Here is a 68,286-nt window from a genome sequence, read left to right on the forward strand (position 1 = left end):
TCTTCGTCGTCTTTGTTACCCTCGCTCAATTCCTCGTAATGGTTTACCTTGCATTCCAGATCAAAGATTTTATCTGGAGGTACTCGATGAACTCCTGAACTGAATCAATTGGTGCAGTATTGACCCATCTGGTAAAACCACAGTTTTCTGGAGCATCTGAAGACTGCAAAATAAATTTCATGTAAGGTATCTCAACGAAGATAAAGAAATAAAACAACCGAGTATTACCCATGCGTTGTAACATCCCAGTTTTCATCACGCTTAAGGTGAGAGTGTTGAAATTTATAATGCAAAATTCTAGAAGGTTCTATAAAAATAAGGATAAACAATGGCATAATTTTGGTCACCATGACAAGGTTCTAGAATATTCCACAAGAATCATAAGAAGACAAGAAGCTTGGATATTTTCTTGTCATGGTAAAATTTAGAATTTTCTAGAATTAGATATTTGTAGGAAACTTAGATATTTGTATGGAGCTTCCTAGATTGTGACAAGTGTCACTCATCCAAGAGGGTATGGGTGCCTATATAAGGAGGGTGCCACCCCATGCCATGCCATACTACTCCACTCCATCCCACACACATCCAAGGGCATGGTAGAAGTGAGCATAGGTAGAGTATGCTAGGTGTGTGTTCCTTTGTTGCTTCATTAAGGTAAGCGTCTTTATAAGTGTTAGTCTCCCGGTTAAATTTAAGTACTTAGTGTATAAGTTGTGATCCATCGAAGGTTGGTCTGCCACCCGGGATCACAAAAGAGTCTGGGCTTCATCGAAGGTTGGCTCTGCCACCCGGAAGCCAGCTTCATCTGTTGGTAGGCTCTGCCTCCCGGAAGCAAAAGGCGGCTCTGCCGTCAAAAGGACCCGGTACACTAAGTAACTAGAAGCTGACCGACTCTGAATTGAGTTGGTGTAGGTCCTCAACTTAGTAGGGCTGCCTCAATCACTAAAATAAAACTTATGTTGCAATTAAACTAGTAACGTAAAATAATACTAATGTTATACGAGGTATTACATAACTACTAGGTAAACTATTTTATACTCTTGCCTTGCGTTAGTACATTCGTTCCCTCCAGTAACCAGCATCGCATGCTTGTACCCACGACAAAAATCATCTCGTCTCTTTCCATAAAAGCCTCTCAAGTCACCGTACCATGCCATAATTCCCAGACAATCATGACAGCGCCTACCTCCTTTGCCATAACTTCATCATTCCCTGGAAGACATAGAGTACCCACACCATTGACCTTGAAAAGACCCGTTATGGCAGCACCCACCTCGCTAAAAAAAATCGGGGTCGCCACGAACAGTGCCGGCCGAGATCTTTTTTCCGCCGAACCGCCTCACCCGCTCGCCCTCGCTCGCGCACGCGCGACACGCCGGCCCCACGACGGGACCGCGCACTGCCGCCGGCATCACGCCGTGCCGCCCACCCCCACGTCCCCACCTCGCCCACGCCGCTGCAGCGCCCTCGCCGGCTTTGCCGCCTCGGCGCTCGCGCCTTCAGTGCTGCCACTGTTTGCGTTGACGACGAGCTACCACAGCCCACGCCATCGCCATCCTTGCGCAACATCGCTGCTGCTCTCCTCGCCTATAAAAGGAGCAAGGCCGTGCCGAGCCCCGTCACCAGCCAGGCACACCGAGCCGCTTCGCTCCGTCAGCTGAACCACTCCTCCCGAGCCCAGCTCACTCACGAAACGAAGGTCCAACAATTGATCCTCTTCCTCGAGCTGTTCCGCGCTAAGGTGAGATGGCAGGCAGCTCCCCCGACCATTAACTCCACTATTAAAGGCCCAAAACACCCCCAGGCCGTGAGCACTTAATCCAAATCATTCTACCAATCAATACTGTAAACTCAATATCTCCACCATACCAACTCCTTTTCACGTAACTCTTTTCCCTCCTATTTTCATCTCCATTTGAGCTTATTTTATTGCTTGCTTGTGTTTGTTTGCCGGTTGTGCCGTTCTCGCCCGTAGATCACGGAGTGACCGAGGAGGAGCTCGCCAAGGAGCTAGAAGACCCGTACCACGAGCAGGAAGCCGCCGCCGCCGACGCGTACGCAAGTGAAGGCAAGTTTCATCGACCCCTACGTGAGCGGTTGCATCCATGTGAGGACGTTTAGCTGTAGCCTGGGTCTAGGATCGATTACATATACCAGTACTTGAGTGATTGAGTGTGCTCATGCATGCATCTGAGTAGTCATGCATATCCAGAGCTGAGAATAGGATACGAAGGGATCTAGCTGAGACCAGGGCAGCTGGGTATGCTGGAGCCGGCGCTACCGTGGTGGTAGACTGGCAGGTGAGTGCTACCGTGGTGGTAGGCTCGAGTTGACATGTTGAGGGATGGTTGCTGCCCTGGTGAACCATAAGGACCGAGTTGTTTTGACATCTCACCTAGCTTACTTTAGTACGACCACAGGTTCCGGTATGGGCCGGACTTAGCCTAATCCCACTGGTTAGCCTGACGGTCGCAGGGATGGTTTACAGGTATAGACCATTGGGGTCAGGGCCCGAGGGTTTGTGCGGCCGGGCTGGGGCGTGACCACGGCTGGGTGTCGGCTATGTCGGTTGTCCGTTCGGGCAGCCGAGCGTGTGGGTACAGTGTACGACCTCTGCAGAGTGTATAATCCATTCGAATGGTCCGTGTCCACGGTATGGACAGGCTACGGTGTGGTCCTGACAACTAGTGAGCTACCTATTGTGGGTTGTGTCGGGAATGGTTGCATACCATTAGTTGCATTGTTAGTAGAATGTGCTTATTATGTGTCGTGCATGTCATTTCCCCTCCCGTAGGGTGAGGTGGAGCTTGCTGAGTACTTTTGTACTCACCCCTATTGATTTTTCTCCAGAGGATCCTGACTTTGTGCCAGAAGACTACGAGTAGATCGTGTCCGCACTCAAGCTGATCGAGTGGAGCCGTGATGGATGAAGAGCTAGTCCTACATGTCGCTATGCTAGTTGTTATCCTATGGTTGTTCTGTGTAGCTTTGTGTTGTCACTTTACTCCTCATGTACGTGTTAAATAAAGCTCTGTATGACTCTGGACTCCACTTGATGTAACATGTATTATGCCGGAGACCTTGTTCGGTAATTAATACATGGTTTAGCCTTGATCTTCGGGTCGGGGCGCTTCATGCGTGTGGGCATTTGAAGAAACGCCGACCGCCATACATCCCGTCGGTGCACATCTGCACTAAGCAGTCCTCACCATGTCTGCATTTTGGCCACGGTTCTCTACGGTTATCGTATTGTCGTAGAGGAGTTTCATTGGTAAAATCACTCTTGTGCTGTGGCGGAAACTCAAACACTAGTTTCGGAAAGGAATCAGGTCCAAGAGGCCTCTCCCATATTATGGGGTCTCCCTTTCTTCTCCCTTTTCCTTTCACAAAACCGTAGTAATTCTTCCCGCTAGACCCACCTCCAGACATTGGGTATACAATGAACTTTGTTGTTTGAGTGCTGCTGGGAGTTCACAAACTTCGGAGTATTTATAGGCGCACAAAGGTCTGATACCCGGAGTGTGGAGTGTAAATGGACCTGAAAAGCCTACATGACAACACAGTGAAGAGGCTAGCTGATGGAACACTGAAAAGGCTAGATTCAATTATTGAACTGACTACTCGATGCATCTCTGTGCATGCAGAGCATCTAAGTGCATGCAGACTCACAGCACTGCATCGCTGCCGCTCGGTCGATCGTGCCTAGATGCCGTCTTCCCCACTACACGCCACAGACCTTCGCTGTAGAATGACAGTTCCGTCGTCCTCGCCCGAGAGACTGCTTTGAATGTGAGCTAGTTGTGGTTGCAGTGTTGTCACATCTTTTTGAAATGGTGAAATGGCACTACTATTGGGTTGTCGTCTTTTGTCACGTTTGTCTGGGCAAACAATGCGACATATGCGAAACCCGTGATCATCGTGCTGAGCAGTGGCAACCTGTGATCTCGTACTCGCAGATAGATACACTATGGTCCCTATTTTGAGCTATACGAGCGTGTCACGAAGTTTACTCTGTATGCGGTAGTAGTCATCATCGTCGGCGGGATCTCGGCCGCTAACTCCTCCCCCAACTAACTTGTCCTTCATTAAACCACGGAAAAAATTCGCAAGAGATTCCCTTATTTCACGAGCATTATGGAACCGACAAACATAACAAGTTCACATCAATAATATCTATAGAAACAAATGACAAGTAAACTACCACAATCATAAACAATCATAATCCGAACAGTCGAAACAGTCCATAATGCCGCCGGAGAAACAAGTGCAAACAACTAACGACCCCTACCATTCCGACCTCTCTTACGTTGTGCGTGTACGTGATCTGTAGGGTAGCTATGACGTTCCGGTGGCCCCACGTTTCTGGCAGGACGGCGTAACTGAGCCAGAGGTGTATGCAAGTTGAGATCATCGTCCTAGGCAGGCGTAGCAAACAACCGTGTAAACTCGTCCAAGGAGGCCGCGGCGTTGTCATAAGACCACCCTACAGATCACAAAAAAAATTTAAGTATCATTCAAAAGGTGAATGCAATTCCGTACAAATTATTGTACGTACCCTGTGTTGGAGGAGGTGGTGGTGGTGGATAGGAAGAAGCTCCTTCATATCCTCCTGGTGACGGCATAGGGTGATACGAAGACGGCCCCGCTCCGATGAACTGTTGTGATCCTGAGTATAAATAATAACGTATGAGCCTTCGACCATAAAACATAAGCAAATAAAATTATGCACCACATATTTACCTAAAGTCCCTCCAGCATGTGGCATAGAGGTAAACGGGGTTCCATGAAATGGAGCCCCTTGCGAGGCACCTGGCCCTCCATAGGGCTGAGAACCGGGGTACCCGTACCCTATGTGGAGTCGTATTTAAATAATACATATAAACATACGGATTGGTAAATATCACACCATACCTTCTGCCTGTTGGTGGTATAAGGGAGGCTGCTGCCATGCGGGGCCACAAAGAACCGACGTCGACGCTTGCGACGATCCGTAGGAATCCTCGTACTCCGTCCGCGTACCAAAGGCCTGAAGCATACCTCGGGCTCTATCACGTTGAGTGGTCCAGGCCTCGAGTTATGCCGGCATGCTCATCGTACCTGCCATGAATCCTCATTACATTCAGTGAGCAATCTAATTCAAGCAGCCTGCATGCCTCGAACTGCAACCAAAAAAACTTAGTATACAAATATTAAAAGATCGAAAATGCCGTCAACATTTACTCACCACCCCAGCTAATGCCTCATCCCTGTGTCGTGCATAGTGATCCTGCGAAGTCACAACATGCGGCTGTGGATGCATGTCAACATACGTCAAACGGCAACGAGTCTTCGGTTCGTACTAGGTCAGGTACCCCCGAAACGAAGGCTCAGTGTGTGGACCGGTATCCTCAGCCAACTACTCGTCTGCATCATCCCACGCAGCCACCCATGGTTGTAATCGAGTGACCCACATTGTCGAGAAAGGATGCCCAGCCCTTGATAAACTGCACGTTAAATGGAAATTAGTTTCACGTTATTTGTACATGGGTGCTCATACATTTTTGTTAGCTATGATCGTGGCGCTGAACACGATCCAACACTGAAGACACAGGGAAAGACTGGCGTCGACCGAACTGCCTCATGACTCTATCCGGGCAGTGAGCCTCAACTGCAACGTCGTACACCAAAGCTGCAGTAGTCATCCATAGAACCTGGTTCTGTGTGCACACCGAAGATATCCCAAGTGGTGCACGTGCGGCTATAGCCGAAGGACTGTATGGCTCCCACACAATGTCTTCTGGGGTCAATCGATCAAATTCGGCAACAAACTTAGGATAAGACCGCTGGGTCTGTACATGTGCCCATGTTTTCTGCAAAAATAAAAATTATGTGTCCATAAGAAAGGTATTGATGGAACAATGTATGACCATAGTACGCATAGAATATAAATTTTTATCGGGTCCATACCTGTTGAGAGTACCAGAGAGTCCCCATGGTGGGTCTGTCGTCCTCCATGTCACCGTACATATCCGGCGTGTACGGTGACTGGTCAATCATGGGACGACCGATCGCAATCCTCTCGTAAGACCAAAGCTGTAGCAGAATTGGGCACCCCGTTAGGACAGCATTCCTATCATTCTGCCGTGATGCCTTGCAGAGTCCACGATATGTGCATGCAAGAGCCGCTGAACCCCAACTATATAAGGGTATGGCATCCTCATCTGCATCGGCGATCTCCTGTGCGTATGGCAGAAGCACCCTATCCACACAGTGCCCGTGTGAGTTGTTGAACAGGATGTACCCAAACAACCACAGCAGGTATGCCTCGAGTGATCTAGTCACGCTGTAGTCATCAGTATGGGCTGCCAACAGATCCGGCTGCAATGAAGTACGAACATTGAGAATAAGAAACACATGAGTTATTTCAAAGCCACAAAATACATCAACACATCGTTTTGTACGAAATTGTACCTGAAACTGTAGGAGCCATGACTTGGAAGGGCCTTTCGACTATGGGTGCTCATTGAAATCTTCAGGATCAATCGTGGTGGCAACACCTGCAAAACTGTTCCTCAAGATCCTCCAGCCACGTAGAAGGTACCACGCGGGGCCCGACAGCGTCTCCGGTGATAGGAAGACCAAGCAGCATCGCAACGTCCTGCAGGGTCGGTGCCATCTCCCCACAAGGGAGGTGAAATGTGTGTGTCTCAGGTCTCCATCTGTCAACGAGAGCTGAAAGTAGAGACCTGTCTAGCTTCACCAAAGCACTCTCAGCAAGACGAGCCACTGTGAGAAGACCTGCCTCGCTCAGCCTGCATCATACAGTGCTCAAATGTTAATACATTATATAACGAAATGTATAACGGATAAAAATAGAAAATATACGACATATCACCTGGGCACCCATCGTGGGTCTACAGCAACCAACTCTGCAGGTGGACGTGGACGCAGCACGTTTAGTTCTTGGTGCTGAACCTTCACAAGGAAGGACCGGTGACCCGAGTCTATTGTTGGGTCCAGCAACGCAGGAGTAACCCCGGCTATAACTACCACGTAAGATCAAAACAATACAATACAATCACACACATCTAAATATTTCTAATACTTCCTTATATTTCCTAAATAATTTATAAGATTTTCTAACCATTAATAATAATTTCTAATATTTTGTAACATTTTAGAAATTTTCTAATATTATCTTGCAATTTTTAAGATTAATTAATTAGATTGCTAATGTACTATATCAACGCTAATCACTACAATTAACTACACCTAAATGTACCACTAATCAGTCCTAATAATAATTAAAATGATTGCTAATCTACTGTTTAAACAAAATAGTTTCTATAATTTTTTATAATTTTCTAACATTCTCTACAATTTTCTAACATTCTCTACAATTTTCTATAATTTTCTACAATTTTCTAACATTTTCTACAATTTTCTAACATTTTCTACAATTTTCTAATATTATCTTGCATTTTCTAATACTTCTCTAACAATTTTCTAGTATTTTCTAATACTAAATCTAACACTTAATGTACTATATCAACGCTAATCACGATAAGTAAATGCACCTAAATGTACCACTAATCACTCCTAACAATAATTGAACTGATTGGTAATCTATTGTTTCAAAAAAATAATGACAACATAATCTATTTATAAAATGTGGAAAATTTTAGTTACCTAAAGTCGCCGGCTTGAAAATCCGACAGGGCTTCGCCGCTTTGCTTCTCCCTCACCCCTCCTCTCTCTCCCTCCCTCTCTTTTCTTTTTTTCTGGATTTTTAGCAAGGCAAATGAGGGGGGAGGGGCAGCCAACACCCTTATATAGCGGAGGGGGGGCCGGCCGCCCGGCTGCCAGGCCGCCGGTTCCCAGGGACCTGTCCGCAATTTTTTTCCTCTTTTTTTGCAGATAAGCCCCTGCCGCCCGGCGGCCAGGTTCTGGCCGCCCGGCAGCGGGGCGGCCGGGGTATATTTCTGTAAATTTCCAAATCAAAAATATTTTTTGTAAAAAATAGAAATAAAAAATATAAAAATACAAAAACCGCTCATAGCACTAGCAAGTTAAAAGCCCGTTTAGTTCCCAAAAATTTTCACGCACTACAGTAAGTTGTAACGTTTGACCACTAATTTAGAGTATTAAATGTGAATAACTGACAAAACTCATTCCATTACCCCAGGGTGAAATCACGAGACAAATCTAATGAACCTAATTATGCAATGATTAGACAATATTGTGTTACAGTAACCAACCTCTAATGACAGATTAATTAGGCTTAATAGATTCGCTCGCGATTTCCCGTCCATCTGTGTAATTAATTTTATAATTAATTTATATTTAATACTCCTAATTAATGGTCAAACGGTCCCAAAATTTTTTTGTTGGGAACTAAACGGCCCATTAGTGGGCTCTTTTCTAAAAAAAAGCAAGTTAGTGGGCTCTTCATTACCATCTCTCCAAGTGTCATTTCGTTCATTTCGGTGCAAGTTGGACTACACTAGAGGGCGTCATTTCGTTCGTGTTTTTATTACCGGGTGAATACCATCTCCGTTCTTATCCAACAAAGAAAAACACAATGTCCGTTCATTTCGGCGGTAAAAAAGTACCATAAGGAAAAGATGCCATGAGATGAAAAAGTACCATAAGTACCTCAACCCGAACAGCGTTCAATAGAAAATTCTGCGTTTCTGTAGGGACCGGTCTCTTTCTCAAGGGAGCAGATCAAGCAGAGGAGGTGAAAAACACACGCCCCCGGGCGTTGGAGCCAGCAACAGCCAACAGGCCGCATCGCCGTGACCAAACACGCACGTGAGCCCCGCGCGTCCTTCCATTTACAGCAACTCCAGTAATGCTTCTAAATTTGGATGAGCAAATTTCTATTTAGAAATCTACTTCTAAATTTTACTCACTTAAATATGGGCCTCCACTCCAACAGACCGAGTAAATTGGATTTCTATAGAGGATCCATAGTTGGCAGACCAAATAGAGTGCCACCAAATTATGTGTGGGGGCGGGGGGAAGAAATTTGAAAAGCCTACCAAAATGACAGTCCATTTAGAAGGTCTACTAGAGATCAATTTTTACACCTACCGAATAAATATAGAGATAAAAACTCATTTAATAGTCCTACTGGAGTTAGCTCATACCCGGGTCAAGAAACGGAGCACAATGCACGGCACAGAAACGTGACGACCCGGCGAGGCATCGCCCCGTTGCCCGTACACCGACCGCCCGGCGCAGCGGCAGCGCGGCGGTGGGCGCGAATCATCGGTCAGACAGGGGCTGCTTTCCACGGGCCCGACCAGCGCACCCGCCCTCTCCCGACGCCCGCGCGAATCGCACGGCCCGCGCTGCTCGGGCGGTCGCCGCCCCCCTCCGCCTCGGGCGCCACGGCACCTGTCGGCACTCGGCACCGCGCACGCGACCTCACTGCTCCGACCCTCTCCCTCTCCCTCCTCCCCTCCCACATGCGCCGTGCCGGCAAGAGAAAAACAAGGCGTTTCCGTCAGCCGAGGAAAGGAAAGGGGGCGGAAGCCGCGAGCACGGTACGAAACGTACGAACGCACGCCTGCTATCCGTTGGGGTGCTGTGGTGGTAAACCGGGCCCCGGCCGGCCCCGCGGCCTGCGGGTATAAAGTGGCCGCGGTCCCGGGGCGAGGCGGCACCAACCCAACGGCTCGTTTGCATCATCGACACGCCCCGGCTTTGCTCAAGTACTGCTATATATAGAGGGGGGTGTCCAGATCATGGAGGAGTAGCTGGCATGAAACTATAGCCACATCTCTCGTCATCTTTGACAAGAACTTAACTTTTTTTTCTTCCTTTCGGCTACAGCGTATACACAAGCTTGCTGTTTATCTTGATCTGTTTTTCTCGATCAAGACCAGCCGTCAGCGAGCGAGCTGCCTTCCTTCCCTTTGGCACATCCACACCCCACCTATTTTTGCTGCCTGGAGTTTCCTTTATCTGACAGTTCCACCTATTTCTGCTGCTTCATTTGATCTGAAATTTTGTTGATCCAGCTGTGTTAACGATCAGATCAGATCACAGAGAAAAAACAATATCAGATCAGGTCTTCGTTTTTTCTGATTCCGTAGGGCTTTTGAATCCTTGATCTCGATGGCTTGCAAGCCGTGCTACAACACCAACGGCGGCTGCGCCAGCCGCCAGGCCACGAAGGTGGCGTCGTTTCCACGGCCGCCGGCGCCACCCCAGCCTCCGCTCCTGCCGCTGCCGGCGCAGGCACCGTCTCAGTACCCCTTCCAGCTACAGCCGGTGGCCTGTCCGGTGTCGCGCGCCAAGAAGCCCCGTTGCGGCCACGACGCCGCGCTGGCACGCACGATGCCCGCCGCGGCCGGGGCCTCGGCACCGATCACCGTCGCGGCGCCGTCCAAGAGGAGGGTGGCGCCAGCGACCGGACTGGAGGTGGAGTGGACGGAGACGGGCTCGCTGTACTCGGTGTCGCCGCCGCCGAGCAGCGTGCCGATGCCGACGTCCCTGCTGCTCACGGTCACGGCGGCGAGGAAGCCGCCGACGGCCTGCGCCGTGGAGGTGGCCGGCGGTGGCGTGGATGTCACTGCCACGGACGAGCTCAGGCGGCTGCTCCGCCTTTAACTCCGATCCGTGACCCTTTATCTTTTACTCCTGACGCATGCCTTTTCATGGGTAGTTTTAACATGCCCGCGCCCGGATGGCCGGATGTAACGAAGCATGATGATTATGTGTTGTGTTGTATGTTTACTAGGGAGGTGTGTCGAGTTCATTTTCCTTATCCATCTCACGTTATGCTTCATTGAAAATTGATCGCCATTACCCTAAAAAAAATGCTCGCCATTCAGCTGAACCAAAGCATCTTCTTAGTTCTGTGAACATCGATAACCGATTGCTACCAGGGTTTAAGTTACCGACCGGTCCGGCCAAACCGGCGGGGTCCGGTACCGGTATACCGGACTGGTTTGGTCGGAAACCGGTCCAAACCGGTCGAAGTCAAATTTGAATTTAAAATTCTCTGTGCAAACGGTTCGTACCGGTCGTTTTGACTGGTTTACCGGCCGGTTTGACTGGTAACTGTCCAAATTCAATTTTTTTTCTTTTTTGGTTTAAATTCAAATACCCGCAAAGTATACTAAATGAATGTTTGTATAACATGTTTTAGCCTAAATGAACTATCCAATCCTTTTTTTACTACTTTTACATTGTATTTGTATACTTTTGTATGCACGCTTTTTTTTGTTTAACTTCAAATCCCCGCAAACTATACTAAATGAACGAATTTTTGAGAAAATTTGACACCATTAGATTCGTCGCACCTTGAAATATTTTTAGGAATTTTTTGAGAATTTTTCATTTTTTTAAATTTAAATTTGAATTTTGAATTTGGATTGGTTTGATACGGTCCAAACCGAAACCGGGCCGGACTGGTTTGACCGGTAACCAGTCAAACCGGACCGGTTCCCACCGGTTTGGTGAACCCTGATTGCTACATCTCCTGGTACAATGTGAGCAGTACTCGAGTGAATGCAACCTTGCAACAAGCAACACGTATTTGCCTGACACGATTACAATTTACAACTGCAAGACTGCAGCAAGCAAGGTGATGACGTGATTAAACATTAAAGGCAGTAGAAAGAGACAGTTACGATGAAATTTAATAGAAAGAAATGAGAGCTTGGGATAATAGAGTGATCCAACATCTACATCTCTGAGGGCCGCCTCTTTGTTTTAGATTGTGACTGAAAACTGTGCTTTCAGAATTGTAACCATAAACAGAAAATTACACAATCGGAGTGTAACAATCTAGCCCCAGATTATAACAATCCAACGATTTAGTTTAGTCTCCCTCAGCTTGTACAGAACTTGAAAATCAGAGGACCAAAGGTAGAGACACCAGGTTCTAGAACCGCAGTGATGGTCTGATGCTTCAAACAGCGTGTACAGCGGTAATTTTCATGAATCTGCAATAGTTTTCCTGGCACAAACTAAAACTGATTGGGCAATATGACCTTGACAGCAATGTACAGGATGCAGTAAAACTTCTTTATTACTAGAAGATGACTGATCACAGTTTATTACTACAAACTCAAACCAATCCCTAACAATCCCATTATTTCCAACAACAAAAAAAACTCAATGGGTATAAATACACAATGCACTCTCCTCCCTGATGATCAATATAGCCTTACAAGAGGCGAAATCCAAAATCAAGAAGGATCAGTTGTTGCAGAATGCATGAAGGGAGCCTATTAGTATACAAGAGGCGAAATCCAAAATCAAGAAGTATCAGTTGTTGCAGAATGCATGAAGGGTTTCATCAAGTGCTTTCCTGTCATATTCCCCAGTAAAAACACAGCTCCCCAGAGGCCCTTTCAGAAGGATGAGCCTCAACAAACCATCAGCAACCTTCTTGTCAACCTGATGTGTCATCCAGGAATCCAGTGAGAATCTTTATTAATGGAAAGGTGCAATCTTGAGATGTTCAAGTGTGCAAAAAATACATTGAAATAGCATAAATCAACAACTCGAAAGTCCTGAAAGAACATGGTAATATGTGCAATGGCAGAGAATGACTCAGTGCTAATTCAAAAGTGTTGTTAGCTATCTCAGGGTACTTACAGCCATAATACTTTCGAACTTCTCCACTGTCATAGTCTCTGGAGGTGTAATGGGAAGCTTGGCTTGCTCTAGTATATCCACTACACGTTTTTTGATTGACTCGTCTATCCACCCCAGGCGGTGAGACATATCAGCTGCCATAACCTGAGGTAGTGGCACACCGAAAACATAAGCAAAAAAAGAGAAAAGAAAATGAGACTAGGAAAACCTAGTAGGCGGTATAGATATATTCAAGTGATTTACTGTTCCAGCTGCAACCGCCTCCCCATGGAGCCATGCCCCATATCCAGCCCCAGTTTCGATAGCCTGTCGATTGAATATGATGATCAGTGAATGAGTGGTGCAATGCAATAACATAAAGTTGCTAAAATTCTGATAGATGCTGTTGTGATAAGGTGTTTTGAGGTTTTGACACCCGACTTATCAATACCAGTGTCAATTAATTGCACGTACAAATCTAAACAAAAATTGATGGCAATACATACATGGGCAAATGTGTGACCCAGGTTTAGTGTTGCTCGAAGACCACTTTCCTTCTCATCCTGTGCAACCACTTCAGCTTTGTTTTCACATGATCTCTTAATAGCATATGCCAAAGCACTTGGTTCTCTACAGATATACATTTCAAACTAAAGGTTAGCAGCAAAACGAAAAACACAATACTTAATTTTCTGCCAAAAAAAATATTCTGCATTTTTCAACAAGACAAAAGTTCAGCAATTATGCTGTATGTAATATTGTAAGAGCTAAAGTGGAGAGTAACTCTTTCAGCTGATAGGAGTAACATATTTATGTTTGCCGATTGCAAGCCTGACCTAAATAAGTCATAGTACAGCCAATCAGCCATGGTCAATCTAAGTAGACTCGGTAAATAAAAAATACATCTGTCACTTTATTCAGCTACAATAAATGAAATTACAGGCTTTTCGGACAATGACTCTTCAAAGTTTGGTGCACTTCCTAAAATCTGGATAACACTTTCATCTAGTCACGCCACCCATCGATTAGACATTTCAGAAAATAAAAATACCAAAAAGAGAGCTTACTGGCTCTGGATATGTCAAATTGGGAAGTAACAACAAGTCATTTATATATCCTAGGACTCCAAACAAGGTTAGGTAAAGCTGACAGTTGGATCTTGTGGTGACTAAGCATTCCTTCCACTATAAGACTAATGAGTCTACAAGAACAAGTAGTCAAATGCAGTTTTAAACTGCTGTCAAGTATCTACAACTCACTGAATAGAAAGAAGATAATAGCTTTTGAAGGAACAAGCTGAATACCTTGCCAACAATGCTGACATGTTCTTCTCTTGCCACTCAAAGAATGGTGCATCCCTTATGAGCCCATACTTAACTACCTCAGCAATGCCTGAGGCTAGCTCCCTGTCAGGCAATGTATTCAGTGTATCCGTGTCTATCAGTACACACTGAGGCTGGTAGAATGCCCCAATTAAGTTCTTCCCGTTTGGGTGGTTAATCCCAGTCTTTCCACCAACAGATGAATCCACCTAGAGCAGTTATCCAGGGCACCATCAGCACCAGACCGAGATGCAGGCCAGCTTTAGTAAAAATGTGAATCAAGCTTATCACCTGAGCCATCAGAGTAGTTGGTATCTGTATGAAGTTGACACCACGAAGGAACGCAGAAGCTGCAAACCCGCACATGTCCCCAATGACACCACCACCCAGTGCTACAAATGTGCAACGCCGGTCAAGCCGGGACTCGACTGCCTTGTCAAACACCTTCATCATCGTGCCCTGCCGATCCGAATCAAGTCAGTTAAGGCCAAATGAACTGAAAAAAAAAACAAGTACACTCTCCCACAAAGCTGAATCAAACACATGAACTCACCATATCTTTGTATTTCTCGCCGTCCGGCAGGATCACGCTCTCCACTGACACGTTCGGGTTGTTGTGCGTGAGTGCCCAGGTCACCTTGTCCAGGTAAAGCGGCGCGACGGTCGTGTTGGTCACCACCAGAACCCTCTTCCCGTGAACATGCCTGGGCAAACAGAGATCAGGATCACAGAGTGACCACGCCAATATAACCGGCGAGAAAATAAGTTCTACAACTCAACTACCTCTGCAGCAGGTCCGGCTCGTCGAGGAGGCCTGCGCCGATGTAGATCGGGTAGCTACGGTCGCCGAGGTCGACGTCGACCACCGTAGAGACCCTGGACTCCGCCGGAGGCTGCATCGCGGGAGCGACGCTGGCGCTGGCTACGAAGCGGCTCCTATGGAGCCTCGCGGGGGAAGCGCGGAGGGAAGCGCAGGAGTGGCGCGACGGCGAAGGAACGGAGGCGGCGGCCTGAGCTCCGCGGGGGAGCCGGGGAGAGATGGCCGCGCAGGACGAGGATGCTGCGGCGGCGAGGAGGGAAGAGGCCGACGCTGCCATGAGATGGCTTGGGAAGCAGGGGGCGCGGCGGCGGCGGTGCTGTAATTGGTGGTCGAGTCCGATGGGTCGGGGATCTTTTTTTTTCTTTGAAAGATTGATGGGTCGGGGATTTGAGGTGGGTGTGGCGGCGACTGGCGCGGTAGGTGGGGAAGGAGCACGGGGTGGTGGTGAGACGGATCGATCTGGGCGGTCGATTTGAGAAATGGACAGTTGGGATGGTGATGCTACGGTTGGTGGGTGGGATGGCGCGGCCACGGGGAAGGTGAGTCACGTGGCAGGATGGTTGGCGAAGGTGGGTTTCACTGAAAAGTGGGACCAATCAACGTTGCAAAGAGCGAAGTTCATTTTCAATCGTTTATTTTTAGATTTAGATTTAGATTGGAGGAAATCCCTTATGCACTGCAGTGGACGTAGAAACTTTTTTTTACACCATTGAATATCGTTGTAAGTGACACAGTCAAACCATAGAAACCCTGAAAATTTGGAGCAAACACACATGAAGGATAACATACAATTTTTCTTGGTACAAGTTTTTAGGCCAGTTAGAAGGAAGACTTCATTGTGTTTCAAAAGTGCCACACCAACAAAAAATACTAGCAATTAAATCATGGTTCAAACTTCTCCTCCAATACATTTCTCCATTTTGTTATTTCATTTTATGCTACAAATCAGTAAGAGCTGGAAAAAAGTGTATAAAGGTAATTGGAAGTGCATTTATAGGTTGCAGTGCATTTATAGGAGAATGAAACTCTCATTGGAAGTTTTACATATGAATCCCTGACAGTATTTGCATGTTGAATGTTCCTAAATTGAGCCAAACTTTTGGTCTCCACCAATTCCAAATACTTGCATTTACTTCAAATTCGAGCCAAATTTGAAACGGACAATACTTTCTTCCCTAATTGTCTGTCGGCCTTGCCCTAAAAAAAAGGTCTGTCGGCCAGAGAGCCTAAATCTGAATACGGCCCAATCCAATCCCACCCAGGTCAAACACTGTTTGCTTGCCCACATTCCCTCCGTCCCTCGCCGTTGCGCGAACCAGTCATCTCTTGCAACAAGCTTCTGCCGCGATCCCTCGACCCAGCAGCGCCCCGCGGCCGCGCGGCCGTCCACCTCCACTCGTAGCCCCTCCATTTCCGCGCGTCCGCTCCACCGCAACGCCCCGCGAGCCCGCCCCCTTCAAAGCGGCCACCCCCTCCCCCGACCCCTCGCTAGCGTCGCCTCCCCCACCCTGCTCCTCCACCTCCCGTTCCCCCCTCCCGCTGCCCGGCCTCGTTCCCGCAATCCCGGCTCACATGACCGCCGTCCGGGCCGCGGCCGTGCTGGTGGCCGCCGCCGCGCTCGCGATCCTCCTCCCGGGATGGGCGGCGGCGGCGTGGACCCTCACGAAGAAGGGCACCATCGTCACCTACGACGCGCGCTCCCTCATGATCGACGGCAGGCGGGACCTCTTCTTCTCCGGCGCCATCCACTACCCCAGGAGCCCGCCGGAGGTACGCTCCCCCCGTCCCCCCGCGCGCGATTCTTCCCGCCGATGAGCCGAACCGCACGTGATCGATGTAGCGGCGTGCTGCTTCTGCTGCTACCAGCACCAGACCTTGTGCCGGCCGGCTGGTTGGTTAATCCTGCGAATGTGTTTCTCTAATGCAGTTATGGCCGAAGCTGATCGAGCGGGCCAAGAAAGGCGGGCTCAACACGATCGAGACGTACGTATTTTGGAACGCACACGAGCCTGAGAAGGGCAAGGTAACGGACAAATGTTCATATGGACTCGGTGGTAATCTGCCGCAGCAGAATTAAGCAGCATGCTGTCTTGTGTACATATAATATTCTTAGACAGACGGATAAATCTTAGCATAGCTCATCTGATGCATGCGTTGCAGTACAATTTCGAAGGCAGGCTCGACTTGATCAAGTACCTCAAGATGATCCAGGACCACGACATGTATGCAGTTGTGCGCATTGGGCCCTTCATCCAGGCAGAATGGAACCATGGGTCAGTGCGTCCAACTAATTTTCACTCGGCTGTCTAGTATGCTCATATCATCTGACTGTTTCGTGTGTCTTCTGTTTTCTCTACTCTGTCCAGTGGTTTGCCTTATTGGCTTAGAGAGATAGACCACATAATATTCCGGGCAAACAATGATGCATACAAGGTAACCAAAGAATTTACTGTTTGCTATAAGACATATGGACTGAGCAGTTTTGGACTGACGCATTTGGACTTCTCATGCAGAAAGAAATGGAGACATTCGTGAGATTCATAGTGCAAAAGTTGAAGGATGCTGAGCTATTTGCGTCTCAGGGAGGACCCATCATTCTAACACAGGTCCACTAATTTCCAACTTAGTCGCGTTTTTTTGTTAAGTAAATCTGTTTCTTGGTACCCTATTTACATGAGTATTTTATGGTCCATCCGAAGGTACCAATAGGCACCACCGATTATAACATGGGAGGTACTGAGTTTTGGTATTGAGGTACCATTTTTCACTACGGGTACCAAAATCCAAGTTATAATTTTGTTGATGAGCACCTCTTGGTACCTTCAGATGGACCGTAAAAAGGCTCTATTTGTATATTTGTTCAACACACACTGTGATTCACTCTTTGCACGTATACATCAGATCGAGAATGAGTATGGGAACATAAAAAAAGATCATAAAACAGAAGGTGACAAATACCTCGAATGGGCAGCTCAAATGGCCCTTAGTACACAAACTGGAGTTCCATGGATAATGTGCAAGCAGTCTTCAGCTCCTGGTGAAGTGGTAACTTTCTGATCAGTGGTGAATACCTTTACATAATTTATTTAATATCTCACAAGTTTTTAACTGCAATTCTATCTTGAAAGTATCAATAGTATTAAATTACTTTACTTCAATCTTTTAATTTCTTTCTCGCTCTCACTAGATTCCTACTTGCAACGGAAGGCATTGTGGAGACACATGGACACTACGTGACAAAGATAAGCCAATGCTTTGGACTGAGAACTGGACTGCACAGTAAGTTCAAGTAATTCACACTCAACATTCTTCCTTTTCACCAATTGCACAAATAATATTTGAACCAATACTACTACTAATGGAAGTACAGAATAGGAAGAATGGAGTGGGATGGAATATGTAGCATTGCTAATAACAAAATCTAGCACTCTAATGGAATGATTTATGAACATCCAATTATGCTGCACATTTAATCTGTGTGGTTACTTCTTGCAGCATCCTAACCTTGAGTCACGTTACCTATTTCGTTTATGAACGGACACTTTGTATTTTATTTCCAAATCAGAAGTTGCACCCCCTATTTTGTTGAGGAAACCAGCGTACTTAATGTTCGATATAAAAAGCTAGAATTGAATTGTGAAGCACCAATGCACCGCCAATTAGCAGATGGACTGCATAGAAATAACATAGCAAACTATCCCCCACACCAACTAAACCAAAACCAGTTAACTCAAAAGCTAAGGATCCAATGTGCTATAGAATATAGTTACCGGAATATCTGCATAAAAGATTCTCTTAGCTAACAATCTGGATTCAAAATTAGGAACAGATAAGTTCTTTTAAAGTAATATCTCCATCATGTAAACAATTGGATCCCATCCCTGCACACATGAAAGCTACATACATGAAGTAATATCTTCTTCTTTGTTTCCTTGACATACACAGATTCAGAGCATATGGTGATCAAGTAGCTATGCGTTCAGCTGAGGACATTGCATATGCTGTGTTGCGATTTTTTGCAAAGGGTGGGTCAATGGTTAACTACTACATGGTACGTACAATCATTTACCTTTTGTTCCTGCAATGAATACGTTTATAAATATTTATAGGGGAACTATGGAAATTCATTACGAAATTCACTTTAACTTGTCAACAGTATCACGGCGGAACAAATTTTGGAAGGACTGGTGCTTCTTATGTGCTGACCGGATACTATGATGAAGCTCCCATGGATGAATATGGTTAGATCGTCTCAATCGACCATTATATTATTGTATTAGTTTTTATCTTCTTCATGTATGCTCCTCTTAAGGAATGTTTAATCTGGTCCATGTACTTTCAAAGGTATGTGCAAGGAGCCCAAATTCGGGCATCTCAGGGATTTACACAATGTGATAAGGTCGTACCAGAAAGCATTCCTCATGGGGGAACATTCATCTGAGATGTTGGGTCATGGGTATGAGGTTGGGAATAACTTCTTTCATCTTCCTCCGAACCTGAAACTTAGATCATTGTTTGACAGTGTTATGTGATCTATAGCCAATATTCTTCCACATTTTTATTGCAGGCACACACCTTTGAGTTACCTGAAGATAAGTTATGCCTCTCTTTCCTCTCCAACAACAACACGGGGGAAGATGGAACGGTGATCTTCCGAGGGGAGAAGCACTATGTGCCTAGCCGTTCTGTCTCCATTCTTGTAGGGTGCAAGAACGTGGTTTACAATACCAAGAGAGTATGTTTGCTTACACTTAACCGCAACTGAATTAGGACCGAGCTTTAAGGCGATAAGAACATAGGGCCCTGATTGTGTTATGTTTTTTTGGCAGGTGTTTGTACAACATAGTGAAAGGTCATTCCATACCTCAGAGGTGACGAGCAAGAATAACTTGTGGGAAATGTTCTCAGAAGCGGTCCCAAAGTACCACACGACTAAAATCAGGGCAAAGGAACCCCTGGAGCAATATAACCAAACCAAGGATGCTACTGACTACTTGTGGTACACCACAAGGTATCACTTCGTCTGTCACACCTTACAGTTTTAGCTCAATGTGACTTTAATCTTTCCAAGAAGAAAATTCTCTTGACTGTATTTTTGTTTGTTACTCTGTGCAGCTTTCGCCTGGAGTCCGACGATTTGCCCTTTAGAGGTGACATCCGGCCTGTGCTTCAGGTCAGAAGTAGTGCACACTCAATGGTTGGATTTGCCAATGATGCCTTCGTAGGTAACTTGGACCAACCTGTAACAATCTTGTTCCTCCAAAGCCACTAGCCTGTTACGAGTACAAATTATTGTACCAATCAAAATCACCGTCTTCGCAGGAACTGGGCGCGGAAGCAAGCAGGTAAAGGGTTTCATGTTCGAAAGACCCGTCGATCTGAAAGTAGGTGTGAACCATATCACATTGCTGTCGACAGCAATGGGAATGAAGGTAAAAATCTGTCAAATTTCTGAAATTTGTTTGGCAAGCAAGGTGAAAAAACTACTGTTGTAATGGTCTAATGGAGCTAGATATGGATATCTTTTTTGAAAGACAGGCATATATAGTCCATATCATCACTGGTAGGGTGATGGGTATGTTTGGTTGATGCAATAATCCTGAGCCATCAGCTCTAAACTTGCAATTTCCCCTACCTTCTGCAGGACAGTGGTGGGGAACTTGCTGAAGTAAAGGGTGGCATTCAGGAGTGCCTAATCCAAGGTCTCAACACTGGGACGTTGGATTTACAAGTTAATGGCTGGGGCCATAAGGTAAGGCTATTTCTATACCTTGCTGAAAAGATACCTGTTTCCTTTCGAAGGACAATACGGTCGTGTGGTAAGGCCTGAACCCCTCTATCCTTGGTTTCAAATAGGCTGCACTGGATGGTGAGGAGAAGGAGATCTATTCGGAAAAAGGTATGGGCAAAGTTCAGTGGACACCAGCCCAGAATGACAAGCCAACCACTTGGTACAAGGTAGGTTGAACCACGAATAGGAACACCTGAGATTCTGAAACATCAAACATCCATTTTGGTTTTTGTTGCAATCCTCAATGTCACAATCTTCACTACCATGCTAGAGATACTTTGACGAGCCAGATGGAGATGACATCGTTGTTCTTGACATGAGCTCAATGGGCAAGGGCATGATTTTTGTGAATGGCGAAGGCATGGGTCGGTACTGGGTCTCATACAGAACTCTTGCTGGAACTCCTTCTCAAGCACTGTAAGTCTGTAAGCAAGTTCACCTTGTTGAAGCAGGTCTGCTATTCTTGATCTGCAAACTTGCACAGTAAAAGCTCATTCCATTTTCCTTTCCCACCTCATTCAGGTACCATATTCCTCGTCCTTTCTTGAAACCCAAAGACAACCTCTTGGTTGTGTTCGAGGAGGAATTGGGCAAGCCAGGTGGCATCCTCATCCAGACGGTGACGAGAGATGACATTTGCGTGCTGCTCTCGGAGCACAACCCAGCGCAGATCAAGACGTGGGACACAGATGGTGACAAAATCAAGCTCATTGCAGAGGATCACAGCACGCGGGGCACCTTGACGTGCCCCCCGAAGAAGACAATCCAGGAGGTTGTCTTTGCCAGCTTCGGCAATCCGGAGGGTATGTGCGGCAACTTCACTGTAGGCACTTGCCACACTCCCAACGCAAAGCAGGTCGTTGAGAAGGTAAACATTTCTTCATGCTGATTCATGCTACCATCTGTAATGACTCTTAAACCCACTGAATCACACCCACACCCACAAATAACGTTTTCGACTCTTGAGTCTTGACTGATACTGACCTGGAGAATGGAATGGACAGGAATGCCTCGGGAAGCCGTCTTGCGTGCTGCCGGTGGCGCACGATGTGTATGGCGCCGACATTAACTGCCAATCAACGACTGCGACTCTTGGGGTGCAGGTGAGATGCGGTTTGGAGAAGAAGGGTGCTTGAGAATTACAAGACGGACGCTGCTAATTGACGCCTCAGCGTTTTTGTTTGTTCATCCCTTCGGTTCGGCACTCACGCTTATGCCCCATTGGTCTGCCGTTGTGATTGAAATGTGATTGGAACAGGATTGATCTGGGAACTAACATGAAATGAGTGAAGGTTAGATGCTGATCAGACCGAATATGTGTGTTTCCCCCTTCTTTCCTTCTGCGTCGTGTTGTTTCATGTAATGTAACCAGCACAATATATAGATGTTGAATAATCGTGATTGATAGTATAGATCTTAGAATGTGCCAACTTTTGAGCAAAAGAATCTTGGAGATTGGACTGACAATTTGCTTCCTGCAACGTGGGTATAGGTGTTCCATTAATTCCAAAAAAAAGGAGGAGAGTAATAGCCTAGGGGGATATTGCAAATGACTCTAATGCTACAACTTTAATACTGCAAATGATGTCCTTCTTGTGTATATTATATTTTGTACTCCAAAGTATACATAATAGATCAACTCCAAAGTTAGTTGTATAAGACCATTCCCAACCCATGGTGTCTATAAGTGGTGTATAAAGAAAAAAAAAAGTAAGAAACTACCCATAGACATTATCTCTCCAATGCATAGTTTCTATAATAAATTAAGAAAATAAAACTCATCCAATCCTCTCTCTTCTCTCTCCTTGCCTTACCCTATCACTCCTCACCTTTTCTTGGTTATTGTGTAGACATGGTGTCTTGCATGAGAAACCATGTCTATATTTTTTTCTCATTAACTCTCTTGCCATGTCACCAAATTGCTTATGTGGCAGCTTTATCAATGCTATGAACACCATCCTAGTAGGAGGGTTGGGGATGAACTAAACCTTAAAAAACATTTCTCTTGCTTCAATGGCTAAATAACTTTGTGGTTACTGTCTTTTGCTGATACGCTGTTTAATTTATACTACAACGTACAAACCAGGTGCCGCTTCGCCGCGCTCTCCATGGAGTACGCCAACTCAGCTATATGCAAATTGATTGATTCAAATATAATTCGCTCTCCATGGAGTAGGCCAACTCAGCTATATGCAAATTGATTGATTCAAATATAATTCTGAGGATATTACAGTTAGAGAAAACTGAAATGAAATCTTAGTGTGATTTACGACAAACATCCATCAATCATGTGCAGACATGAACAATGGCGCATCGCCATTTCTGGAAATTAATGGCCATAGCCTGATCAATACACTTTTCTTCTTAGGTCGTTCCATACTTCTGCCATTGCACCAAGATTATCATATTGTTTGAGCAACTTCTCTGTAGATGTTCCAATTAGTTAAGCATATAGGTCTCTAAGTCGAGTTTTGGTAAGTAACTAGAAAGATGGTGCGGCATTGCTGCGCCTGTGGGCCCCCTTCCTAGATTTTTTATATATGTAGTGAACTGCGGTGATCTGATTGTGGCCGAAGATGAGCCAATTATGCAGCGGAACTATAACTTACATTTTACAAATTGAGCTAACAGTGGTGTATGCAAAAGAGAATTCATCTTTGTACCTGAGACTTTTTGTTATGATAGAAACTAAATCTCCGCAGCACCTCTCATCGCACAGAAGGATTGCTCCCTTTGCTATGGAATTTGCAAGGAATCTTTGCTCCAAGGTTGATATGCTAAGTGAATCCGCTGCAGTCCTGCAAGCAGGGTCTAATGTAGGCTTGTACCAGCGCCTACAGTTGGAAGTGCTGATAATGATTAAAAAATCGTAAAGCAATGAATTTTTTTTGAGAAATATGAATATTTTTTTAATTGGTATCTAGATTATATGAATGTTCTAATTCTCAGAATGGTAGTATCAGTATGAAAGATAATTGAAATGAGCAGAATAAACAGAGTTGTATTCATTGTAATCTTCTTAAGTAAAATAGCAGCTTTGAAATTTTTTTTTACAATACAGACTACAGAAGTACAGAGTTAGCATTGTCACAATGAGAATCGGAAAGTGTTTACTTATAGTCTAATGTGGCGAAAGGTTGGGCGGCCGAGTTGGCTAGCCCAATCCGGTAGCGTCGCTCCCATGAGGTCGTGAGTTCGAATCCCAGCTGGGATGAATTTCCGCTCGTGGGTAAAAAAATTCCCTCGCTGTGCTCGCCGCAAGTCTTAGCCCTCTCGGGCATGGACTAGGGTTCGGGGGGTTTTCCGCGGCCGGAAGAAGCTGTAGTCGCTTCCTCTTAATGGAAAATGGTGGGGTGCGTTCACCCCGGCCGCGTTTTTTTTTAGTCTAACGTGACCATGCAATCACTGATACCAATCAGCAATGAGATGGTAGAAATACTGAATCACGAACGGCTATATGGGTTCTCCTTTATGACTTGAATTTTATAAAGCAGTCAGCATATATAGAGGCATAGTCTCATATAAATTAAAGGGACTTTTCTGCAGCAACACCTTGACCTATTTGGACAACGTTTATGAGATTCTTATCTATGTCTTATACTCTTATCATAATCATATCGGATTTCAGCCTTTCAGGGGCAACATTCATGGTCACGTCACATTTGATGTAAAATTGACATTAAAAATTCGAAGTATGCTACCTCTGTACTACTCCCCTTGTTGTTGCACTGCCATCTCTCCCATTTTCCCGTTCAATTTTGGGTTCTAATGTGCCCTATTTCGACATGCTAGCTAGATTCCGCTATCCATAGTCCAGGCCTCCTCCGTGTCTTTACTGTGATTAGTAGTCAATGGAGGCGGAGGTGCGATTCAGTATTTGCGTCGAGAAGAGGGGAGGGGATGGGTGAAGCCCCTTCGATCATCTGAGGAGCAGAGCGTGCGTGGCTTCCATGGAAATGGAGAGAGAGGGGCGGCGCCGGTCTGCTTGGAGGTGGAGGTCGACGGCCGCCTCGGCCCTCGGCCGCGCGTGCCTGCAGCGGACGCTGCCGTCGATGGTCACCCGCGCGCCCTCGCAGCAGTCGCCAGTCGCCAGGCCCGCAGCCGCAGGCCGTGTCGCCCGAGGCGACCGCCAACAACTATGGGCAGAAAGGTACAGTAGAAAATGGATCTGAGGGACCGAAAGGACGACCAGAGGGGGTGAATGGGAGCCAATTGAAAAATCTTGCAATCGGAAAGATCGGCTTAGTCCCGAAGTACACGCCCAACCCTAGAGTCCTAGGCACAGTGTGGAGTAGTTATGGAGGAGCTACACCAACACAAGAAAGTCATAGGAACAAACAAGATCCAACGCGGAACCAATCACCGAAAAGCAGCGCGAGAAATAGAACGGTATAACTCACCGGTTGATCTGACGCACAGATTTGTACAGCGTCGGTTCAACCGATGAGCAGAGCCGGCAGCAGAGAGAAAAGTGAGCACCGGTTGATCCGACGGAAGGGTTTGAACAGCGTCGGTTCAACCGGTGTTACACACCGGATGATCCGGCAAAATCAAACACCAACGCCGGTGCGTTGAATTTCATTTTTGTGATCCCTCTGGACAACTGCACCGGCGTTGGTGTTTGATTTTGCCGGATCATCCGGTGTGTAACACCGGTTGAACCGACACTGTTCAAACCCTTCCGTCGGATCAACCACTGCTCACTTTTCTCTCTGCTGCCGGCTCTGCTCATCGGTTGAACCGACGCTGTACAAATCTGTGCGTCGGATCAACCGGTGAGTTATACCGTTCTATTTCTCGCGCTGCTTTTCGGTGATTGGTTCCGCGTTGATCTTGTTTGTTCCTAGGGCTTTCTTGTGTTGGTGTAGCTCCTCCATAGCTACTCCACACTGTGCCTAGGACTCTAGGGTTGGGCGTGTACTTCGGGACTAAGCCGATCTTTCCGATTGCAAGATTTTTCAATTGGCTCCCATTCACCCCCCCTCTGGTCGCCCTTTCGGTCCCTCAGGATATTTGGAGATAAATACATGTACAGAGGTCTTTATCATATCTGCTGATTTGATTCCTTTTCTTCTTCATCGCCGGTGCGTTGCTTACTTGCTTTGGAGGGCTCGATTATGGCGATTTTGATTCTATTTGGACCTTGGCTCTTTGACTTAAGACGTCACCGTTGAGGCGCTGATTTACTCGAGCGGACGCTACATGCCTCTGGAAGAGTTCTGAAGCTCTAGTACGCGTGGCCCAGGATACAGCCGCCGCAGGATACATCAAGCCACGATCCGACGGTTTGTAAGAAGCTCGTGATGTGGCGTGATCTAGTGCTAGAGAATGGCCAGATGAAGGACGCGCTTTCGTGTTTTGAGATGACAACGTTTGTAGACTACCAATTTCTTGAGAAGAAATGAGTATATGTTAGTCCAAGAGAAATGTGAGCATACATTGATGCCATGAAGAAACTTGGAAATGATGTCGAGGGATATACTCAAGGCAAAGGTACATGATATGATTTTTCTACTTTTGCCGACATAAGATGATTAGTGATGAGATTTGACCGGATTAATAGAATATATATAGATGTATTATCAAGAGAGGTCAATGTGCGTTTGCTTGACAATTCTATTGTACCATTTTGCTCAAACACGTGCATTGCATGTATGAGGACTGGCTGGGTTTGAAAAATGTCAAACTCTTGCTTCAAAAAATGTGTGCTAACTTGAAGTAGGGGACTGTCCGATCTAGAGAGGCGGACTGCCTGCAAATCTCTTAAAATCTTGGACAGAAATTTTGTGTTTCTAAGTGGAGCGAAAAAGTAAAGAGCGGCAGTTTGCCCCTAGGGTGCGGACGGCCTGCCAGCTGACTTCAGGTTTAGTCAGAACCCGAAAGTTTAAACAACAGACGGTCCGCCGGTCACTTCAAGTTTAGTCGGAGACGTTTTTCGTCCTCATGTGCTCAGAGTTTTGTAACGCAGATCGTCCACCCTATGGGCTCGGACTGTTCACCAGAGCTAAAACAGCCGACTCTGACACGGTGGTTTGAATAGCGGATAGTCCGATTTTTGTAAGGCAGGCAACCCGCGATAACTCTATTTCCATGAGTTTTGAGGGTAATGGTTGGATATCGAGGGGTTGTCTATATTTACCCCATGCCTTTCCGTAGGTGAGGTCTCTTGGCACTTAGGAAAGCTTTTTTGATATACTTGAGCCAGCCATCTCCTCTCTCTCTGTGTGTGTGTTTAGAGGTTGCATTATTGAGAGTGCAAGAGTATCCTAGAGAGCATCCTAGTGAACTATATCAAAAGTTTGAACTTTGTGGTACTAGGGAGTCGTTCAAACAAGCTTCATCGACTTGTTACTCTTAGGAGTTGCCGCTCTCTAGATGGATCGGAGAAGGTGAGGTCTTTGTGCTCACCTCGAGTGGTGAAAAACAACTCTAGTGGAATCGGAGTGTGGAGAGATTCATTGATTCAAGCCGGCTCAAAATCAAGAGAAGTCGTGATAAAGGAGCGGTTGAAGCTTTGAATCCACCTCAACGTGAATTATGGGTGACTGGCAAGTCATCGACACCATGGAAAAATTCTTATCTCGTGCCCAGTTAATTTTTTGGTCAATTTATTTTTACAATTTATTTTGAGCGAAACAAGGGTTCCCTTGCGTTACTAAATAAATTTGCTTAATGTTTGTGATTTTAGTTAAAACCACCTATTCACCCCCTCTAGTTAGTATCCTTGATCCTGCAGCAATGCTCTTTCTTAGGATAATTGTTGATAGAAATCAGTGTCAGTAAATATTGTATTTGGATAAAAAATAACTTCATTGGAAAAGAACAGGAAAGAATCAAGAAAGAGGTAAAGACGAACCGAAGGAACTGCTAGTTTTTTCTTATGAAACTAACATAATGGTCAGTAGCAAGAAGACCGGAACTAAGTCATGAACAATAACACAAAAAAAGGAAGACCGGAACTAAGTCATGAACAATAACACAAAAAAAGGAACACCCTTATTTGAAGAAAATAAGATTTTATTTTTAAAACTTTTATAAGAGACTAAAAATTCTGCCTTTCCCTCCAAAAATCCCCTTCCTCCCCCTCCGAATTCTCCTTTCCCTCCTCGCTTCCTCCATCTACATCTCCCCCCTCTTCACCTCGCACGCGCAGATTGCCCACCCCAGTGCCCCGCTGCCCCCACCCACCCCACCGCGACCATGGCTAGCGCCGCCGACGACCTGGACCTCCTGCTCTCCCTGGGGGAGGCCGTCCCGGAGACCCCTCCCACCTCCCCGCGCGCGGCCGATGGCCCCGAGTCCGGCGGCGCATTCACACCTCCAAGGACGGCGCGGCCCGGCGGCAACGACATGTCCGTCTTCCGCGACGCCGTCAAGGATTACCTCGAGGCGGCCCCCGAATCCACCTCCCCGCTCCCCGAGCGCCCCAAGCGGCCCAAGGCCACCGAAACCCTCGTTGACAAGTACTCCGGCCTCCGCATCAAGCACCTGATGCTCTCGCCCCTCGAGATCAGCAACCGCTTCGCTGACATCCGATTCGTGCGCATCACAGCGATAAAGTGATGCTCCGTTTCCCTATTCGCCCCTTTGCTGAATTTTTCAGGTTTTTAGCCCAATGATTTAGTGCCTTTTCCCCCTGGGTGTGTGCAGGAACTCTGTGGGGAGCGAAAGGTTCTCGGGCTGTTGGGCGACGGCGGGAGTGTTGCTAGACAAGGGCGTGCCGCGGGTGAGCGCGAAGGGGACCAGCTACGGCATCTGGAAGATGGGCGCCCTGGACGAGACCGAGGTATCGCTGTTCCTCTTCGGGGATGCGCACGTCCACTACTCCGGCGCTGCAGTGGGTTCGGTGTTCGCGATATTCAACGGAAATGTCCGCATGGACAATGTGGTACCTCTCGGCTGGCATTTTGATGTTCTTGATGATCGCTTGAGTGATTTGTGCTCAGTGGTTCTGTTGCTGATTTCAATGTGTTGGTGATGTTGTTGTGCAGGGCAAAGGGTTCTCTGTGAGTGTTGCTTCAGTGGGGCAGATGCTGAAGATGGGAGTTGCAGCAGATTTTGGTCTCTGCAAAGGGAAGAGGAAAGACGGGGTGGCTTGCACCATGGCGATAAATAAGTACGTATCTCCAACCCTATGGGAATATGTCTTGCCATTTAAGTAATAGCGTCACTGTCATTAAACTTAGGAAACTTTCGAAACAACATTGCACACAAAAGTGACGAGAAGCTTTTGTGATCAGTGATCAGCACGTCTCTTCATAGATATCAGCACAAAGTGTAATGCAGGGCATATTTCCATGTGTGGCTATGGACTTGACTTCCTACTGTCAGATTCAGACTCTTAGCAAAATGAGCTTTTACTGTTTTTGACTGCATAAAACATCTCCTATGTATTATGCCTCAACCACAAGAATGCTTCAAAGATGCCATTATGTTACTGAATTCTCCTTAACTCTTTTTTAGGAGCACAGGAGCATATTGCAAATTTCATTCATCGGTAAGGATATAACTGTCAGCATTCAGAATTTGAGACGAATAATTGGATATGCATGCAACATGTTCCATTATGCTTCTTTCATTTTGCAGAAAACATCACAGAAGTACACTACTGGCAGAGTGGAGCTTAAGGGTGGGTAAGTAAAACTTTAAAATGGAGTAGACAATGCCTTTCCTTAATGGCTCCACATCTTATGTTCTTTTGTTTGTCCTGATATAATTCCACAGCATATGTTTTTTTATTCTATACAATGTTCTTTTTCATACCAGAAACTTCCAATTTGCTTCAAAACTCCGATCTGAAGGGATTTACATGGTCAATCCATCCTCAGAACGACCCAACCCAAGAAAGCCATGCCAACCGGTGAAAGTAATGTCAATTGATGGGCTAAAAAGGGCTTTAAGGTCTGTAAAGCACTATCTGATCTGCTCCATTTGGCTAGTCTACTGGTTGTTCTCCTGCAACTGATATTCGACTAGTCTGTATTTACTGTTATTTCCAATTCTGTTTGGTGTATTACTACAAAAAAAATTTGCTGGTGTGCTTTCTGAAAGAACCATTTGCTGCCATACCATCTTCCATCATGGTCATTTCACTGGTTATTTGCACTTTCTGGTCATTTGCTGTTATAATTTAGAGCTTGTCAATCAAGAGGAAGCATAATCCCAATTTTGTAGTTACACATTTTGGAAATTTTCTAGTTGCATCTATTGAACTCCTCCAGAAATGTGTTGCCTAAAATTGTGATATCTTACAGGATTCTTTAATGAATGTAAACTGGCTTCTGATTTAAGTATGCAGGATTACACTAGCCTTTGGAATAGTATGAAATAATTGGAGTTGTCATGTTTAAATTCTGATTTTCTGTGCAGCAATGCAGATAGAGTGACTACTAAGAACCAGTCTCAGGGTATAAGATTTCTTTCTCATGTTACAGGTAACCTACTTTCCCCCTTCCGCGAGTATTTATAATTGAATGCAGCACCAAATTCATGAAATAAAACGTATTGAGATTTGCTTATTATTGACTGATAAACTCCTGTCTGCATAAAATAAATCAGCTAATATGGACAATAAGAAAGCAACTGTCAAAGGCAGTGGATCCACGAACCAACAGAAATCAAAGTACAGCTTGAACAAAAGGTCAGTCACAATGTGCCATTGTTTGCTTAATTGGTCTTAATTTTTTTATCAATCAGTGACATCAAAATGAGCAAGCTTGTGATTTGTAGTTCGGCATCATCTGGCGCCAAAGAACCACCCAAGCAGGGATTAGGGAAGCCAGAACAAGATATCAAGAGACGGAAGGTGAATAATCCGCCAGGGAATATCGTGGAGCTCGATGCAGTCAGCTCAGACGATGATGAGATCAATATAGTACTGCAACGCTGATTATATTGTATAAGAATTGTGAATGTACTACAAATGGATAAACAGGAGTATTTCAGGAACATTTCACATTGCTTTTAGGAAAGTTGTGGCCAAATCTGTCACAAGCTGTACCTGTAGACAAATTATCTGATCAACCATCATGTTTTGTATAGTAAGCTCGCTATGCTCACCGCAAGGCATGGCTCTTGTGGCCATGGGCTAGGGTTCGGGAGTTTTTCTGCGGAGAAGCCATTGTTACTTCCTCTTAATGAAATACAGTGGGGCTGTTTCACCCCCTGGCCACATTTTTTTTTGTATAGTAAGCTCGCGGGCTCAACCGAAACATAGATAAACAAGAGTATTTCAGGAACATTTCACATTGCTTTTATGAAAGTTGTGGCCAAATCTGTCACAAGCTGTGCCTGTAGACAAATTATCTGATCAACCATCATTTTCTGTCTAGTAAAGCTTGTGGGAACCGAAACAACACCTGACTACCAGGGGACAACGAAATGATGGTTTCAAACGCAAAGCCATGCGAACTCCAAAGTCAAAACAGTTGGCACCACCTTCTGAGATCCAGCAAGCCATAACAGAACGAAACGGCGGAACCACATATTGGATAAACAAGAGTATTTCAGCAACATTTCACATTGTTTTAAGGAAAGTTTTGTGGTCAAACATGTCACAAGCTGTACCTGTAGACAAATTATCTGGTAACCATCATTTTCTGTATAGTGTCGTTCAAAGATTCTTCATCAATACATAAACTTTCCATGAGAAAAGTACGAGATCCCGCTGCTTGCTTTAGCATCTGTAGTGGACTTTGCAAAATAGATGTTAACAACTTTCACATGCTCGCGGGCTCAACCAAACAACACCTGACTGGGGGCAACGAAATGACGGCCTCAAACGCACAGCCGTGCGGAAGTCAAAAACAGTTCACAACCTAACACAACGAAACGAAAAACAAAAGAAAAACAAGAGTATCCACCAGCAAATCCGAGACAGGGAATTCAGAATAACCAGCAATGCTTAACCAACCAGCCTCTTAACGATCCAAGAGAGCATCCACCAGTGGTACCAAAATAACAGGAGTCAGCAAATAATCTCACAGCCAACCGAACCTACATACACCTTCTACGCGATTTGTTAAACCCAAGACAGTCTATAGCTGCTCCAAGCTCGTAACATCCCAAATCATCTTCCTGACATAACACCTTCCCCGCTGGCCTGGTTATAGGAGATTGCTGTTGTTAGAGCCTCAGCCTCATTCGAAGGCCCACTGGTTCTCCCTCCTCACTTCCTCCTCTTCCTCAGGTGTGAAGTCGTTCTTGATGTTGAAGGTCTTGCGGATATCCTCCGGAGTCTTCCCCTTGATCATGTCCGCGACGGTCTGGCAGGTCAGGTCCAGCAGCCCCTTGATGTCCAGGTAGTTTGCAGCCTGTAGAGAACAATGTCAGGTATTCTTGTCAAACATTCATGAATGCAGCTACCTGGACAAGCCAGGCAAGAAATGATAAAATGAAACAATGAAGTGGCTAAACATATGGTCACAATAAACTACTACAATGTACACCAAATTTGACCAGACAAATATACCAAACTAGGGCAAAACTGCTATTATATCTTAACATTACACATAAAGTTAATAAATGCCTTCTACTGTACGAGTGCAGCAAGCATGGTAGAATGATAGAACAATTAAAGTAAACATAATTTTGATCATGTGATGCAGATAGAATACAGTTACTACACAATGGAAAACAGCAAGACCATATCTTAAAAAACATGGATCCATACATCTCAAGCAAAACAATTAACAGTTTATAATAAACATTCACTACTCAGTTACAACCTCGATATTGCACATGGTGATGGCAAAAAGGGCATATTGCACTATGCAGCAACGTGACAAGTGTAACAATATCCTGAACACAGGGACAGTTGTTCAAGACCCTCTTCCGCTACATGGAGCAATTAGGACAATCTCAATGGAAGTATCATAGGAGTGTCATGGACATTAAATTTTCTAACACATACCAATAGCATGAGGAGAGAGAAGAAAGGAGTGTCATGAGATGTGAGAGGAGTGTCATCACCATGACCCTCCACTGGCATAGTTCTTAAGATTTCAGTCTAGGTAACTGTGTCGATGACACTCCCACTGAGACTGGTACCACAAAATTTGGCCAATATAATACAAAACTAAGTTGAAAAAAATAAGACAACCGAGCAGGGGCATATTAACGCACTTCAGATGTAATGTAACATATTTTTGACCTAACCATACGAGAAGCATGTGACAGACACACCATTAGTAAGTGGGTTGCCGAGCCCACTTGCATCCCTAAATTCATCACCACTATAGTAATTTGCGACCATGAACCCCAGGAGGCAACAAAACTCTCCGTGAAACAGAATCAAAGGACGGACGCTTGAAGGCAAACTGTGGCAACACAAGCATACAATAGCAAAGTATTGGCCTATTCCGGCACAAAATAACCCTAATCTCAACAACAAAGTAGCAACAGGACATCAACCTCAGAGGGTACAAACAGATCTAATCAAATAATCGCAGGTCCGATTGGGAATGGAGGAGAGAACAGGAGGGAGAGCCTCACCAGGATGAGCTCGAAGAGGGTGGACTGGTCCACGTTGACGAAGTCAGCATCGAAGGCCTTGAGGTCGTCGTCGGCCTTGTTGGTCGCGGCAGTCGGCTCGGCGGCGTCCGCGTCGGCGCCGCGGCGCGCCGCGACGTGCTTCTTGCAGTACTCGATGACCTTGGCGAGGATCTTGGCGTTGACGTTCGGGACCGGGATGCCGTTGTCGGTGCAGCCGTCCTCGATCATGTGCAGGATGGTCCGCGACTCCTTCGCCACCGACTCATCCACCACGAAGTTCTCCTTGTCGCAGCTGATCAGCGTCAGCGTCTTGTCCTTCCCCGCCGCTGCGTCCGACGCCATCGATCCGACCTCCGGGGTTGAACAGGGGTTGAGGCGGTGGGTCGGGTGGTGTGGCGAGGAAGCTGCAAGGCAAAACCCTAGCGGCGGAAGCGATGGAATCGAGATTGAAGGGGAGGGGGTGTTCTAGAAGACGCGCTTACGGTATCTGCTCATGGGCCGGGATGTTCGGTTTGGGGCTGAGAGAGGGTTCGAGTTGTGGGCTTTTGGGGTTCGATGCCAAACGCAGCTGCGAAAACGAAGCAAATAGTAGACTAAGAAATTTATGGTGAGTCTAACCTTGGAATGGTAATGATCTGGATGAACCAAACAAATCTGACATTTTATTTGCTAACGAAATATGTGGGTAGACAGCAACTCAGGGCTCGTTTGTTGTAGCTCAGTAGGGCTTCGGTTTCTTCACTGTAGCATTATTGTAGTTTTACTATAGCATGAAGTCTCTTTTCTCCGGCTATTCTAACAGCACAACGCCGCTGTAAGAGTATCTTCAAGAGTTTTCTATATTTTGTTCTCTAAATTTGTTGTTTGCCGACTCCTTAAATAGATATGAGAAGACAAAAAAAAAGTCCATCTCCAATTATTCTCTATTTTTATTAAAAAAAAGAAATTGTGCCGCGAGATGTGTTCCCGCGAACCCTTATGTTGTTTTCTGCGCGCCGCGCCTGCCCCTGGCGACACCTCCTGCCGCCGTCCCCCTCTGATCGGCACCCCTCCCTAATTCCTAACAAATGAAAGTTCTCTTGTATTGATAAAATAAAATTATGATCAGTGATACAATCTTTTTTTTTCTTTGCAGTGTATCTAGGATCAAAAATTCCAGAAACTAATCAAAGCATTCACTGCAGGGCAGCAGAGGCAGGGAGGCACGGGGTCAAGGGAGGGGGTCAGGGGAGCAGGCCCTCTGCATGGCGGTGCAGGCACAGCAAAGAAAAGGGGCGGTGCAGGGCGCGGAAAATCAAAGCAGGCGCCCGTGGCCGATGCGCCGGATATATGGACGGTAGAGATGTTGTGCCTGACATCGGGATACGTGAACCGACAGCTTTTTCTTTCTTTTCGTAATGCCATATACAGTTTTATAAAATAAAAAATACTATCACATACGGTTTACACTCATCACCTGCTCCTCCACCAAAAGAGAGTTCTCGCTGGGGGCCGAACTCCAAGGCGACACGATGGGCGACCCCTGCGCCGCCATCCACCTCCGCCCCCAGGCCGCGCCTCCGGTGGCTGCCGCCGTGGCGAAGATCCGGGCAGCGGCAGCGGCCTGCTCTACTCAGCTCGCCCCTCCCTCGCCCACCTACCTATCTCTTCCCCTCCGCCTCCCACCTCCTCTCGGCCACAAACCTCGTCGCGCCCTTCACCGCCGCCGGCCACCAGGGCTGGATCCGGCCTTCTCCTCGCCGGATCTGAGGTACCCAGCCCGGATCGAATCAGGTGGGTTCGCGTCGCCGCCGCCGCCGCTTGCCCCGGGGTGACATGCCTCGCTCGTCCCTCGGCCGGAGATTTCAGGTGCGGCGACCTCCCCCACCTCAGCGTCCTCGTCGCGCTGCTCGGCCCGGCGCCCCCCGCGCGCCGGCGGGCCTTCTGCGCTCCCCGAGCAGCCGAACAAAGCAGTCTCCAGAGCACTCCCCATGGCGACGGGAGCTGCGGCGGCCCCTGTGGCCCTGTCGTTCTGGTGAGCACCACGACCGTGCCTTTCTCCTCTCCCCCAAGAACCACGACGGTTCAACTGAAATGCTCTGAGTTGCCGATTTGTTTGCTAGCTGAATGCTAACCTCTTGATTCGTGCTTCATCCTTTGCAGACTGTAGTGCCGAGGGTGGTCATCCCCTGCCATGGCTGCAAGAATAAGGTCCGGAAGGTGCTCAGGAGTGTCGAAGGTGCGGTGCCTAGCTAGCTAGCTCGATGATGTCCTGGTTTGCTTGCATTCCGGGGCGTTTTGGCTGAATCGTGGTGGTTTTGGTTTGTGTTGGTTTCAGGTGTGCAGAGCGTGATGGTGGAAGCCGCGCAGCTCAAGGTGACGGTGACGGGCACCATGGACGTCGCCACGCTCGTCCAGAGGCTGCACAAGTCCGGCAAGAACGGGGTGCATCTATTAATTGATCAGTGACAGTGATGCAAAAACATAGGTGCATCTATTACTCGATTATTAGTGGATGCTGTGCCATTTTTGCTCAGATTGAATCGATGGGAGCATTGAGGCATCAAATTATGGAGCACCGTGCTTCTACAACCAGTCAACCTGAGTTCAGCTCTGGGAATCGACGGATCGCTGATGCTGCTGCACAAGAACAGGTAGGTCAAGATCCCCTTTCTATGGGTTCCAAGTTCTAGGTATTTAATCTAGGATTTACTATGATTTTTTTTCTCTGTCCATGGAATTCCCATGCTTCTGAGGACTACGACGGCTCTCCCTAGGCATCGATTTGAACAAGGATGCATCGCTCGTGCTTATTGGGGATAGGATGCGATGCAGGCTTCTCTGTGATTTCTTTTTCGTGGTGGATGCATCTTTCATTCGATTGGAAAGTTGTGATTAGATCCTCTTTTCCACTGTGCGTGACTATGCTTTTGTGAATCGAATTGATTTCATTTTGCATGATTCACATATTCTTGTTCTGATGATTTAAATCTGATATTAGGTAGATCATCTGCTAGATCTCTCTTCAAGCACACAATACAAGTTGCATAATCGATCTGTGATCACAGAGGCCAGGCCTGGCAACGGCGGCAAGGTGCAGCAAGGGCCGTGTTCTGCACGGCAGGGGAGCAGGCCCTCCGCCTGGCGCGGCAGTGCAGGGCGCATCCCTGGCGGCGCAGCACAGCAGCATGCATGACTCCACCAACCAGATGAATGGGATCCATGGTTACCTGTGCCAGCGGCGGCCTGTTTTCCTCGTCAGCGATGGCGTGACGGCGCGAAGGAGTTTCCGAGCGGCGCGAAGAAGGGCAGGAGAAGAGGTGGCGATGAAAAATCACCTGCGAGAAGCCGGGAGTCACGGAGTAGTGCGTATTTTTTTTACGCATAAAGATGGATAATATGCCAATTATTAAAAATTGGGGAGGTAGGATAGGAAATTGTTGGAGTGTTTTTTTTTCTAAAAAAATAAAGATGGGGATGAGAGATGGGGAACTCTTGGAGATGCCCTAAGAAAGAGCCGGAGCCCTCGGAAGCCCGGCCAAACACGGCCTCAATCTTCTTCCTCTTAATTCGGCCACCAGCTATGAAGACTGGAGTAGTTAGGTTGGGGATTGAGCCGCCTTAGAGTATTAGAGATGGAGGCGCGAAGCAAAGATCGATCCATTGTTGGGTGATGCCATACCGACGGATCGATGGAGGCGCCGCCAACAACATGTATTAGAGATGGGCGGTGGCCTTGGTTGGGATGGAGGCATGAGACGGCAAGATTAGGGTAGGGTAGGGCAGGGGTGAGGTGGGGGATCGAGGCACCGCGGCTAGGCATCGTGATTGCGGATGACTACCACCACGAGTAGAAAGAGGCGGCGGCGGCATGGTAGACAGCCACACCGCTAGTGAGGCAACGATGGTTGCGGGGATGGCGGCTGCGACATGAGGGGAGCGGTGAGTGGGAAGGGTTCTGGTGGGAAAGAGGACGATATCAGTTGGGTTGTGGTGGACCGACTGAGTGCGACTGCAGCGCAATCATCTTTATAGAGACCGCGCCCCACCTAACAAGATGTCATAAGTTCCTCTCACTCTCATAAGGAAAAAGAAAAGAAAAGAAAAGAAAAACAAACCAAGCCAAACCACACGAACTCAAGGAAATACGCATAAATGGAACTGTGAGAAAACAGCAAGGCACGATAGCCAAGCACATGCTCCTGCTGGCCTGGCTATTGGAGGTTGCCGTTGTTAGAGCCTCAGTACAAGACCCAACGGTGCAACCTTCTAATTCATTCCTCCTCTGTCCTCTTCCTCAAGGCTGGGGTCGGGAATGTTGAAGCATATTGCGAACCTCCTGCGGCGCATGTCAGCAACGGCCTGGCAGCTCTGGTCCATCAACCCCGTGGTTTTCAGGCTGCATGCCGCCTGCCAATTCGGCCAGTACATTTCTGGTAACACCTAGCTTAGTCATGCATATGCTTGGACGACCACGCACCTAAAAGTTTTTGATTTGTTCATAGTTAATTAAAAAATTGTTGATCAGATACAGATATCATGTCACATCAAGAAACTCAAATCACATCGCGGACGCCGGTGTATCTAGGCTACGATGGCTTGGGAAAGAAATGCATTTTCCATTTTGAAAAGGGGATGCATTTTTCCATTGTGGAAAGGGTTTAATTCTCAGAAGGGAAAGAATGATGCTTTCGTCTACGAGTGAAGCTGACGTGATGACATGCATGGTCATCCTGCTCACCATATTGGGATTATTTTAATTGCCAAAATTGTTTTCGCAGAAGTTGGTAGTGTTTTTACGATGGTTGGATCTTTCGATGTAATTATCTTGATTTCAATAAAATTTTCCTTTTAAAAAATTAGACTGTGCATGTCTTTTCATAGATAAGTTGTGTGCATAACAAAGGCACGCAAAAGAGTATTGAATGGTAATTTACTCTTCAAACAGTCTTAGGAATTTCTGCATAAGAGTCTTCAGAAAAAATGGAGGGGCTATTAATTTTTATAGTACTATCTAAATTTTTTAAGCCAATTATATTGGTAAAAGAATGAGATATCTAAATATTAGAATGAATCTTAAAAAGAAATGGAGGGACTACTAAAGACAAACCAATTTCGGGTGTCCAGGCCGGCCCATCACATTTCGGCCTTGGAGGAGTGTGCCATACGGCCTGCAAAGTTTCATGGGCCATTAGTCCATATCAGATCGCGCCAGCCGCCTCGTCCCCCGCATCCCCCAGGGCGACTCGGGTGAATCGCATCCACGCTGCGCTTGCCGCCCGCCGCCGCCGCCTCCTCTAGCCCCCGTCTCCTCTCGTCTCCGGCCTCCCAGCCGGTGGCAAGGGGGCGGGGGTCCATTCGCTTGAAGATCTATTTAATCGTTAGTTTTTTCTCTCAATAATTTCCTTTCCTCCAGAATAATTTGGTTAAACCTTGGATCGTCTTTTCGATGTTTTCGATCTGGCTTTCTATAGCGTATTGGATCTTCTCCGGTGGATGTGTCGTTTTCTTCGGATACGTCGCATTCTTCAATGAGGGATCGAGGTACGTTGGCCTAATCCTCTTTGAGGAGGGATTGGATCTGTTTTCCCCTCTGGTGGAATCATCTTTCCGGTCGCTGGTGCTACTACTGGCGGCGGCGGATCTGCTCTTCCGGCCGCCATTGGTAATGGCTAATGGCGGCGTCGGATCTTATGTTCGGTTCAACCTTTAGAAGATATGGTCGATGTGCTTTCGGCGCCTTTTACTCCCTACAGTGGTTGAGCATACATCGCCTCTTTTGCGGTCTCCACATCTGTGGAGTCTTCTGTTGGTGGGGACTGCGGTTCTGTTCGGATCTGGTGTTGTTCCACGGCGATGGAGTTTTCTGAAACAGTGGATGGCGCCGGTTGCAAGGAAGACGAAGGATAAAGATCCAGTGGCGTGCTTCAATGTAATTTTATTTTATGTTGAGGTCTCAGTTGTAAAAGGGGTTATTTTTTAATGAAATCCAATCCCTTTCTCAAGAGTTTCATGGGCCATTGTACCAAGCCGTCGCATTTGCGTCTTTTCTTCACTTTTTATGACCAAAATCCTTTCTCAAAAAAGAAAAAAAATTATGACCGACATCCTTGTGGTTTGATATGAACTTGAATTGAACTCTGCATAAAGATGGAAGATTTCTTGTGCATTTTTGCCAGTCCGCTGAGGAAATCCAGTGAGCTAATTCCGAATAAACTGACGTCTAGAAGGTAACTGCAGCTCAAATGAAAAAAAAACAAATCCTGACAAAACGTTCTTTAAAACCGTGATAGAAACATATGTTTGCAAGTTCGCGACAGAAAATGCTCGCAATGCATTGTGGTCAAAAGCATGGTGCGGAACGCCGAGATGAACTCCTCCGCCCGCCTGTTCACCTCCTATGTGTTGCCGGCCGCCGCCTCCTCATCGGCCTCCACCTCCTCTACCACCACCGTCGCCCCCGTCTCCATCGGCCTGTCCGTGGCCACCAGCGCCGCGCAGCGGCCATCCGCAACGTCGGCCTCGGCCGCCGTCCGCTTCTTGCTCCTCCTCCTCTTCACCCTCTTCACGCCGTCCCCCGGCTGAGGCGCCGACGCCTCCTCCCGGGCGTGGATGCCACCCGCCGGCGCCGGCGCTCTGCCTCGCCGCGGCTGCATGGACGCCACGATGATGGACGCGATGACGACAGTAAGGAGCAGGAACAGCGTGGGCGGCGGCAGCGAGAGCGGCGCGGGCCACCACCACGGCGCCGGCGCGGCGAGTGCGGCCGCCGGCACCACGAGCCTTTTCACGCCCGACACGAGCAGCGCTGCCGCCAGCGCGGCCTCCACGGGCTCCTCCTCCCTCGGCCTCGCCTTCTTCCCTTCCTCCATCCGACGCCGCTCTGCTCCCTCTCCCTTTCTAGCTGTCGGTGTCCTGACCCGGCGGGCCGGACCCAACTAGTGATGATGCTGCATGTTCCTCGTCCCAGATGTTGATGCAAGAGGTAATACAGTAACGCACGGGTTTATCCTGGTTTCGGCTGTGGGGCCGTACGTCCAACAAAGGGGTGTGTGAGAGCGCTGTACTATCTTGCACCAAGGGTGCCTGTAGTACGGGGTACAAGCGAGGCGAGAGAGGGGGGAAGCTCCCAAGTCTCTGCTAGAGGGGGAGTTGATTGAGGCGAGTGCCAATATCAGGGCTCAGAAGAGCGTATGTGCTCTGTGAGTAGTGCTGAGCGTTGTGTTCTGCCGAATGGGCCGACCCCCCTTAAGGGAAAGCCCGCCTCCTCCTTTTATAGACACAAGGAGGGACAGTGTACATACACAGGGGATTGTGGAAGTCGTCGTCTTCTCCCCGAATCGCGGGGTGCAGTGGTCGAGCACTGTGGGAAGTACACTGTGGGGTATGGCGCCGGGCGTGGCAGTCGTCCTGGGCATCGTCCTTGGTCTTGCGGAGATCACGCCGGCGTCCTGGCGGCTACAGCGGGCGGTGTGATCGTTGTTGTGGGGGGTACCGTCTTCCAGGCGTGGCGTGGCGGCGTTCCGAGGGTCCTACAGGCCAGGGTCTTGTCCTAGTCGAGGCCGGAGCCGCTTCCGAGGGTCGTGCCCATGCCGTTCGAGGGCTCCGCGGAAGGGAAAGTACGAAGAAGGTATGGGGAGTTGACAGTATAGTAGCTGGAGCAGTGCCGAGCACGTCTTGCACTGTGTCGCAGATTCCCACAGTGTCGTCACAGCGTCCAGAATGGCGGAGCAGTGACCGGAGTTGGCGGACGAGACTCCGATCATAGCCACTGTGGGGAATGGCGGCCTGACGCCGTCTGACGCGGGCGCTGTGGAGGAGTGGTTGGCATTAATGCCTCCGTACGGTGGGCGGGTGAACGGAAGGGCTGTTTGTCCTTTCCGTCGAGGGGTGGCATCAAGCGAGGCGGAGACGTTCGGCTGTCTCGAGGGCAGGCTCGCTACCCTCGAGCGAGGAGGAGACGATCCGCCTCCCCGAGGGTGGTCTCGCTACCCTCGAGCGAGGCGGAGACGATCCGCCTCCCCGAGGGTGGGCTCGCTACCCTCGAGTGAGGCGGAGGCGCGGGGCGCGGTCGAGGGCTTCGGCGGGGAGCCCTCGAGCGAGGCGGAGATCACCCCGCGGGTCCGAGGGGGGTGCGGATGGGCCACACTGCGTACGTGGGCCACGTGTTGGGCTTCTTTGAGTCCTTTCCTTTCTTCCAGATTGGAAGGAGGCTGTAGGTCTTCGTGGGCCCGGTTGCCCAGCATGTGTTTGCGTTTTTAGGGCGATTTTAGTCCCATTAATAGGGTGCCCCTAATCATGGTACCCGACAGTAGCCCCTGAGCCTTTGGTCGAGTCAGGGGATTCGGCCAAAGGGTATTTCGGCAATTTTCCCCTTGATGTGACCGATCGGTGTCGCATTCCTGACGGGCGCGTCCGGGTGCTTGCCTGGTGGACGTGACAACTCGTTGGTCGGGGCAGTGCGCCTGCGGAAAAAGTACTCCAAGGCGCGCGCCCCTTCTTGTTTTGTTCCGGGGACGAGACGCGTCAGCGTGCTGAGCAGGCCAGGGCCATGATGGCGCCTGCTGCTCTGCAACTGGTGCTATTACCGCGCTGTCCCGCGCTCAGGGTTTCAGCGCCGTTCGAGGGCAGTTGGCCAGCGCCGATGCTGGGCTGCTCAGCATCCAGGGGCTCGGCTTTGCCCTGTCCAGTCACATCTCGGCCCAGTAATCGAGGGCATCTTTCGCTCGTGGGGTGCCGCACCATCTCGGGCGGTCCAAGCCTTCCCCTTGCAACAGGCTTAAAGCTTGGCGCCCGACGCAGCTATAAATAGGGGTCGTGGGACTCCTTTTCCTCTCCAACTTCTCTGCTCTTACTTCTAGCATCGCCTAAGTCTAGTAATATTTCCCTTTGCCTTTCACGGTCGTCCCCCGGACGGGGTGACCTGGCTTCTTTAGGCTTGGATGCTAGAAGAATGCTTGCGAGCGGCGGGGGAAAGCTGGAGAGGGCGTGCTCACCATCCCTCGGCTTCAGTGGGATTAGCAGAAGAACATTGGACCTGTGGGGCCCTGCCTCTGCGATGTCCCTCAGCCTGAAAGGGCGTTGAGACGCCTGACCATGGCGTCGGCGCCAAGTTTCGTGGCCGTTCTTTGCATCGTCCCTTTTGGCGATAATGTCGCTCTCGGGGAGATGGTGCAGAGGGTGCTGTCCGCCAGCTTGACCCCCCGCAAGGTCTTTGGTGGAGGAGACGCTAGAAGAAAGCTTAAGAGGAGGGCATCCCGCTGGACCCGTGCGGTCTGGGGGCTGCTCCTCGCAATCCCGAGCAGCCTGGTCGTGATGTCGGCCAAGGACTCGGTGCTCTTCATCGGCGCTCGCTCCTCCCCAAGATAGGGAAAATTGCCACGCAGGTGGCAATGCGTTTGTACTTTTCGACGGCTTCGAGCCGGTGACCCTTTGTAATCTTTGTTTGCAAAGAGCAATGAAGTCTCCTTCTTCCTCGAGGAGAGGATGACCGAGGGTGTAAAGGTGTGCATCAGCCCCGCATAAGCTTAACCCTTCGAGGGTGTGGCTCGAGTACTGACCGCGACGGCCATAGTTTGCCCGGCGAGGGCACAATGGCGCTCCGAGGAGCATTGTTGGAGGAGTTTGATCCAGAGTCGGGGTTTGTTGCTGGAGAAGCAGTGAGGTGGCCACTCCGAGTTGCCCATGCAGATCATAGTCGCCTCGAGTACCATGGTGCCGCCGCTGGGCATGTCGACATCGTGCCGCTGAGCGCGTTCGAGAAAGCCTGCAGAGGATTTTGGTCCTCGAATGTGTGAAGTTTCCTCCGTGGGGGCGCGCCAGCGCACCCGCGGGTGTAGCCCCCGAGGCCTTGGAGGAGTGTTTGCACTCGTCCAACGGCTATAAATGTCACCCAGCTTGGTTGCTTTACTGGGGTGGCAGTCCAGCGTCTTTTTCAGCCGGCATTGGCATTCCTTTCAGCCGGCCTCGGCGTTTTTCGTGCTGGCACAGCGACCCGGGTTCCTGCTGAACCATTTGGCAGGCGCGCGTTAAGAGTGGGGGTTTTGGTTAAACACGTGGAACTTCATAATCGACGGTTGTCGATCCATTCGAGGGTGCGGCCTGAGCCGCGGTGTGCGAGGAGCCCCCAAGCCCTGGCCCGCGTGAAGGCATTCAGGGGACCCTCGACTTTTTATTACGACCCTTGTCGCTCTTCCGCAGGGAGGAGGGGTGAAGCGCACCATGCTACCCATGCCTGGGCCGCGAGCTATGGCTGTTTCAGTGAGTTGTTATCGGGTGGTTCAAGTGGACGTTCGTGCCGCGTTCGATAAGGGTCGGCTCGTGGTCCGTGGACATGTCACATAAAGCGCTCGCAGAGGTTCGCTCGACGGGCCTCGGACCCGTTCGATAGGGTCCGAGGGCTCGATGCTCTCCCTCGATGGGATCCCCCTACTAGGCACCCTCGACTGGCCTTGAACACTGCGTAGGATGTCTCGAACTCCGCGTTCGAGGGTAGCTTGTACGGCTGTAGCGAAAATATCCTCTCATGCCATATTTCAATATAATGTTTTGGTGATTGATGACACACACACAACACTTGGACTAATATGATTGTTAAGATGACCATTCTCAGGCTTTTAGGTTCAAGTGATGACAAAGAGAAGATAGGTGTAGCTAGGCCCGAAGGTCGAGGGGGAGCTGCCCCTCGTGGGTCTCAGGGCAGCGCCCTGAAACCTCTTCGGTCCAAGGGACAAGAATTGAAGAGACCGTGAAGAAATCAAGTCAAAATGAACAAGACAGAGACAATTTTGCTATCACCGGTTAAATCGACGTTAGGCAAATTGTACTCGTCGGTGCAATGACTTGAAGTGAAGACTGACCCAGAGGCACCGGTTAAACCGACGATAAAGAAAAAATGAGCGTCGGTGCAGTTGTCCAGAGACTCCATTTTTTGAGGGTTTCTGAGCTTGCACTCACCGGTTAAACCGATGTTAGTTTTGAGAGCGTCGGTCGATTGATCAAGTAGCCGTTGGAGTAGTAACGGCTAAGTTGCTGGAAAAATAAACTCACCGGTTAAACCGGTGATGACAAGAACTAAGCGTCAGTTTAACCGGCGTTAAGGGATTTCGTCAGCCTTTTCCCAACGGCTAGTTTTGGATGTGTGGCTATATATATGCCACCCCACGGCTCATTTGAGGGTGCTGGAGACTAAGGAAGCATACTACACTTGAAGATCATCTCCAACCACCTTAGAGCTTCATTATACATCATATAGGCTTAAGCACACTTGTGAGAGTGCTTAGTGCTTATAATAGGGATTAGTTCTTGCGAGAGCTCCCTTGAGAGAAGTCTTGCTGCGGCAAGCAATCCTTGTGATCCGTCGTGTGACCCTCCGACTTGGTGTGGAGTGGCAACGACACTTTGTGCGGGGGAAGAGGAGACCCCCTCCTTGGTGGAGGAGCTCGAGGGGGAGGGCGCCGTGTCTGGTAGCTCGATGATCAGCCGCCTGCGAGCGCTAGGTGGCCGGATCGCCGAGCTCGCCAAGAGCACCTTCCGCCTTGGTGTCCTGCGAGCCCTCGCCGTGGCCTCGACGCACTACATCATGGACCTCCAAAGAGTGTCATCGGGGTACGTGGTCCCCAACGACGCCAGCCCGGACACTGCGTCGGCCATAATGGACGATGCCGATGCCACCGTCGAGGGGTTCGCCACCGTCCTGGCCACGAAGCTGGAAGCCGACATCCCCCCATAGCCGAATTCGATGCTGTAGAAGACCCGCAAGGGGAGGATGGTAACCAGTAGGTAGTCTAGGCCTCGGAGCCCATGTAATAAGTTAGTACTTTATCGTAATAGTACTTGTGGATGTAAGAAATTGGTAATTATAAATCAACAGTGTGGCCCATCGAGGCCTTATGCGTTCGAGCCCTCATTTTCTTTACTCTATTTCCGTGTTCTCGTATGCGACTTTGGTAAACTTCTGCGAGGAATTTCGCGTTCATAAGCGACTTAGGCGTGAGGTGGTGAGGGGGGTGCCATATGCCGGAGGCATAGGCGGCCCCACGGCTCGGCCGGCCCCGTACCGTAGTTGCTTATGCCTCGCGTCCGTTTTTCCAAGTATACGAGAAACTTAGATACGAAAATTTTTCGAAAAAACATTGGCGATTTTTTGGGGATGTTCAGGGGTTCCCCCCCTAAGTAGCCCCCGAGGGAGGCCTGGCTTTGCCGAGGGTAAAGCCAGGCGTACCTCAGTGTTCGTGTGCCTCCGAGCCCCCGAGGGTCCGGAAAGTTCCCAAAAAATAAACAAGTAAAGCATACTCCTTTATTGTTTCGGAAAATCATAAATGCGAGTACAAACGATGTACAAATAGCTTGGAACTCTAAGAATAGAAGCGACGTAGCTGCTGTATGTTCCAAGCATTGGTGAGGACTTCGTCGTTTTCGTTCGCCAGCTTATACATGCCGGGCTTGAGCACCTCGGCGATGATATGGGCCTTCCCACGGTGGTGAGAGCTTGTGGCGGCCCCTATTGTCCTGTCGAAGCCTCAGCACCAAGTCCCCTTTGTTGAGGTCTCGGCGCCGAACTCTTTGTGCTTGATATCTTCGCAGGGACTGCTGATAACACGCAGAGTGTAGGAGCGCCACGTCTTGAGCCTCGTCCACTTGATCCAGCGAGTCCTCGCGGGCTTGCTGGTTCTGCTGCTCTTGATAGGCCTTGAGCCTCGGTGACCCATACTTCAGGTCCGTGGGGAGCATGGCCTCGGCGCCATAGACGATGAAGAACGGGGTAAAGCCCGTGGCTCTGCTTGGGATCGTTCTCAGCCTCTCAGGCTCTAAATAACTGAGGGTAGCTCTGTAAGCCACCTCCGGCCAAACTTGTTCAGCTTGTTGAAGATCCTTGGCTTCAGTCCTTGGAGGATCATGCCATTGGCACTCTCCACTTGCCCATTCGTCTGTGGGTGCGCCACAGCCGACCAGTCCACGCGTATGTGGTAGTTGTCGCAGAATGCCAAGAATTTCTTGCCCGTGAACTGGGTGCCGTTGTCGGTAAAGAATAGAACGGCTTGCTCGGATCCAATCTTGCCGATGGGTCGAGCCTCGATCCACTTGGAGAATTTGTCGATTGCCACCAACAAGTGGGTGTAGCCCCCGGGCGCCTTCTGCAGCGGGCCAACGAGGTCCAATCCCCACACGGCGAACAGCCACGTGATGGGGATGGTCTGCAGAGCGTGGGCAGGGAGGTGCGTCTTTCGAGCGTAGAACTGGCAACCCTCGCAGGTCCGCACGATGTCGGTGGCGTCGGCAACCGCGGTGGGTCAGTAAATGCCTTGTCGAAATGCGTTACCCACGAGGGTACGTGGCGCGGCATGGTGACCACAGGTGCCAGCGAGGATGTCACGGATCAGCTCTTTGCCCTCGGGGATGGGGATGCATCGCTGCAAAACGCCCGAGGGACTGTGTTTTTACAACTCGTCGTCGATTAGGACAAAGGACTTGACCCGCCTAGCGAGGCGCCGCGCCTGAGCGCGGTCCGAGGGTAGGATCCCGCGAATCATCCAGTCGAGGTACTGGGTGCGCCAGTCTCGTGAAGTTGGGGCCTCGTCGATCTCCATTGCTTTGGCCTCGTCCATGGAGGAGGTCTCGAAGTCAGTGTCCACGGGCTCGGCCTCGTCCACCGAGGGGTTCCCCCCGGGGGGGCGGCGTTCGAGGGGCCTGGTTCCGCCGGATCCTTGAAGTCGACGAAGGGCTTGGCGATGTCGCGAGCAAAGATGTTCGGGGGGACGGTGGTCCGCCCTGACGCGATCTTGGCTAGTTCATCGGCATCCTCATTGTACTTGCGCGGGACGTGGTTGAGTTCTAGGCCATCGAACTTGTCTTCGAGGCGGCGTACTGCATTGCAGTATGCCTCCATCTTCGGGTCGTGACAGCTAGACTCCTTCATCACTTGGTCGATGACAAGCTGAGAGTCACCGCGTATGTCGAGGCGCTTGACGCCAAGCTCGATGGCGAAGCGGAGGCCACTGAGGAGGGCCTCGTACTCCGCCATGTCGTTAGACATAGGGAAATGCAGGCGTATTACGTAGCGCATGTGCTTTTCGAGGGGTGAGATGAAGAGGAGGCCAGCGCCGGTGCCGGTTTTCATCACCGACCCGTCGAAATACATGGTCCAACATTCAGCTTGGATTTGTGGTGGGGGTAGCTGAGTGTCCGTCCACTCAGCGACGAAGTCGGCCAAGACTTGGGACTTGATCGCCTTGCGAGGGGCGTAGGTGAGAGTTTCTCCCATCAGCTCTACGGACCACTTGGCAATTCTACCCTCGGCTTCCCTATTGCGGACTATCTCTCCCAGAGGGAAAGACGAGACCACAGTGATGGGATGGGCCTCGAAGTAGTGGCGCAGCCTGCGCCGAGCCAAAACCACTGCGTATAGCAGCTTCTTGATCTGCGGATAACGTGTCTTGGTTTCGGACAACACTTTGCTGATGTAGTACACCGGCCGTTGGACAAGCAGAGCATGACCCTCCTCTTGTCTTTCGACAACGATCACTGCGCTAACCACTTGGGTCGTTGCAGCTATGTACAGATAGAGGGGCTCGCTGTCTATGGGTGGTGTGAGAATGGGGGCGTGAGTGAGCGATGCCTTTAGCCTGTCGAGGGCTTCTTGAGCCTCAGGGGTCCACATGAAGCACTCAGTTTTCCTCAGGAGTCGATACATGAGCAAGCCTTTCTCGTCGAGACGCGAGATGAATCGGCTGAGGGACGCTAGGCATCCCATGACCCTCTGTACCCCCTTTAGGTCTCGGATCAGTCCCATCCGAGTGATGGCCGAGACTTTCTCAGGATTGGGTTCGATGCCCCGTTGGGAGACAATGAAGCCCAAGAGCATGCCTCGAGAGACTCCGAACAAGCACTTCTCGGGGTTGAGTTTTACCCCTTAGGCAATCGAACGCGATCCTGAGATCGGCTACCAGGTTGTCCGCCTTCCTGGATTTTACAACGATGCCGTCGACATATGCTTCTATGTTCCGCCCGAGATGGTCCCCGAATACATGGAGCATACACCGCTGATATGTAGCTCCGGCATTTCTGAGGCCAAAAGGCATCGTGACGTAGCAGTACATGCCGAAAGGTGTGATAAAAGAGATCACGAGCTGGTCGGACTCTTTCATCTCGATTTGGTGGTAACCGGAATAAGCATCAAGAAAGGATAAAAGTTCACATCCCGTAGTTGAATCTACAATTTGATCAATACGCAGCAAAGGAAAGGGAACCTTCGGACATGCTTTATTTAAACTAGTGTAGTCTACGTACATCCTCCAACTTTCATTCTTTTTCTTCACTAATACAGGATTAGCTAGCCACTCGGGATGGAATACCTCCTTGATGAATCCGGACGCCAAAAGTTTCTGCAGCTCCTCGCCGATTGCCCGGCGCTTGAGCTCGTCGAAGCGTCGCAGGCGCTGCTTCACCGGCTTGGAGTTGGGTTGGATATCAAGGGAGTGCTCGGCGACCTCCCTCGGTATGCCAGGCATGTCCGATTGGCTCCACGCAAAGATGTCTGCATTGGCGCGGAGAAGGTCGACGAGCACCACTTCCTATTTGTTGTCGAGGGTGGCGCTGTCCTACAACGCCATGTCGTCGGGGTGATTCGGGTTAGGGGCACCTTCTTGATACCCTCGGCGGGTTCGAAGTTGCCCGCGTGTCAGTGCGTGGAGTCCAAGGCCTCACTTGCCATCTTGTCGAGGCTGGCTGCGAGGGCCTTGTCCGCCGCTTGAGCCTCCGCATGCTCGACACACTCGACGTCGCACTCGTAGGCTTGCTCGAACTAGGAGCCGACGGTGATGACACCCCTCGGGCCCGGCATCTTCAGCTTGAGATAGGTGTAGTTGGGGATGGCCATGAATTTGGCGTAGCAGGGATGACCAAGGATGGCGTGGTAGGCTCGCCGAAACCCCACCACCTCGAAGGTGAGCACTTCCTTGTGGAAGTTGGCTGCCGTGCCGAAACAGACGGGTAAGCCGATCTGGCCGAGGGGTTGGACTCGCTTCCCCGGCGCAACGCCATGGAATGGCGACTTGCTGGGACGGAGCTTGTTCAATACGATCCCCATGAGCTCCAAGGTGTGGGCGTACATAATGTTGAGGCTGCTGCCTCCGTCCATGAGCACCTTGGAGAAGCGGGTGTTGCTGATGATGGGGTCGACAACAAGCGGGTACCGTCCCGGGTGTGGGACCTAATCGGGGTGGTCCTCGCGGCCGAAGGAAATAGTGTCCTCCGACCAGTCGAGGTAGGATGGCGTGGCCTTGGTGACGGAGAAGACTTCCCGGCGCTCACGCTTGCGCTGCCGAGAGGTCATGTTTGTCGTCGGTCCTCCAAAGATGAAGAAGGCGTTCTCCACCGGGGGGAACTCGTTGTCTCCGCCTTTGTCTCCAGCATCCTTCTTCTTATCCTCGTCACGATGCGCGACGCGGTTGTAGTATTTCCGGAGCATCTCGCACTGCTCTAGGGTGTGGTTGACCGAGCCCTTATGGTAAGGGCACGACTTCTTGAGCATGTCGTCGAACAGGCCGCCACCGCCTCGAGGGGGCCTCGAGGTCCTTTGCGGTCCGGGGCAGCGACGAAGGCCTCGAGGTCCTTTGGTGGGGCCGGCTTCTTCCCTTTCTTCCCCCGCTTTTGTTTCTTGGCGGGTGCGTTGGTCTTGGCGTTGCTTCCCTCTGCGGGCGCATCTTCCTTGCGCTTGTTCGGCTTGTCGCCGAAAATGACACCAACGGCTTCCTCGCCGGTGGCGTAGTTGGTGGCAGCGTCGAACAACTCGTTGGTGTTGGCGGGACGGCTTCGCGCAAGCTCATGCACCAGGTTCCTGCACGTCGTGCCCTTGAGGAAGGCGTTGATGACCTCGACGTGGGTGACGCTAGGGAGCTCGGTGCATTGCTTGGAGAAGCGCCGCAGGTAGTCGCGCAGGGATTCATTGGGCTTCTGCCGGCGCTGTGGCGGAACCACCCAAAATTACTGGGCCCGGGTGCACTGATCTTTGTTGCTAAGCAACTCTGACCCAAATTGGCACTCACCGGTAGTTCCTCGAGTGAAGCCTCGATAAAAGCCACGCTATTCCAGGATCAGCAGACAACACTCACACGAAGGTGAGCCCAGATATTACAATACAGAACATTTCATACATCTCAGAGTTTGCAGCGGAAAGGAAATGTATTACAAACCTTGTTCAGAGTAGCAAAGTACTACAGAAGTCCGAATTACACAAATTATTCAAGTCTTATTATTGCAGCGGAAAGAGTAAACAACTACTGGCGAAAAGTGTGACGCATCGATAAAGCCCGTACGAAAAGTGTCACTCAATGAGAGGGTGGTCAGCACCAGCTGAAGGGCCATCCCACTCAACAAACCAACCTGGAGGCAAGGTACACGGCCAAGTAAGACTCGCAAACAGATCCTCGAAGTTAGTACCTGAAAAACAGTGCCACAAGCAAGGCTGAGTATACTAATACTCAGCAAGACTTACCCGTCACCGGATATAACATAGTCCGATAACTAGACATGCAAGGCTTTTTGGTTGGTGGGGTTTGTTTTGCCAAAAACGCCACTAAGAGTTGGTCCTTATTTTCATATTTTATTTAGCCATCTTCTAGTTATATTAACCGTTCTAAGTTTGCATCTAACTCTACACAAACATGGTAGAGCAACCATTTAATCAACCAGCAGTATTATCATCATCATGTTCCATTTGTTACTCTGTGTGACCGAAAATGTTAAGCAATCTCATGCCGTGAGAGACGGACGATTCTGAATCGAATTTCAACCTGGCCAGGGGAACCTAACACACACGCATGGGGATCGACGTCGCTTTCACCCACGCAACTTTTCCCCTTTCTTTCCAGTCCGTGGATCCGGGTCACCCTCCCCGACTACAGAGTCCGACCACTCTGCACCCGTACGTCCGGACAAAAATAAAACCTACTTCTACCAAGAGGGTGAATGGTCGTTCCACTCGCCGGTCCAATCAGGTACTTAAGCTTACCGATTACCATATTTCTCGGCATGTGGCTAGTACATTCAAACGCTTAACGAAATGAGCCATACACCGCGACCTTAACCATTTTCGACTACACCAGCGGGGTATCACAACTACACAACCTCGCCCGTTGTCCTTATATTTCAGCAGGAATAAAGTCAGTCAACTCCTATAATCTCGCGAAAGGCAGGAAACCTCTCGACTTTTACCGTACCTAGTTAGCGGGGCAACTAGTCGAGAAAAAGATCTGGATAACAAACATAGGTACCTAGGGATCATGCACCTAAAGTTTTCGAGCAACTCCTAGAAAATGTAAATGTGTAATAAAAATTATTACAACATATACAAATAGCTAGATGAATAGAAAGCGTAAAATAATGGGATTATGCACCGGGGCTTGCCTTCTTGGGCACTGTCAGGTAGAAAAACCTCTGGGGCTTGGCCCAGGTCTTGAGTTACGCTAGCACAGTTCAAATTAACTTCCTGATCAACACGAGAGTCCGCGGGCACCAGCTCGTATTCTCCGTCAGCAAGATTAACTGCTTCTATATGCAATGCAAGATTATGAGTTACTCATGGATAATGATTTCTTTCCTTCACGATAAAGTTGTAGTTCAACAAACAATAATTCAGTGATGATTTCAACATTTCATTTCATGGGCAGTCATTTATGGAGTAGTAAACACAATTATGTTTCTTCATGAATGAGTGTGGGGTTTGGTTTTCATTGTTATCATTTAAACATAGCATGCTTTTACTATTTCATAACAACAAATCTACTCCTGAGCTAGTGATGAAAAAATTAAAGTAGCACATATCCCAAACTTTAGCATCTATGATATAAATTTCAGCATCTAACCATAAAGTAATTTACCACAACTATTCATGTGAGTAGATTACTCTAGTTGCTTCACCTTTTTGCACAGAACGTTTGACATGGTTTCTAGTGCTACAAATTTTACAGGAGCATATACAAAGCATCTACTCAGCACTGTAATTGTTCCAGATTTTATTCACTTATACAGCAGAGGTGACAAAATGAACAAATTTAGCAAGATATTAAATAAGATTAATTCTACAGAGAGTTATACTAGGGATATGGTTCTCAAATTTTTACCAGAGCCTAGCAATGAGCCAAACATATTCCACAAAAATTATCAAGCTATATATCATCAATATAAATTAGTTATACAGTTAACTTATCATGAGTTAGCATGAATTTTTCAAAGTTCATTTCATCAGTACTGCATGTGAACTTTTTATTATAGTGAGCATAAACTCTAACTAAGATGATGTCCAAAAATCATGATCAGATACGGCCTAGTTTACTCAGAACAAAAATGGTAAATCTAACCATGAGATACTAAGCATGATTTTTATCTAAAGAAAAACACAGTAACTATATCTCAAAATTGTTAGGCAGGATCACAGAACCAAAATGAGACTTCAGAAATAAATATAGATTTTTCTGAGCAAAAAAACAATATATTATGAATTAAGTTGATTAAATAAGCATAAATCATGGTATATAGCAAATGAACTCTGATAAATCTGAAATTTATGGATTAACAAGGTTTCAGTTACATATGCATGCAGTAGAAATTCCAGAACAAGTTTATGTATATGTTTTCCCGTATTAAATCGTGAAAGTTAACAATAGATTAGAGAATCTTGATTGTTCCAACATGATAACTATTTTAGTTGGTGCCATCTTTTTACTGTGAGCTTATATTTCCATCAGTGATAACATATTCAAAAATCCAGGTCGTTTGTTGAGTGAAACTTCCTGAACATCCATGGGTTGATTTTCTCATTCTTTTTCCTAGACTAAAATTGATAGAGTTTCTGCAGATTTAATTGTTACAAAACTTGTAGATCTTGTTACAAGGATTCCAGATCAGTTGAGTTTGCATTTTTACAATTTTTCTGTGATTTGTTTTGCATTTTAGAAGTTCACTGACAAACACTGGAAATCTTGCAAACACACCCTTGAGCGAAAAAAATAAATTACAATCGGGTCCTTCGCCGGCCTTCTCCGCCGTTGCATCTTGCCGGTGGTGTTCTGCTAGGCAGGGCTTACCGGGGCTGCAACGGGGAGGCGCGTGAGAGAGAAGGTCGAGGAACACCTACCCAGGTCGGCGTTCGAGTGCAAGGTGACCGGAAACAAGCTTGTCGGCGTCAATGGCGGAGGTGAAGTTCGGGTCGCCGGCGGTGTAGGCGAAGGAGGGCTCGGGGTAGAGGAACGTCGCGCGCACGAGCACCGCGAGAGCGTGAGGAAGCTCCTGGGGTAGCTCTCGTGCACGGTCTCCCTCTGGGTTGGCCGGTCCGCGGTGAGCCCGAGCTCGGCGGCGGCGGCGCAGAAGGGGAACGGCGACGGGGATGCATTTGGGCTCGATTCCGCGCGCGTGGAGCTTAACTGGAGGGTGGCAAAGCTGCTGGGGTGGATGGATGGAGCAATGCGGGGCTGTGGTGGCCGGTCCGCGCAAGCTAGATCTCGCCGGCCATGGCGGACGGTGGAAGGAGGGAGGAGAAGGGGAAGTCGCGCGACGGCGGGGCTCTGGGGCTACTTATAGGATGGAGAGCAACTGGGCGAGGGGATTGGCGTCTGGGGAATGTTGATTTGGTCCAGGGCGACTCGACGGCGGGCTGGCGGAGCGAGCAGGCGGCGCTGCGTATGGCGGGGCGGCGTGGCGGCTCGGGAGGACGCCAAGGACAAGAGTTAGCGTGGGGAGGTGCCAAGGGGCAGGCCAGGTTGCGAGGGAGGGCTTCCTTGGGTCCACTTGGCCGCGGACACGCCGTGGACGAGGTCCACTGGCGGCGTACAGCGGGCGGCGGGCGAAATAGAGAGGGGAGATGAAGATGAGGGCCTTTTGTGATTTCTGAAAATTCAGGGACCTCTCGGTAAACTAAAAATATCTCCTACTTAGAGGGCTCAAACAAAAAAGTGTTGAATACCAAACTTGCATAACTTTTCAAGATCTACAACTTTTGTGGTATGCAAATTTTCATTTGAAACTCACATTTTGAATTATTTGTAAATTTTTAAACTTGCACAAAAGGACTTTGGTTTTATTCAGTTTTTGGGTGGTTTTTGGCTGAAGATCAATTGAGCACATGTCAATTGAAGTACCTCTCATGAGCCAACTAAATTTTTGTGCACATTTTTGAATTGGTATTTGAGTAGCTTTTCACTTCTTTTTTTTTCTCCTTTAATTTCTTTTGTATACTTTGACTTTTATATGACCTCTCCTCTTTGACTTAATTTCCCACATTTTTCTTTTAAGTTTAAATGAGGTGCAGTGATCTGTATTTAAGTGTACTGACACCTGAGGTGTCACAGGCACCCTTTGAGGTCCCAGGAGTTCCCAGGGCGCACGTACGTGTCCTGGAAGTTGCCCACGAAGATCTGGACTAAATCGGCCCAGTTGTGGATCTGGTCTGCGGGCAAGTTCTCGAGCCACGTTCGTGTGGCGTCAGCAAGATGAAGGGGAAGGTTGCGGATGATGACCGCGTCATCCGTCGCACCGCCCAGCTAGCATGCTAAGCGGTAGTCGTTGAGCCAGACTGCGGGATCGGTCTCGCCCGAGTACTTGACGAGGGTGGTAGGCTGTCGAAAGCGTGGGGGAAAAGGAGCGGTACGAATCTCCCGGCTAAACACATGGGTGCCCGGAGGCTCCGGTGACTCGCCCCTATCATGTTCGGGGTCGAAACGTCCACCCCGTCGAGGGGTGTACTTCCTGCCATTGATGATGTTGCGGGCATCGCCGTCGCCGGCATGTCCGCGCGTGTCGTGGAGTCGCTCCCTTGCGGGAGACTTTCCGATGCGGTCGTGCACCGAGGGTGCCTTCGCACCATGCGCTGCCTTTCCCTTCCCTCCTGGTGGAGTGTGCACCGAAACCTCGTGGTCCTACCATGCAGTCCCACCAGGCTGCTTCGGGACTATCGAGCGCATGCGAGACGCAGAGCTCTCGGCCTGCTGCACAGCAGCTTGCTCGATGAGCGCCTGTGCCTCGCGGCACAGGTTGCGACCCGAAGTCGTCGATGGCTTGGGCATTGCTTGGAGTAGGTAGGCCGCTGCGACGAGTTTTTCGCCGGCCATTTTCAGTTCCGGAGGTTTGTCGACGTTGTCATCGGCTAGGATCCGCTCCCGGGCAACACGTGCCTCCGCCTGGGCATGTGTGCCACGTGCGATGCGCTACTGCTCGAGTACGGTGCGCAGCTCCTGTGTCTGCCGATGCTGCTCGTCGAAATTGGCTTGATGCTCCTTGAGCTACGCCAGCTGTGCCTGCCGCGCCGCCGAGCTTGACGAAGAAGAAGGGGTCGCGGCCGGCACCACTAGTTGGTTTGCCTGCGCGTCTGCCCCACCATTCCCGTCATTGCCCGGAGCGTTGTCGTTTTGCCCGTCCGCGAGCTCGGCCACGAAGCACTCCCGAGTGGGATCGTAATCCCCCTCGCTGGAGTCCTCGGAGCAGGTGAGGCAGTAAGCCGCCGCGAGCTGGAACGAGCGGAAAGCGTCGGGATTGCAGACCCCGGAGTAGTCCTCGGCCTCCTCGGCCGTGAAGTTGTCCACGAAGAAGCTGATGTCGTCGGTGATCGAGCTCGCCGTCTCGGGGTAGGTGTTGTCAGGAGATGATGCGATGAGGTTGCGGATCGACAGGAGGTGATGACCCGACAGATCCTCGTACTCGGCGAAGTTGGTGCTGGACGAAGAGGCGTAGGTGGCAACGTTGCACATCCCGAAGGGAATGGGCGACGGCGCAGTCGCGCCCCCCCCTGGGTGGCACTGGGGCTGCAGTCGATGATGGTGCTGGCGTAGATGACGCCGAGGCACGTGATGACGAAGAGGTGGCCTCGTCGGCCGCGACGCTGAGCTGCGACATGGCAACCTCAACCCACGTGGGGGAGCTGAGGCGTGCCGCCCGGCGCCGCTCCATGCACGCTTGTCGCGAGTGCTGGCCCGAGCGCCTGTTGCGCCGGGTTGGTGAAGTCGGAGTGTCAGGGTTGCGTCTGGGCGAGAGGAGCTCCATGAGGTAATCGTTGCCGGTTGCTCTGAACTCAAGACTCCCGAACCAAATCACGTACCCCGCTGGGAGCGGATCCGAGGCGCCCATGGGGAATGGGTTGGATCTGCTCGCCATCCCTGAAGATCAAATGGGAACAAAAGAGAAATGTCACGTAGCCACCCCCTACCTGGCGCGCCAACTATCGGTGTCCTGACCCGGCGGGCCGGACCCAACTAGTGATGATGCTGCGTGTTCCTCGTCCCAGATGTTGATGCAAGAGGCAATACAGTAACGCACGGGTTTATCCTGGTTCCGGCCGTGGGGCCGTACGTCCAGCAAAGGGGTGTGCGAGAGCACTGTACTATCTTGCACCGGGGACGCCTGTAGTAGGGGGTACAAGCGAGGCGAGAGAGGGAGGAAAGCTCCCAAGTCTCTGCTAGAGGGGGAGTTGATTGAGGCAAGTGCCAATATCGGGGCTCAGAAGAGTGTATGTGCTCTGTGAGTAGTGTTGAGCGTTGTGTTCTGCCGAATGGGCCGACCCCCTTAAGGGAAAGCCCGCCTCCTTCTTTTATAGACACAAGGAGGGACGGTGTACATGCACAGGGGATCATGGAAGTCGTCGTCTTCTCCCCGAATCGCGGGGGTGCAGTGGTCGAGCACTGTGGGAAGTACACTGTGGGGTATGGCGCCGGGCGTGGCAGTCGTCCTGGGCATCGTCCTTGGAGGAGTGGTTGGCATTAATGCCTCCGTACGGCGGGCGGGTGAACGGAAGAGCCGTTTGTCCTTTTCGTCGAGGGGTGGCCTCAAGCGAGGCGGAGATGTTTTGCTATCTCGAGGGCAGGCTCGCTACCCTCGAGCGAGGCGGAGACGTTCTGCTTTCTCGAGGGCAGGATCGATACCCTCGAGCGAGGCGGAGACGATCCGCCTCCCCGAGGGTGGGCTCGCTACCCTCGAGTGAGGCGGAGGCGCGGGGCGCAGTCGAGGGCTTCGGCGGGGAGCCCTCGAGCGAGGCGGAGATCACCCCGCGGGTCCGAGGGGGTGCGGATGGGCCGCACTGCGTACGTGGGCCGTGTGTTGGGCTTCTTTGAGTCCTTTCCTGAGGGACCGAAGCCGGCGACCAGAGGGGGGTGAATGGGAGCCGATCAAAATTTCTTCGAAATTCGAACCGTCGGCCTATATCCCAAAAATCACCCAAGCCCTCAAACGTTCTGACCAGAGTTTGGAATAGCTATGGAAAAGCTAAGCCAACACAAAAGGCCTCGAACGAGCGAGCAAAACCACGAAGCAGATCGGAAGCGAATCGGGAAAACTGCAGAAATGATCTGCCAGGACCGGTCTGACCGGTCTTGCCTATCGGTCTGACCGGTGGCACTCAGAAAACCCCCGAAAACTTGGATTCAAACGATGAATCTCGACCAAACGACCACGAAAATCGATGAAACTTGGAGGAAGGCTTCGTTTCTACCCCAAGAACGTATCCCCAAGAGATCTCACCCTAAAGATATCCATAGCACGAGAATTTCGGGATAAGATCAAAAGGAGTGGGATTTTCTCTAGAACTCAAGAAATCGAATTCGAACGAGCTAGTGATTCCAGAGGGTTTAGGACAGAGCTAGAAGCACGGGAATCACAGCAAAGAACTCATGGAACCGTCGCAATCGTGTGCACCAAAAACGAAACCAAAATCCATCACAAACGGGCACAAAAACGAGGGGATTGAATCGATTCAAAAGCCCAGAGGGCACGATGAGGATAGGGACTCCTTTCCCAATCAAATCTCACTCAAGGTCTCAACAATCTATGGACAAAATCTACTCTAAAAAGAGGAACAGAGGGAGGGAGACACAGGGGCGGCGGCCTGGAGAACAGAACAATTCACGGACGCAATACAAAAGCCGCAATTAACCTAACACAAGTGAAGGGGTATTTATACCCGCGGGACCGGTCAGACCGGTTGGTTAGACCGGTGCCAGGGACCGGTCAGACCGGTTGGCCTGCAACACCCCCTGTACACGATCTCATCCGACGGCCGAGGTTCTTTCTTCGGAACGAAGTCTTCTCCACGATGCCGCAGCGAGGCCCTAGACGCCGTCGACGCCCGTCACCTCCGTCAGTCCCGAGACCGACGCCTGTGCCTCCACGACTTTGCGTCTTCAACTGCCGTCCGCCTCCTTGGTTTTGTGGCGCAAACCAAGAAACCCGCCTTCCGTCGCCGCTTGCGCCCCCGATCCAGGAGTGGACGCCACAGCTGCCGCCCGGTCCGAGCTCCGCTCTCGGCTGCCCTTCACCGCCGTCCACCACACGGTCCATCGGCCACAGCACCTCCACGGCAGCTCCTCGTCGACACTCGACGCCCATGTACCTGCAATCCAAAGACCAAGCGCACGATCACACCCCACGGTTGACAATTCACTCATCACAAGCAGGATAGAGTACTCAACATTCTTTATTTCCTTTCTTCCAGATTGGAAGGAGACTGTAGGACTTCGTGGGCCCGGTTGTCCAGCATGTGTTTGCGTTTTTAGGGCTATTTTTGTCCCATAATTATAGTGCTCCTAATCATGGTACCCAACACTAGCGCTTTCTTTAACCTCTTCTAGCTCTCTCCTGGCTCCTGCTCGGCTTTGGGTGGAGCTAGGCATATGTATAGCTGCTGCTTTCCTACTGCGCTTGCAACTGGTTCTTGTTGTTCGGGCGCGAAAAGGTCCCAGGCTAATCGATCAATGGGCGCAGGGGGTGTCGCGCCTGCGCCTGCCGAGCCGACAGCGATGCAGGCATGCAGCCCGTGGTGATGGCTGTCGGGGAATTCGCTCCGACCATGGCAATGGCAGAATATTTTCGTTCCTTCAGGCGACACCACGGAAATGGACGGCTCCAGCAACCAGCAGTACTGCAGGACCACTCATCATGGTGTGCTCTCTGTCTGACTCTGATGAGAGTGGAACCGGATGAACAGAAGCAATTTAACTAATGTCTTCTTTTGGAACCAATTTGAATTAATCAGTAGCTTAACTTGTATGGCTGTAATTTTTAATGTTATACGGCTACCCATGCGTAAAGCTAGCTAGGAAAGCACGCCTGCTGCTCGTGCGTTTTCGTTTGTCCCGTGCGCGTGCTTGACCACCTGCAGCTAGAATGATGGTCTTTCCCTCGGTTTGCAGGCGCGCAATGAGCGAGCTAATCATGCTGTCAAAAAGCAGAGTATGAGCCTTCTGCAGAACTTGGGTTCTGAGTATTGTTCTGAAAAACTTACTGAGAGTTGCCTTTTTTTATGGGAGTAAGAACTACCTTAGGTACATCGAAATGATGTCCTTGTAAATACAAATAGAGTATATGATTTTGAATTCTTCCAATACCTTAGTTTTAAGGAACGAGCCTACTTCGTGTCATCGACTGAAATGTTTCAGGCGTCCACCTTACACATCGCTTGGATCAAACCACGAGACGATTAGCATCAAAACAATATAGGGCAAGATCCATCAGGCATGAGCTTCCAATTATCAGAGCATTCAGTCTAAAGACGCAACGCTTGGAATCTTAGCCACAAAATGGTTACGCTGAATGGTAACCAGGACCCTTACCCCGACCCTCAAATCGCTTCAAATATATAGTCGCAACAAAACTTTCCTTGAACACAAACGCTTCAATGTAATAATATTGCAAGATCCACAATGATAGTAATGACAAAGAAATGGCTCTCCAGGGTAAAATCTAGCAGGGAAGGAGCATGGGACAAGAGATGCCTTAGTTCAGGGCCAGGATAAGTACTACAGCTGCAAGTTTAGGACGATTTTGCAGCAACAAGGTCATCGATGAGATTAGCAGCATCTTCCACGGTTGCAATTGACTGCGCGCTCGACTCCTCCACACTGATCCCAAAAGCTTCCTCGAGGCCCATAACAATCTCAACCTGAAATATAGGTCCACAGCAAGCTTAGTCATTTTTGGAAAAAGTGCTGAGCTGAAGAAAATGCTACATAAGGCAGTAATCCCAGTTTATACTTAAAAACACATGTGACAATAGTACGTTTGCATAAGCTTCAGTCCAGAAGTATTGGTACAAAACTGTTTCAGAGGAATAACAGTGACTGTGAGAGCACGGCGCACCTACAAACAAGATAGATCTACTCCAAGCAGAATAGAGAATTTGATGACTGAGTAGAGAGACGGAGTACTAATCCCACAGGCTATTCCACAGAATGTATTATCAATTTACAATTGGTGTAAGTATACAACAAAATAACAGCCAATTCCAATTGTTATTCTGCTACCCAACAATCATACCAAAAATTTATATAGAGATAGTTATACAACAAAATAACAGCCAATTGTTATTCTGCTACCCAACAATCATACCAAAAATTTATATAGAGATAATTTTGGTTGTTACAAACTTAAAAAGTGTGATATATAGTTCACTTACAGTGTCCAACGAATCAGCACCAAGATCTTGGAACTTGGAGGAGCCACAAACTTCAGTGCCATCAGCAAGTGCAAGCTGCTTCTTGACAATATCACAAACCTGGTCCACTGTCTCCTTTTTAGCCTGGTCAAGTGCATATTTTACAGCACCATAATAGAAAGATCATTAGCAACAATAATATGATACTAATAGTTTCAAAAGAAGATACATCTGTATAGTCTACCAGCTCAAATAACAAATCACAAGCCACACAATGGTTACAGATTACAGAACATTATGCAGCTATATCATAAGGTAACATTAACACATGTCAAATATGAATCCAGGGATGCCAAATGCAAAAAGCAAAAGAAGAAGAAGAAATAATAAATTATTTCCTAACACAATCGAAGTACATAATTGAAGCACTGTTGTGCACAGTGCACAAATCTCCTCTAGAAGCCAAACAAAGCTGTAGTAGTTTGTTGAGTCAAAACAATTTACATATGACAGAATAGTGCATAGCTGCAGCATCATGCAAATCCAGAGAACAATACGTAGTAACTTACGGGACAGCAGACTGCAAATCTTTGTGGCACTGGCTGAAGACAGAATGTTACATTATCTTTCCTTAAACCAGAGAAAGAGACGGACTTAATGTTGATTGCCTGTAAAACATAAATGGTAACATAGTAAGATATGTGAAATTAGGTTGGACACATAAACCAAACTAAAATCTAAGCTACTAAGTACTGTATCAAGCTTATTCCTTCACCAAATTGTTCATTTGAATATGCATATTTGATCCAAGTTTATTGTAGAACCTTTGACAGGTCACAGGTTAATATTACTTAACTCTAAGAGAAAGGCTCAAAGACTTATATAAACATTGCACGCTTATATATCAAAAAGAAAGGGAACAAGTATACACCAAACTCAGAAGATTGTGATTATAGTATCGCCTACTACACAGAATAAAGTGGATCTCTATGTTTCTCTTCACATATTGTCCAGAACGCTCATTTTGTTTTCATCCCAACAAAGTAACACAAAATTACATAAGAACAAGGTTGAGCAGACCACATGAACTTTCCTGTCCATTTATAGTTTTTGAAAAGAAAATAGCAAAATAGCACTTTTTGTTGAATACTTGAACATTGAGCCACTGCAGGACAAGGAGCATTTATATTTTTGTGAAAAAACACAAGAACCTATGTGATTCTGTATTTGAATGTGCTACACGATATGATGCAATAATCAGGATATGGTGAGCCGTGAGCATGAGTTTCAGTCTTCTAGTAGATAGTGCAAGCCTCATCATCTGAAACCCAGACTAGTATACTACCAGGTCTCATGTATCGCCTTACCCCATCCACCTAAAATATGCAAAAAGCTAGCCGACTCTTCTGACATACCAGAACCAAGTAAGTAGACATCAGTTCATGCGAAAGGATCATGTCTTCAATCATTAAAGAGCCAAGAATTTCTCATCTAGCACGATTTCTATTATTAATTCTTTTAGGGCATAAGCATGAAGGTCAGAATAGAAAAAGGCTTGTTAGATCATCACCAATATACCCTATAATCATTGAGCTAAGTGAGACAATTTTAGAGTTGACCCCAAGTGCACTCAAAATAGAAAAACCCCAATAATATCTCATGGTACCGGACTACCGGTCCAGAACTTCTGACTCTACGTCCCATTCGGATACAAGTTCATTAACACCACGGACCCCGCCAATCGAAAAAAAAACACCACTGACACCGTGTCACTAATCTCATAGGACAACACTATGTAAACTTATGTACTATGAGCGCAGATCTACGGATCTCAACTGAAACATCCACCGACTCGATCACCGTAAATGGCTCTCGAATCCGCAGCGAAGGGGCATCTCAAGCGCGACCCAACGCACGAACAACCACACCCCGCAGATCAACACCACAGAAGCACGCAACCACTAACCAGGGAAACCGCACCCCCAGGCGACCATCGGAACCCCTGCGCCGCCAGAGCTAAACCCCCTACTAGTACTCGTACACGGGTTATCCCACAGATCAGACGACGCGAGAGGCGATCCGGCGCCATACCTTGACGGGCATCGCGAGGGAGAGGGCGGATCCGGCGAGGGAAGCCATGGGGTCCGAGCTGGAGAGGCGGCGGCGGCGGCGAGGGAGCAGGCAGCGCGCGTCGGGGCTCGGGAGAAATGGGTTGGCAGGCGAAGGGTGGGTGGGGGAGGGAGAGGTGGCGGGGCGTAATTTATTATAGATACAACGGGGTGGGGCGCATCGGGCTTATCGATCGAGGAGGAGAGGAGAACGGGCGGAGCGCACGAGGGCCGGCCCGTGGCACGGCGGAGGCGGCACGTGCGCGGCCCGGCCCACAGAGGGTTATAGGTGTTTGGGTCTTGCTAGCTCCGCCGCCTGCCTCGTGCGCTCTGTGGGGTACGACCCGGTCGATGATGATGTTGCCCCGTGCGTGAGACTTCTTTTTGGTTTTCCCCCACGCTTTCTAATTGCACTTACGAGCAAGCCAAAGTTGACAGTCATATAGTAACGAGGAAACCAGGGTTGGTAAAAAAAAAATTGCATCTAGAAGGGCCTCCCTTGGTCTTACCTGAATTGCAACATTGCACTATTCCTCCTTCGAGGAAAACAGCCTTGCGTGTTATCCTTTTACGGGATGAAAATTAGCACTGTTGGAACATCTTCAGCAGATTTTGAATGAACGATGTTGTGAGTGTGTTTCTATTAATATAGCAGAAAAAAATACAAAATTATATTTTAAAAAAATATAACCAAAAAAAGAAAAGAAAACGCAAAATCAGCAAATTACCTATCTCTCCTCCTAATAATACTAACAATTTATTCTTTTGGTACTGAGAGGTACTCCAGTAGACTACCAATTCCATCACCAATACCAAAAAATTTATAATAATCGCTAAAACACACCTCTCTCTTGCTCAAATGTAGAGGATTCCTCCCTCCACTCTATCCTTCAAATAATTTGTTATAGCATTTGCTATAAAAAATGTAAAAAATATTATTAGTAATGGAGAGAAAATATATAGGGTACAAGAGATAAGCAATCTGCTGAAGATGCTTTTAGTTAAAAAAAAACTAAAACGTGTAGGGATCACATTCTTTAGTTCGAAGACGAGGCCGGCGGTCGAGGTTGGCCTGAACGCTCAGTATCAGGGAATGCGTTTCTGGCTTTCTGCTAAAAACATGTGCCATGCCCAATGCGTTGCCGCAGTGATCCAGACACTCATGCCATAACTTCTGACTGAAAAGTATCCAGCAAGTGATTCTTTTTTTTTAAGGAAGCAATGGTGATTCTCCCCTCCAGCGCCAGCACATATTACATCACCTACATGATTCCTGATTACAATCCCATGCCACCATTGCTTGTTTCCTTTCGAAAAGCTCTATCTATCATGTGATTATCGTTTCAAAAAAAAACACGTGATTATCATGTCCTAGAGTCCCATGTGGCCATGTCCCTTTCAATGTACAAATCCCATATTCCCATGTCCCTTTCAATGTAGAGTTAGGTTTCATCCATTAGTGACTCAATTTTGTCAACCTCGGCCTGTGTTCCATGAACGACAGGACCCCCGTCCGTCGTGAGCAATAATCGGCCCGGGGCCTGGAGGAGCCCGTTTGCTCATCAGGCTTTAGGGCCTGCTTTGTTTTTGTTTGACGTACCTGAACATTCTGCGGTTCAACGTGCAGGTGATCACTGAGCAGTTTCAATGTGCTCCTAGAAAATCCAGTCACTGCTTGCTAACAACGTCCAATTGAGACCGGCAGGGCCTCCACCGTTTGCAGCAGAAATTCGCTCACGAATTGTTGGAAGATGTGGCTGCATATGAAATAAATTAGAGAGAGAGAGAGAGGAGAAAGGGGTCCCATGGCGGTTTAAACTGATAGAAAAAGAAGGACAATTCACTTATACTTCAACACACTCCGATGATAGGGAAATGAGGGCAATTCATTTAGGTCCGGACGATTGGTGCCGTAGTAAGCTCTCTCCAGCGTCTCCCTTGCCTTGCATCCGATACGCCGTGGAATTGGCCACGAATACTTGGGTCATTGGGTGATAGCAAGCTGGCAGCAATATTTGATGCACTTAACCTGCTTTCTTTGTTACAAGGAATGTTCAATGGCAGCATTGTTGATGGAAGATGGGATCGAAGGAAACCTACAGTGTCTGCCTGACAGACTGAACTCTGAAGTTGCTTCTGTAATACTGACAAAAATTATAAAGCTCCTTGTGTCACGCACAAAAAGGTAATTCCTCAACTCTAAAATACTGGAGGAAACAATAATCACAAAAATGTCTATCCACCACTCTGTTCACACGAATGTACTCCAGACAATACGAAAGTAGGCGAAATCTTGTGTTCACTGTCCAAACTGTGTTATACAGTGCTGCAAGAGAGTAAAACCAAATGTGTTGCGCACCAGCACCACTCACATCCGTTGAATTTCTCGTTTTGTTTGTTTGTTTATTATTAGATAGATGAAGAAGTGGAACAACTGCCCGATGTCTTCGCTGTCTCTGCGAGCAACGCCATCGACACAGGCAGAACCAATCAATAGAGCACCAACGATCACAGCAGCTTCTCTACGTATCTTGGGAACAGATAGTCCACGATGATCTCGTAAGCCCTCTCGGTAGGATGGAAGCTGTCCCAGAACACGTACTTGCGGTCGTCGGGGCACGTCGCCGCCGTCAGCTGGTTGCACAGGAGCGACACCTCGAACACCCCGGTGCCGCAGCATCCTCTCGTCGAGACGTCAAACCCTGCGACGCGAGCGAGCAGCGAGCCATCAGATCGACAGGCCAGAGCACGAGCCCCCCAGCCAGTACACACGACGGCAAGGCGAGAAGAAGCTCGCCGTATTTGCAGGGGTCGGCGATCATGTCGCGCAGGACGTCGTAGATGTCCACGTAGCCGATCCTCTGGCAGCGGAGCTCCCCCTGGAGACGCGCGACCGCCGCCTGCAGCCGGGAGTTGAACACCCGCGCCGCGCGGTTGCGCGCCGGGTCGCAGTCCCTGGCGAGGGTCCGCTGCGACGGCACGCACCCGACGGGCGGGAGCCCCAGGATCGCGATCCGCCTGGCACCTTGCTGGTACAGTTGCTGCAGCAGCAACAGGCGACGACGCCAATCATGATCAGACATTGTACCCTTGTTTGTTTCAGACTTTCAGTAGCCTGAATGAAACCTTCAGCGTTTACAGAATTACATGTGGCAGCAGATTCGAGAAATGCAAATCGATGGACGAATTCAGTTAAATTGCTCGGGCAATTTTAGTTGGGATGACGTCGTCGTGAGAAGGAACGGAAGAAATGTTTCACCTTCATGAAGTCGCAGGCCTGCTGAACTAGGAAATCGACGTACGCCGAGATGTCGTACTGCAGAGGCCTGACCGGGGCGAGGTAGTAGTTGTTGGCGATGTCGTCCGTGCCGGCGCAGACCAAGAACAGGCTCTCGGCCACGATGCCCGCGGCGGCCTCTTCTCCGACGATCCCTGCCAGCTTCTCCCTGTACTCGGTGAACATATTGAGCTCCTCCTGCATCGGCAGGACGGCCTGAAACGAGACCAGGGAAGGGAGTGTGAGCCCATGAGGTGACGTTACGAGTGAACGATGATGAGCTTTGCCATGGCTGCTGTTTACCACTAGAGTGGAGGTGAGGGGGTCGTAGCCGGTGCCCGCTGAAGCGAAGCTGACGCCGGTGAGGAGGTCGTCGTCGGTGAGGTCAGTGCCGAGGTACGCCGGAACCAGGTCCTTGAGGCCGAGACGCGACGCTGCACAAACGTGCCGTCATCATCGCCAAGATTGTTTGAAGCACTTTTCAAAAAATGATTGTTTGAAGCGATCGAGTCGCAGGAATGAATTTTCATCGTCTGCTCGATCGTTAGCCGCGCCTGAGTTGGAGCGGAGGATACTCAGGATAGCAAGCAACGAACGAACCTAGCAAGTCGGTGGGGATCCGGCCGTTGGAGAAGCGACCGGTGGGGACGCCGCCGTTGAGGTCCTTGCCGTACGGGCGGAAGTCGGACCTGGTGAGCGTGAGGACGGCGTTGTTGTTGCCCGTGTCGACGATGGAGTCGCCGAACACCAGGAGGGCCGGCACCCGCGGCCTGCCGCCGGCGGCGGCCGCTGTCCCGTTGCCCGCGGCGGCCGCCACGGCCTGCCATGGCGACACGAAGGCGAGGGCGAGCAGCGGCAGCGCGGCACTACCGCCACACCCCATGAGCTGTATCCTAACCACCGCAGCTTGTTGCCTTCGATCGCTTCCACTCCCGCCACCGTGGCAGGTTGACTGGAGTAACAAGCCTTTGGGCTCACGAGAAGCTAGAACAAGTGGGCGTCGGCAGCAGGGCGCCCAGTCGGTGAGATCGGTCGCTCGATGAACTCCAGCCACTGATCGGTCTCCTGCGCTCCTGACCATCTTTGTTTGGACCTGGAATAGGTTAGCTAGGGAGCCTAAGGTGCGCTTGCCCATGGAAAGATACCATTTGCAGGCCAAACGAAACAACCACATTCAGAATTTCAGATCACGATCACATGCATCACAATCAGACTTAGGAAAATGCAGCATTCTTATGTGCATCGTCCAGAAGATTCAGTTAATGACGCTGAAACAATCGGTTTTAACATGACTGAAGGCAATCAGAAAAGCAGCAGCACAGCAGCAGAAACGATGTCAGAGCCAAAAGACATCAGAGGCTGGATTGGGATCCGGTAGCCCAGAAACGATGTCAGATTGGCTTGATAGACCTGTACATTTCACATAATCTGGGATATTTTCTTTTCCGAGAAAAAAGGAACAGTACGGGATTATGCAAATATGCCCAATAATGGAAGGGTGGGCACATGCGAGGTTGGTCGCTCCAATCCGGTTTGCCGAACAATACAAACACACAGCAAAATCAATCATGTTGAACTCACGTGTCAGATGTGCATTTTTTTGCATCTATTTGTCCATATCATTTTTGCAAAGAAGCACCACATTCCATGTCGGGTTAGAGGCACCCTAACTAGGAGACTAAATCACCCTTAAAACACAAAACACATGTTAGGCAACCGGGCCCTCGAAGTCCTACAGTCTCCCTCCAATCCAAAGGAAAGGACTCAAAGAAACCAAATACGCGGCCCACGTACACAGTGCGGCCCATCCAAGCCACCTCGAACTTGCGGGGCGATCTCCGCCTCGCTCGAGGGCTCCCCGCCGAGACCCCCGAGGACGCCCCGCATCTCCGCCTCGTTCGAGGGTAGCGAGCCTACCCTCGAGAGAGCAGACTGACTTCGCCTCACTCGAGGGTGGGAGGCCTACTCTCGGGGGAGCAGATCGTCTCCGCCTTGCTCGAGGCCACCCCTCGACGGAAAGGACAAACGACCCTTCCGCTCACCCGCCCGCCGTACGGAGGCATTAAATTCCAACCACTCCTCCGCAGCATCCGGATCAGACGGCGTCAGGCAGCCACTCCGCGCAGTGGCTGTGACCGGAGTCCCGTCCGCCAACTCCGGTCACTGCTCCGCCATTCCGGACGCTGTGGCGACACTGTGGGTACCTGCGACACAGTGCAAGACATGCTCGGCACTGCTCCAGCCACTGTGCTGCCAACTCCCCATACCTCCTTCATACTTTCCCCTCCGCAGAACTCTCGAACGGCATGGGCACGACCCTCGGAAGCGGCTCCGACCTTGACCAGGACGAGACCCTGGCCTGCAGGACCCTCGGAACGTCGCCACGCCACGCCTGGAGGACGGTACCCCCTACAGCAACCACCACGCCGCCCGCTGGAGCTACAAGGACGCCGGCGCGATCTCCGCAAGGCCAAGAACGACACCCAGCACGACTGCCACGCTAGGCGCCATA

The 68,286-nt window shown here is 49.2% G+C and overlaps 7 protein-coding genes, 1 long non-coding RNA gene and 1 pseudogene across 9 annotated transcripts; 4 read left to right on the forward strand and 5 right to left on the reverse strand.

Annotated features, from left to right (window-relative positions):
* Positions 1 to 9,634: 9,634 nt before the first annotated feature.
* On the forward strand, positions 9,635 to 10,828 carry LOC120685605 (gametogenetin). Its single transcript, XM_039967634.1, has one exon. It carries the CDS (start codon positions 10,105 to 10,107, stop codon positions 10,597 to 10,599), a length of 495 nt encoding a protein of 164 aa, XP_039823568.1. The 5' UTR covers positions 9,635 to 10,104; the 3' UTR covers positions 10,600 to 10,828.
* A 1,172-nt stretch (positions 10,829 to 12,000) lies between these two features.
* LOC120685619 (3-dehydroquinate synthase, chloroplastic-like) lies at positions 12,001 to 15,152 on the reverse strand. The gene is made up of 8 exons (XM_039967655.1): positions 14,682 to 15,152; positions 14,452 to 14,602; positions 14,190 to 14,357; positions 13,881 to 14,107; positions 13,083 to 13,206; positions 12,841 to 12,903; positions 12,598 to 12,741; positions 12,001 to 12,396 (listed from the first exon to the last, which is right to left on the reverse strand). Exons 1-8 carry the CDS (start codon positions 14,993 to 14,995, stop codon positions 12,265 to 12,267), a joined length of 1,323 nt encoding a protein of 440 aa, XP_039823589.1. The 5' UTR covers positions 14,996 to 15,152; the 3' UTR covers positions 12,001 to 12,264.
* Positions 15,153 to 16,290: 1,138 nt separating this feature from the next.
* On the forward strand, positions 16,291 to 21,976 carry LOC120685612 (beta-galactosidase 12-like). The gene is made up of 19 exons (XM_039967643.1): positions 16,291 to 16,488; positions 16,646 to 16,741; positions 16,879 to 16,991; positions 17,085 to 17,151; positions 17,232 to 17,324; positions 17,620 to 17,763; positions 17,906 to 17,997; positions 18,664 to 18,769; positions 18,875 to 18,959; positions 19,063 to 19,181; positions 19,286 to 19,453; positions 19,548 to 19,729; positions 19,834 to 19,943; positions 20,041 to 20,150; positions 20,363 to 20,470; positions 20,575 to 20,676; positions 20,781 to 20,926; positions 21,032 to 21,377; positions 21,514 to 21,976. The coding sequence occupies exons 1-19, from the start codon at positions 16,291 to 16,293 to the stop codon at positions 21,643 to 21,645; spliced, it is 2,517 nt and encodes an 838-aa protein (XP_039823577.1). The 3' UTR covers positions 21,646 to 21,976.
* Positions 21,977 to 27,630: 5,654 nt separating this feature from the next.
* LOC120685625 (protein MCM10 homolog) lies at positions 27,631 to 30,680 on the forward strand. 2 transcript variants are annotated; one of them, XM_039967666.1, is made up of 9 exons: positions 27,631 to 28,068; positions 28,160 to 28,397; positions 28,501 to 28,625; positions 28,973 to 29,006; positions 29,096 to 29,142; positions 29,276 to 29,410; positions 29,879 to 29,943; positions 30,068 to 30,149; positions 30,239 to 30,680. In XM_039967666.1, the coding sequence occupies exons 1-9, from the start codon at positions 27,710 to 27,712 to the stop codon at positions 30,396 to 30,398; spliced, it is 1,245 nt and encodes a 414-aa protein (XP_039823600.1). In that variant the 5' UTR covers positions 27,631 to 27,709; the 3' UTR covers positions 30,399 to 30,680. The 2 variants fall into 2 exon arrangements, with proteins under 2 accessions (XP_039823600.1, XP_039823605.1); XM_039967671.1 differs by having other exon boundaries at positions 28,160 to 28,394.
* A 702-nt stretch (positions 30,681 to 31,382) lies between these two features.
* On the reverse strand, positions 31,383 to 33,477 carry LOC120685632 (SKP1-like protein 1A). The gene is made up of 2 exons (XM_039967684.1): positions 33,002 to 33,477; positions 31,383 to 31,821 (listed from the first exon to the last, which is right to left on the reverse strand). The coding sequence occupies exons 1-2, from the start codon at positions 33,341 to 33,343 to the stop codon at positions 31,648 to 31,650; spliced, it is 516 nt and encodes a 171-aa protein (XP_039823618.1). The 5' UTR covers positions 33,344 to 33,477; the 3' UTR covers positions 31,383 to 31,647.
* A 1,829-nt stretch (positions 33,478 to 35,306) lies between these two features.
* On the forward strand, positions 35,307 to 36,104 carry LOC120696141. Its single transcript, XR_005684024.1, has 3 exons — positions 35,307 to 35,425; positions 35,518 to 35,894; positions 35,982 to 36,104. It is a non-coding gene; the product is annotated as an uncharacterized LOC120696141 (long non-coding RNA).
* A 3,154-nt stretch (positions 36,105 to 39,258) lies between these two features.
* LOC120695459 lies at positions 39,259 to 39,852 on the reverse strand (annotated as a pseudogene).
* Positions 39,853 to 59,571: 19,719 nt separating this feature from the next.
* On the reverse strand, positions 59,572 to 62,651 carry LOC120685640 (acyl carrier protein 2, chloroplastic-like). Its single transcript, XM_039967695.1, has 4 exons — positions 62,481 to 62,651; positions 60,959 to 61,057; positions 60,411 to 60,533; positions 59,572 to 59,897 (listed from the first exon to the last, which is right to left on the reverse strand). The coding sequence occupies exons 1-4, from the start codon at positions 62,526 to 62,528 to the stop codon at positions 59,769 to 59,771; spliced, it is 399 nt and encodes a 132-aa protein (XP_039823629.1). The 5' UTR covers positions 62,529 to 62,651; the 3' UTR covers positions 59,572 to 59,768.
* A 1,976-nt stretch (positions 62,652 to 64,627) lies between these two features.
* LOC120685647 (GDSL esterase/lipase EXL3-like) lies at positions 64,628 to 66,834 on the reverse strand. The gene is made up of 5 exons (XM_039967702.1): positions 66,375 to 66,834; positions 66,078 to 66,208; positions 65,757 to 65,990; positions 65,295 to 65,538; positions 64,628 to 65,199 (listed from the first exon to the last, which is right to left on the reverse strand). Exons 1-5 carry the CDS (start codon positions 66,655 to 66,657, stop codon positions 65,006 to 65,008), a joined length of 1,086 nt encoding a protein of 361 aa, XP_039823636.1. The 5' UTR covers positions 66,658 to 66,834; the 3' UTR covers positions 64,628 to 65,005.
* Positions 66,835 to 68,286: the final 1,452 nt, after the last annotated feature.

This window comes from Panicum virgatum, chromosome 2K, assembly GCF_016808335.1.
Source record: "Panicum virgatum strain AP13 chromosome 2K, P.virgatum_v5, whole genome shotgun sequence".
In the NCBI taxonomy this organism is placed as follows: Eukaryota; Viridiplantae; Streptophyta; class Magnoliopsida; order Poales; family Poaceae; genus Panicum; species Panicum virgatum.

Coding starts and splice junctions, on each gene's coding strand:
- LOC120685612 (XM_039967643.1), top strand. CDS start 16,291: ATGACCGCCGTCCGGGCCGCGGCCGTGCTGGTGGCCGCCGCCGCGCTC. Junction 16,489..16,645: donor ACCCCAGGAGCCCGCCGGAG/GTACGCTCCCCC, acceptor TCTCTAATGCAG/TTATGGCCGAAGCTGATCGA. Junction 17,325..17,619: donor GACCCATCATTCTAACACAG/GTCCACTAATTT, acceptor CGTATACATCAG/ATCGAGAATGAGTATGGGAA.
- LOC120685632 (XM_039967684.1), bottom strand. CDS start 33,343: ATGGCGTCGGACGCAGCGGCGGGGAAGGACAAGACGCTGACGCTGATC. Junction 31,822..33,001: donor CCCTCTTCGAGCTCATCCTG/GTGAGGCTCTCC, acceptor TGTTCTCTACAG/GCTGCAAACTACCTGGACAT.
- LOC120685647 (XM_039967702.1), bottom strand. CDS start 66,657: ATGGGGTGTGGCGGTAGTGCCGCGCTGCCGCTGCTCGCCCTCGCCTTC. Junction 65,539..65,756: donor AGGCCTGCGACTTCATGAAG/GTGAAACATTTC, acceptor TTGCTGCTGCAG/CAACTGTACCAGCAAGGTGC. Junction 65,200..65,294: donor CGCCGACCCCTGCAAATACG/GCGAGCTTCTTC, acceptor CTCGCGTCGCAG/GGTTTGACGTCTCGACGAGA.
- LOC120685625 (XM_039967666.1), top strand. CDS start 27,710: ATGGCTAGCGCCGCCGACGACCTGGACCTCCTGCTCTCCCTGGGGGAG. Junction 28,069..28,159: donor GTGCGCATCACAGCGATAAA/GTGATGCTCCGT, acceptor GGGTGTGTGCAG/GAACTCTGTGGGGAGCGAAA. Junction 29,411..29,878: donor GGGCTAAAAAGGGCTTTAAG/GTCTGTAAAGCA, acceptor TTTTCTGTGCAG/CAATGCAGATAGAGTGACTA.
- LOC120685619 (XM_039967655.1), bottom strand. CDS start 14,995: ATGGCAGCGTCGGCCTCTTCCCTCCTCGCCGCCGCAGCATCCTCGTCC. Junction 14,603..14,681: donor GAGCCGGACCTGCTGCAGAG/GTAGTTGAGTTG, acceptor CTGTTTGCCCAG/GCATGTTCACGGGAAGAGGG. Junction 12,904..13,082: donor TGGGTCACACATTTGCCCAT/GTATGTATTGCC, acceptor TTCAATCGACAG/GCTATCGAAACTGGGGCTGG.
- LOC120685640 (XM_039967695.1), bottom strand. CDS start 62,528: ATGGCTTCCCTCGCCGGATCCGCCCTCTCCCTCGCGATGCCCGTCAAG. Junction 61,058..62,480: donor CCCTCGCGATGCCCGTCAAG/GTATGGCGCCGG, acceptor TATGTTTTACAG/GCAATCAACATTAAGTCCGT. Junction 59,898..60,410: donor GTGCTGATTCGTTGGACACT/GTAAGTGAACTA, acceptor CCTATATTTCAG/GTTGAGATTGTTATGGGCCT.
- LOC120685605 (XM_039967634.1), top strand. CDS start 10,105: ATGGCTTGCAAGCCGTGCTACAACACCAACGGCGGCTGCGCCAGCCGC.